The sequence below is a fragment of the Phyllostomus discolor genome, chromosome 9 (assembly GCF_004126475.2).
Source record: "Phyllostomus discolor isolate MPI-MPIP mPhyDis1 chromosome 9, mPhyDis1.pri.v3, whole genome shotgun sequence".
In the NCBI taxonomy this organism is placed as follows: domain Eukaryota; kingdom Metazoa; phylum Chordata; class Mammalia; order Chiroptera; family Phyllostomidae; genus Phyllostomus; species Phyllostomus discolor.
In genome coordinates this window covers 83,443,236-83,513,021 of record NC_040911.2, presented here as the reverse complement: position 1 = coordinate 83,513,021, position 69,786 = coordinate 83,443,236, and the positions used below count along the sequence as shown (strand labels likewise).

Below are 69,786 nucleotides of genomic sequence, written 5' to 3'. Positions count from 1 at the left end.
CGTAAAGAGGAGATTTCCGTTGGGCTGTTGACAAACATCCAGGTCAGCCCAGCTGTCTGACTATCTGTCTGTCTGTCTCTGAGAGTCTACAGCCAGGTCCCGGGGGATCGGGCTAGGCCTGGTAGTTCAGGGAAACATGGGGAAATTGGGCTGTCGAAGAGGAGTCTGTCCGAGCCCTTGAGAATGGAGCCCACCCCTCATGATACAGAGGAAGAGACTGAGGCACAGGGAGGGCGGTGACCTGCCCACAGGTACTCAGCAGGTTTGATAACGTAGCAGCTGGGCCTCCCGGTTCCCACGTCAAAGGAGTGATAAGGGCAGGTGGATAGTCTGGGCAGGCTCTGCGGAGGTGCTATCTTTTGACATGTCAAAGCCCCGCCCCTCTGGGCAGCCTGGCCAGAATTTTGTGCTAAGTGTTGCCCCTCACTGTGACCTGCCAGCCCCCAGACACACGAGAAGGTGGGTTGCATCTGACACATGAAGAAATTGTGCCGGGGGCCCCTTGTACATGGAGGAGGCTTAAGGGCTGGACTCGGACCCTTTTACACTTATCCTGCCATCGAATTCTCAAGGTGACCTTTTGAGGGTCACCTTAGAAGGTCATCTCTTGTCTTAGAGCAGAAGGGGTAGTAGCTTGTGGGCTGCGTGTGGACACCCCACAGTCAGTGGCACTCTGGCTCCCTGATTCTTTACACGTGCCTCCCTCTTCGCCATCCTGGCAGCTTTTCTTCCTGGCTGCTTTACTGAGCACCTACTGGGTCCCCAGCAGTGGGTAAGACAGACCCGGGCCCTGCCATAGTCTTGGAGTGGGGAGGGGACAGGCAGCTAAGCAGTAAGCACATAGTCGTATAATATGGAGCAGGTATGGTTAGGAACTTCTGCCTGAAGACCAGTTCTGTTCCCATGAGCTGGGCCCCGGGGTAGCTGAGAAGGGCATTGGGAGGGTCTTTTGGAAAGAGCAGAGAGGGATCCTTAAAAGTGGGGAAGGTGCCAGTCTGAGCCTTGGCTTCTCCAACAGAGGATTCCTGGCTCTGGAGGACTTGCCCTCTGCCAGGAGTTTGGAGCCTATCACCTTCCCACGTGGGGATCTGTGGAGGGAGCAGCTGGGGCTCCTCCCGCTCCCCCCTACCAGCCCGCCAGCCTCCACAGCTTCACCTGCCTCTGCCTTGGGGATCTATGGAAACAGCTTTTCTATTGTTCCCCCTGCAGTTGGAGTGTGAAGGGCAATGAGCGGCAGCCGCTGCCTTTCAGCCCCTCTGAGGGTCTGCAGCTGCTGCCCAGTCCCCGGGGGCTTCCTGGCCCCCAAAGCAGCTCCCCCAGGCCAGACTGGCCCCAGCTGCCTAGCCCCTAATTAGGCAGAGATGAGATCTGCCCCCTGATCTATTTCCCACCAGCTAATTATATACACGTGGGCTTGGGAGACCGACAACCTGGCTGTTCACTTCTGTCATGAAAGTGTGATGGGCCCCTGGGAAAGGCACCTGACCCCACTTGCCAGACTTCAGTTTTCCCTCTTGGCAGAGGATGGGGTGTAGCTAGAGGGCCCTGGTGCTGTCCCTGGTACAATAACAGGCTTTTGGTTCTGCTGCTGAGGCATTCAAAGGGACCAAGGGCAGGAGACCCCCACCCTGAATGATATGCAGAGGGAGCATGGAGGGACTGAAGAATTAGGCTATAGGTCCCCGCCTCTAGGATCCCAGGGTAAAGTGGGGGCATGGGTCAGGTCGTGGTGACAGTTGTCCTGCCAGCTTGACATGCACCTGGGAGGGCTTGGAGTAGTGTGGGTCCGTCCAGGCCCAAGGCAGAACACCCCATTCAGGTTTTTAAACATTTAATATTATTTTTCAGATAATATAGTCATATATTTCCTTTAACACTTTGTCAAGAAAAATGTCAAAGAAAATTTGGAAGAATTATACAGTGAACACATATGCCTACCTACTAAATGAACAAGTCTTAATATTTTGCTAGATTTGCCTTGTAAGGCGTCTGTTCATCGATCCATCTATCCATCAATTAAGACAGCGTATCTTTGTGAAGGAGCAAACATTCGTACACTTCCCCTTAAAGGCACTTTAACATGGGTATCGTTAGCTGTAGTTCAGTAGTATTTGTTTACAGTTCTTTTACGTTTTAGGGGGAAGGTAAAGTTTACAAACAGTAAGATGTGCAGATCTTAATGCTTCCTGAGTTCAGACAAGCGCATTCTATACCTCAAACCCCAATCACAGGACGGGACCGACACTGTCAATGTGGAAGGTTCCCTCGTGTTCCTTCTGTGCCTTCCCGTCCCCATCTCATGCGTATGCATCTATACAAATTAAATACCGACGCAAAACATTCTCTGGCCCTCTCCTGCTCACTCCCAGCCCAGCTCCCCCAAGCAATGGCATTCAACTCTTTTAACAATCTCTTCTGGTACTTTTCTCCATATTTCTAAGTAACATGTTTTTCCTGCTTTTTTAAAAAAATTAATTTTAGGCAAATATTTACCTGTTTTCTGGTCTGATGTCACTGGCCTCTGCAGCCTGACCGCCTGGGTTTGGATCCCCAGCCCTTCCCCTGACTGACCCTGTGACCTTGGGCCAGTGATTTACCCTTCTTGTGCCTCAGTTTCCTCACATGTGACATGAGAGTACTACGTACGGATACTTCTGTTGCTGGATAGTTGTGAGGATTCAACGTGTAAAGTACCTAGAACAATGCACTTTATCCAGTGAGTGATCAAAACTGTTTCTTTTTATTGTTTTTATTATCAAGGAAGATTTAACTGTGCTCACCCTCCTCTGCTTTCGATCTACGTTTATCACAATTTCCCATTACAGGAATTTTAAGTGTTATTTATATTATAACTGTATAAGAATTGTTTCCTGCCAAGCCAAATCACAAGTCGTGGTTACATTTCCTTTCTTGTGAAGCTCTTTGTTTCTTTCCTGGAGTTACTGTCTACCTGCTTTGCTTTTCATTGCCTTAGTTTTTTCTTAACCCTCCCTTCATTCTCAGACATCCTCAGTTTCCCCAGTTACACATAGAAGATAATTTATTGATTCTAATTGCTTTCCTGTAACCCTTTAGTGCTTTGTAACAACCTCCACTTTTTAATAAAAGCAGAGGAACCAGTTTTTAAAAATAGAATCTTGAGCACAAGGATAATTAGTGAGGTGAGCATTTGGGAGTACCCCCGAACGTCCCTGCCCGCGTGCGTCTTGGAGAGGGGTGGACACTGAAGCGGGGCCCTGCTGCCAGGCAGAGCCACTTACCCAGGGGAACCCCTCAGCATTGCCTGCCATCCTACACCTGTTCTTTGCCCTTTGCTTCATTTGTGCATTCAACAAGAGTCTGCTGGGTCCCTCAGTGTGCTGTGCACGGTGCTGGCCAGTGCCAGGGACAGAGAGCTGGAGCCGTGTCAGCCCGCTCACGTCCAGGTTGGCATTTACATGGACATGTGAGCAGCTGGGAGTCACTGGAACAGAGATGTGCGTGGGGTTGGGTGGTGGCTGGTGTGTGTGTGTGTGACCTGGAAGAGGCGTGGGTGTGTGTGTGGGAGCTGACCGATTTTCAATGGAAGGCCATCAGTGTACATTTCTATGCATATGTGCATGGGTGTGGTCCGCACAGTGCATACTCAAAGGTATGTGTATCAGTTAGTCTTTCCTGCTCAACAAACCACCCGAAACCCAGGGGCCCAAGACACGATTGATTATTCCAAGAATCGGCAATCTGGGCTCAGCTGGGCAGTCCTGGTCTTACCTAGGCTCACGCGTGTTGCTGCAGTCAGTGGGGGGCTGGGCAGCCTCGGAGACTCTCCCTTGCATGCCTGGCAGTTGGCAGGCTGTTTGCTGGGGTGCCTCAGTTCGCCTCTCTGTGGCCAGCTTGGGGTCATTCACATGGTAATTTCAGAGTTCCACATCCAGCAGGAAAGGATAAGCTCTGATGCCTCTGGTTATGGTTACAAATGTCCCAGACAACGTGACCTGGCCAAGTCAGCTTCAGGGGATGGAGAAACAGTTTCTGTCTCTTAGTCACGTTGCAAAGGGCAGGAGTACAGGCATGGGGGGTGGGGGATTTGTGGCAGCCAGTTTCCAGCTGACAGCAGCCCATGTGGGCCAGTAACAGTGTTGGGGAAAACTCCCAGCTTGTGCATCAGAAAAACCTGGGCTTCCTGGTGCTCCCACTCACTCATTGTCTGACTGTGGTCAAGCTGCCTCACCACTCTGAGCTTGGTAAACTGGGCAAAATGGAATGGAGTGAGATCTTTCTAAAGGGCCAGTTGTCATTAATGCAACAGAGTTATTAGGGCCTCCCGTGAGGCCCTGCACCCTGAGGGTATGGCAGTGAATGAAAAGAGCCAAAACATCTGCCCCCGGGAGGTTCTGTCTAGGTTTCAGACAGACATTAGTTGATCACCCCAATAATTTTGTGGTTGCTAAGATTAGGTCCTGGAGGAAGGAAAGGCTGCTGACCTGGCCGGGGAGGCCTGAGATATTTGAGCTGAGATGGGAAGGACAGGAAGGAGGCAGCCAGGAGAAGAGGGGACAGGAGTGGGAAAAGATACCAGGTGGAAGGGAGAGTGTGTGCGAAGTCCCTGCGGTGCGAGGAACCGATTCTAGGAGCCCAGAGGAGGTGGGTGGGGCCAGACCCGGAGCTTTAAGAGCCGGACTATGTGGGGTTATGAGGGTCTCTGAAGAATGTGAAGGTTTGTCTTTCCAGGCAGCCCGAAATAAAACCCAAAGGTCTGGCTGCTCCATGGGGCCCTCCAGACCTGGATTCCTGTTACTCCTCTCACTCTCGGTTTACCTACGCCGCCTCCTTGACATTCCAGAAATATACCGGACACATTGCTACCTCAGGCCCTTTGCTTTTGCTGTTTTCATTGCCAGTATCTGCCCTGCCCTGCTCATTCACATGGTTCATTCTCCCACTACTTCATTCAGTTCTCTGCCTGCCTGTCACCTCCTTAGAGACAGCATCTCTGACCCACTACTTACTGCCCACCCCAGCTAGCCCGACAGCATCCAGCAGTCACTGGTTCCCTACCCTGGTTTGTTTGTTTGTTTGTTCGTTCATTCTAGAAAAATACACATCACTCTCTAACTTCCACATCGTCTGTTTCCTGTCTCCGACTCTTACCAGAAATGCGGCTCCAGGAGGCAGGGACTTTCTTTGCTTTAGGCTGAGTCCCTATTCCCCCGGGGAACAGTAGGTGTTCTCTGACATTTACGGGATGAAGGAAGGAGTGAAAACAAGTGAGGGAGAGGCGTGCTGCCTACGGATGAGGAGGTCTGGGTTTCAGCCCTTCAGTCACCTAGATAAGCTGTTCGCCTTTCTGTTCCTTGGTTCCCCAGCTGCGCTGTGGGGCCTCTGTAGTCTTCGGTGGGTTCCGGGTTTGGGAAGGAAGTCTCTAGGCAGAGGGACAGGACCTGTGGGGGAGGAAGGGAGCTGGGGCCCTGTCCCCGGCCCTCCTGGGGATGAAAATAGCCCATCCCAGGCCCTGGGCTGGCCCCGTACCCTCGCTGTGGCATCCAGCTGGAGCCAGGGGGCTCTGTTTGGAGCCTGCCAGCCTGGCGCTAGGCCGGGATCAAGGCCGCCTGACAGCTGAGCCCTGCAGTCCTGGGAGGTTCTTAGGGGCAAAGTGGGCCTCTTGGAGGTCCCCAACCTCCCTCCCCACCTATCCCTCCTCCCTCCGTGTCCCCTGGTCATGCAATCCCTTAATCCCCTACAGGCCTGCAGCCTCTGCAGCTTGCAAAACACTTTCTCAGCCCGTGTCTAATTTCACCCTGCGTGGTGGCTGCCTTACCGGTGGGGACACTGAGGCTCAGAGACAGCTGCCTCATTGGAGTTCACACGGCTAGGACGTGGTGCAGCTACTATCGGCACCTAGGTCTGGCCCTGCCCGTCCTGCCACTGTGTGTGTGTGTGTGTGTGTGTGTGTGCGCGCGTGTGCGTGTGTAGGGTGGCATGACTGAAGCTGAGCCTCACTACCCATGCCCTCCCCTCACCACTGGCCCCTGGGTGTCTGGTCCCAGACAGGGTGTGACAGTGAACAGCACCTAGAGCCAGGCTGCCTGGGTACCAATCCCAACTTGGCTGCTTTGGGTGGACTGCTGGGTCTCCAATGACCTTCCACCTCCGGGTCTGCCCGCAGGATACATCCCTTAAGGGCAAAATCCCTGGACATTATCAGAACTAACCTTAGCCTGAACTGGGTTTAAAAAATTTAATTAGTTGCCCACTGTGTGCCCAGCACAGAGCGAAGTGCCCCCAGGGGAGCTCCTTCCTTGGAGGAGTGGGCACCACTGTGGACTGGGCACCACTGTGGAGTGGCAGGAAGGTGAGGCCGAGTGCCCAAGGTCACACCACCAGAGACAGCAGAGGCGGAGAGGGAGGTAAGTTTGGAAGTGGCTGAGACCCAGCACTGGCCCTCTGGGCGCCTTGAGACCCTGTGGTGTTTATTCAGGCAGATGCTTTACCCCTGCCTGGGTCTGCCTGTTCCTCTTGGCAAAACGGGGTGCGGGAGTCAGTGGCCAATGCAGGGGGCCTGCCTGCTTGAGGGGCGAGGCGGCCCTGTCCCAGCCAGCCGCCACCCTCGAGGAGTGTGGGCTCTGTGGGGCCAGCGCTCCAAGTTCTCATGAGAATCAAGATCTCAAAAACGTTTAGTAGATTATTCTCACTGTTTGAATGTAGGAAAGTAACTGTTTAAATGTAAAATGCTCCCATTCAAAGAATATAATGTTATTTATCACACCATTGTTTGTCATAGCAAATAGTTACAAACGCCCATCTATGAGAAGTGGTTACAGCAGCTCTGGCCCAGCCATGCAGTGGAACTCCGCACAGCCATCTGAAAGATGCCTGCGTGCGTTTGATGTGGAGTGGCGAGACACCTGGCTCCGTGAACAAAGCAGGGTGCGGAATGACGTGCACGGTGCGCTGTGCTTGTGGAAACTGGAACACGTGTCCACACACTCTTGCACCGGCACTAAGTCTCCTTGGAGAGTTGCACCGGGAACCTCATGCACAGGCTGCCTGTGGGGAGACCAGCTGGCTGGAGCCGGGGGGGGGGGGGGGGGGGGGGGGGGGGGCGGGGGGGGGGGCGGGGGCGGGCAGGGGTTTCACTTTTTACTTGATGTACCTTTTGAATTTTGAATTGTGTGAGTGCATCAGCTATGCAGAAAAAATGTAAAATGAAGTGAAATAAAGCAGACAACAAGAAACCTGAAGCAGACAGACAGACAGACAGACAGCAGGCCCGGTCAGCTCCCTCCCTTCCCCCACCCTGGGGCAGCCACAGACCACATTCTAGGCTCTGCCCTGCTTGGTTTTGTGGCTCCACCCTACGGTAATATTTTGGTTTCCACATGCACAGCACCCACGGGAACCCCCAGCCAATGTGCGTCAGGTTCCGGGCTGGGCCTCCTGCCAAGGTTGGTGGTGGGCAGGACACAGCGCAGGTATGGCGTCGTCCGAATGCCTGAGCGATGACACAGCCCTGGGGGCAGGGTTACACGTCCCACAGTCTCCTGGGCCCTGCTGGTCTGGTGCTTGCCTCTCAGCCTACGGGTGGGCGATTGGACACCTCAAAACAGCCATCCTGTCGACTCGCTCGGAACCTTCACGGGCTGAATCCATCCAGCCATCCACCCATATTCATTAAGCACCTGCGACACGCCAAACACTCTCCTAGGTACTGACGATACAGCAGATAGCAAACAAAACCTCCCGTTCTGGTGGGACTGACGTTCAAGGGCTGAGCTAGGCAGTGCCTGCGGAGAGCGGAAATGCCGTGCAGAGAGATGACGTGGGGAAGGGAGACGGGGCTCTGGGCTTTTCCCCTTTTTAATGAGGTGTGATTGGTGACACAACCGACCCAGCTTAGATATGTAATTCGGTGAGTTTTGACAGTTGTAGACATCTGTGTAGCCTCCACTTCAGACGAGTTATAGACTGTTTCTTTCAACCTGTGAAGCTCCTTCGACCCCCTTGCAGACAGACCCTGCCCCCCACCCACTTCCTCCTAAAAACTGCTGGTCAGTTTTCCTGCACTGTCAATTGGATTTGTCTGTTTCTGAGGTTGAAACAAATGGAATGTCGCTTCTTTCTCTCTGCATAATACATTATGATTCATCCATGCCGCTGTGTGTGTGCATGTTTATTGCTGACTAATATTCTGTGGGTGAGATGTCTCGTTCCTGTTTATGCATCAGCCTGTCGGTGGGCATCGGGCTGTGTCCACTGTGTGGTCATCACACATAAAGCTACTGTGATGTTCGTGGACAACTCCTTGTGGGCACATGTTTTTATTGCTCTTGGGTAAATGCCCAGGAGTGGAGTGGCTGGGCCCAGTGCCAAGTGTATGTTTACCTTAACCAGAAGTGGGGATCTTGCTTTTAAATAGGGGGTCAGGGCAGCTCTCACCGGCCAGGTGACATTTCAGCAGAGGCTGGAAGGAGGTGGGGGGGGGCTGCTGGGGGAGCTTCTGTCTGCAGGGTGAACTGAGGTGAGGGGCGGCGCCTGGTGTGTTTGAGAAGCAGCATGGAGATGGGTGGAGTGAGTGAGGGGGAGGGGGTTGGGGGAGGGGTGGGTGTGTAACAGGGCCGGACAGTGTAGGGCATGGTAAGGCCATTGGCTTTTACTCTGAGAACCCATGGGAGGGTCTGAGCAGATAGATGTGGGATAGGAGCAGACTTGTATTTTAATACCCACCCCAGCCTCTACCCCGGGCTGCCAGGTGGAGAGTGAGCTGTAGGGCAGCGGGGAGAAGGAGGGAGGTCGGCAAGGAGGCTACTGCACCAGTCCTGGCGGGAGAGGAAAGGCTGGACCAGGGTGGACTGGGGGGAGGGTGAGGAGTGTCAGCTTCTGGATCTACTCTGAAGGTGGAGCCGACAGGGGAAGTATTGAGGAGGGAGGTGGGGCAAATAGGGACCTGAGGTGGCTTCTAGGAGTTGAGCGTGACCTCTGGCCAGCAGCCACCAGGAACTGAACTTTGCTGACCAACTGAATGGCCCTGAGTCTCCACAGAAGAACGCAGCCCAGGCCACAGCTTGATCCCAGCCCGGTAGACCCGAGCGGAGAACCCAGCAATGCGGTGCACAGACTTCTGATCTACAGACACGGTAACACTGTTGTCTTCAGGCAACAAGTTTGTGATGAAGTTTTACTCAGCGGTAGGTAACTAATACAGGCGTCCTAGAACCCTACGATGTCAGAGCTAGGAGGGTCCTTAGCAACCATTGAGTCCAACCTCCTCACGTACAAATGGGGGACCTAGAGCTCAGAGAACAGGTGGGGCTTGAACCTGGTTGCTGCAGGGAGGGGAGGTCAGGCAGAAGCTGCCCCAGCTCTGGAGGCTCTGCCAGGCCCAGCCTCTCCTCTCCTCAGAGGCTGCAGTGCCAGCCCCTCTGCTAACCCCTCCTCTGTGGGGGCACTGGCCCCCCGGAGAGCAAGTTCCTGGCTACCCACTGAATACCCTCATCTCCTGGGGGAGCAAGCTCAGGCGGGCTCCCCGCAGGCTCCCCACCTGGCTCCCCAGGTGGCCAGCAGGTAGAGCCCTAACCCCTGCAGCACAGCATGGCCCAAGGGAGCAGGAGCCAGACCTGACTGAGTCTGGGTACTCAGGGTGGAGGGACAAAGCCCAGTGTAGGTCAGAGGGACTCTGGTGGCATCCCAGCCCTGCCCCTCCTCAGCTGTGGGACCCTGGCCCAGGCACTTCCCGTGGCTGAGCTGCAGCGCCCACCTCTGGGAAGCAGGGCGGTGCTTCCCTTCAGGCAGTGGGTGAGCTAAGGCACACAACACTCCAGACAGAAGCCCTGTTGACGTGCAAATGCATGCCCCCAACCTTCTCCTTCTTCTGGGCCTTGTTTTTCCCACCTGTTCAGGGTACCTGATTTTGTACCCTGTTTTGGGGGCCCTAACCACTGACCATTCTGGGGTTGGTCAATTTCCTAGCTCCATTTCCTGTGTGACCTGCGATAAATCATTTGAGCTTTCTGAGCCCCAGTTTTCTCACCTGCAAAACAGGGCTGCTAATGATACCTACCATTCCACGAGAGATGCAGGTCAGATACCCAGCTGAGCGCCTACGAAAATGTCAGCTAGCTTTCTCATCGTCATTATCCATTATCGTCATTCCGAGAGGGTGAGTTAGGTAATGCCTGCTGGAAAGGGCAGCAGGGCAGAGCCTCCTGTGGTGAAGGAGGTTTGGTTTCCTTGGAGACAGATGTTTGTGGGCTGGGAACATTTTTGTCCCTGCATACATTTCTGGGAAAACAAAGTTAGTTCTTTTCCCTCAGCTCTCTGTCCCAGCACCCGTCTACACCCCTGCCCCAAGGATCACGGTCCTTGTAAGCAAAAATATGTGTTAAAACAAAAACATGCATCTATTTCTACTCCCAGATCTTGGAACTGCGCCTGTTTTTCTCTACAGGGATGGCAATTGCTTGTGCAAATGGCCAGAGGTGACGTGTGTGAGACACACACTGGGCGTGCATCACTACAATGTCCCCACTGGCCGTGCTTGATTTATGCACCCCCTCCTCTGACCACAGCAGATTCCCTGGTGTTAACAGACACCTGACTGCAGGCTGGGCCAGTAAGAGTTTCTCCTGGGAATTGGAAGCTTGAACGGCGGGTACACAGGCAGGGGGTGGTTGGGGGAGCATCCTCCCTGGCCACTGATGGGCTCCTTGGTCAGTAACTTTCTGGTGTCTGCCGCCCAACTCCCTTTGGTCGATGTGATGATTGGGAGGACAGAGCGTTGTTGGGGGTTGAGGACAGACTGTAGTTCTACGTGGGACTCACTCATGAAGGCTGGAGCCCCAGCAGCCACCTTGGATCAAGAAGTGACCTTGACAATGAAGCCACATGGTAAAAATGAAGCAAGACAAAGCTAGAAGAAGCTGAAGACATGGATGACCCTGTGGCCATTGTATCATCCCTGGCCTGGACTGATCTTTCCAGACTTTTTTTTAAACAAACTTTTAGTTTTAGAACAGTTTTAGATTTACAGAATTATTGCTAAAGTAGTACAGAGAGTTCCTGTATACCCCATACCCAGTTCCTCATATTAACATCCTATGTGAGTGTGGCACCGTTGTCAAAATTAACGAACCAGGATTGCTATATTGTTATTTTTTTTAAGATTTTATTTATTTATTTTTAGAGAGGGAAGGGAGGGAGATAGAGAGAGAGAGAGAGAAACATCAATGTGCGGTTGCTGGGGGTTATGGCCTGCAACCCAGGAATGTACCCTGGCTGGGAATCGAACCTGGGACACTTTGGTTCCCAGCCCGTGCTCAATCCACTGAGCTATGCCAGCCAGGGCTGCTATGTTGTTATTAACTAAAAAGTCCACACTTCCCTCAGATTTTCATGAATGTCACTTCTCTGTTTCGGAATCCCACCCAGGACACCACATTACAGTTAGTGGTCCTGTCTCCTCAGGCTCCTCTGGGCTGTGACAGTTTCTCAGACTTTCCTTGTTTCGATGACCTTGTTGGAGATTTTGTAAAATGTCCTTCAGCTGGGCTTTGACGATTTTCTTTGGACTGTACCAGGATTCTGTGCTTTGGGGAGAAAATGACTGAGATGAAGTGAAACATATTTCCCATTCCACAGGGGGCAGATACGCTCTCGACATAACCTGCCGGTTGGACGTGAACTTTGATTACTGTCCATTTCTCCACCTCGAGTTCCTCCATTTCTCTCCCTTTCCGTGCTCTGCTCTCTGGAACAGGATGCCACACACAGCCCACACGTAAGGAGCGGGGAGTTCTGTTCCCTCCTTAAGGGTGGTGTGTCCACGTAAATTGTTTGGAGTTCCTTCGTATGGGAAAGTTATCTTTTGTATTTATTTATTCATTCACTTATTTATATCAGTATGGACTCTTAGATATTTATTTCATTCTCTGGGTTATAATCCAGCACAATTTAGTGTTTTTTTTTCTTACTCCAATTGTTTCACCTTTGGTCACTGGGAGCTCTTTCAGTTGGCTCCTCAGACTTCTTAAACAAGAGAAAAATACCCCGAAGTAGATACTTTGCAACTAAGATCTTAAATGCTGCCCATTCATGCACGCTCACCTCTTTGTAATGTGACTTTGCAGCTTCTCCCATCAAGACCCGGATCTCTTTCCCCATCCCTGGAATCTGGGCCGGGCCATCAATCTGGACCTGCTTTGATCAATGGGAAAAGGGCCAAAGCTTGGAAGGGCTTGTGCATGGGGCTTGCTGCCCTTGGGACCCTGGGACCACCATAGGAGGCAGCGCAGGCTGGCCTGCCAGTGGAGGTGAGCATGTGGCTCAGTTACCTCCACTGCCCTTGCCTGCAGCCAGACAACAGCCGCACGCGTGAGGCCCTCGACCACAGCCGACTGCAGGCGGATGAGGGGCCCACAGACGAGCCCTCCCCACTGGGCCCAGTCCAAGTCCTCACCCACAGAGTCAGAGCAAATCAAGGGTTAGGTTAAGCCGCTAAGTTGTGAGGTAGTTTGTTATGTAGCAAAAGCTAGCTGCCATGCAAGCCACTGTCTTTTTGCAAGTCTGTTATTTGATTTTTCTCTTAAATGAAGTCAGACCTAAACCTACATGGGCAAAGGTTTATTTCACAGGGAGGTTGTGAGACATGAGTGAGTGAAGAAGGGACATTACATGTAACAGTGCCACCTGGTGTGATAATAACAACAAGTGTGTGAGTGTTAGTATTTGATTTGTAATTTTGTTTCAGATTTTAGTTGTTTGGGAGTGAATAAGCTTAAGGAGCTGAGACCTCATTTTATGAGTGTATACAAATAAGTAATTTTCTGTTCATGCCTTTCAGCCTCAGACCACCAGGGGCACACCTGCAGTCAGGCAGGCTGGGTTTATCCTCTTCACAGTGGCAGAACTCGTGCCCTGGGGGCCCTGGGCGTCCTCAGTAAGAGGGCATTAGAAAGGGCTCCTCACAGGATTGGGGCTTGCGTTAGGAGATTTTGAGTTCACAGATGTGGGGTTTTCCTCTGGATTGGATGCTGTCAGGCAGTGGGAGTAATTATTTATATCACTGGGATGTGGACAAATCCGCTCTGTAGAAAAGGCAGAGCTAGGCTAAGCTATTCAGTGGTAAAGAGGCCGCAGTTGCTGGGGGAGCCAGAACAGGGGGAAGCCGGGTTATTTCTGTGGCTTGGAAATGTTCACGTTTTCCGCTCACACATCATTACGGAGTGGTCTTGTTTTTCTCTTGGTTCGTGCGTCACAGAACAGCCTGTCTGGCATTGGCATTCCGTAAAATTGTTTGTGGTCGACAGGACATCAGCTACTACCTGCACCAGACAACTCGTAGCAGCACCCAGGCCGGACTGGTTGCCCCCCGGGCCAGCTCCCACGTGGCTGGGCTGCTGTTCTTTCTCCGTCCAAGTCAGCACCAGCGGGTCCGGGTCCAGGAGGACTCCTCCCCTGTTTAAAGATCCCTGGTAGTGCTCAAGTTGGGTCGATAAGCTCAGTCTGGCTCCAGTTGGACAGGTATCTTTAGGTATCTTTTTCTCCCAGAAGTTTTCATTTGTTATTTATATATTATATTTAAAATATCTTAACCATATATAGTTTTAATTATGTATAAATAGATTCTATCACTAATAAGATATATTAATCATAACATTTATGATTAAATCAAGCACTTGCTATGTACCACGTGGTATTCTAAGCATTTTATATACTTTTTAAAAAGATTTTATTTATTTATTTTTAGAGAGGGGAAGGGAGGGAGAAAGACAGGGAGAGAAACACCAATGTGTGGTTGCCTCTCTTGTGCCCCCTACTGGGGACCTGGCCCCCAGTCCAGGCATGTGCCCTGACTGGGAATCCAACCAGCAACCCTTTGGTTTGCAGGCTGGCACTCAATCTACTGAGCCACACCAGCCAGGGCAGTATTTTAAGCATTTTATATGTATTAATTCAAGGATTCTTAACCTGGGATCTCATTCGTCCATGGATGAACTCTGTCCTCACTCAGCATTAATTAAATCCAGCGCCTCCTTTAATTACGAATGTGGGACACAAACCACGTGGTACCAGTCGTGGCTGGGACTTTATCACCACCAGAAAACATGGCCACTCTCATAGTCTATCAGTGGCTACGGGCACCTCAGAATGGTAGCACCCATCGTGACTTTGAAATAATAGTCCTTATGAGATCTGCCACCTGATCTTGTTTAAGTGTTATTAAAGAAGCATGTATGGCACTATATTACAGTTGCATTCTTTAAAAATATTGTGATGACCATGTCTGTAACATAATTTGTTTCCTTGATAATACAATACATGTTACTTCAACACCTGAAAACATCAGTCTGCGAAGGGCTCCGTGGCTTCACCAGGGGCCAAAGGGACCCACATCCAACGCAGGTTCAGTCCTCCAGCAGTCTGTGGGCAGCTCATAATCCCGGCTCTCACGGAAGGGGGCACGCGGCACAGAGAGGGTGTGTGGTTGGCTTTGGGCCACACAGACACTGAGTGGTTGTGCATTGTTAGCTCTGCCAGCTGCCTGTACAGCCTCCTGGCTGCAGGGGCTCCTCGCTGTGTTCGGTACTCACACGTGAACATCCCGAGGTGGGCTGCAGGCACGTGGGTGTGCGGATCTGTTCCTGGACGGGGTTTGTGCAGTGCATGCTGTAGAAGGGGGAACCTCGAACCTTGTCCTCTCCGGGCCCCCATCCCCCTTCTGGGATCACTTCAATTAGCTGCATCCTCACATCCCTTGGACCCTGGGCTTGAAGGGCTAGGCTGGGGAGGCTTGAGGGGCCAGGCAGGGCTGAGGGGGCAGCAGGCTAAGGAGGGGTGGTGGGAGGGTAGGCCCAGCCCCAGGGCTGGGCTGCTGGCCTGAGTCTAGAGGGGTCTCCGGGGACAGCTTGAGGGAGAAAAGGAATCTGGAGGACAGAGGATCCAGTTCCCCGGGTGAGTCCTCCCTGGGACTTGTGACTGAAGAATCTGGGAGAGCAGAGTCCCTGAGTGTGTATGGGGGGGGCGGTGCTGCGGGCTATGAAGGAAAGCCACACCCCTGGGGCCCCTCTGTTCTCCATACACCTCCACAGTGCTGCACCCGTTACTTCGATGCCAGGCGTGTGGGCTGCCACACACCCAGCCATTCTGTGACATCGGCTGGGTGTCCTGTAATTGCACTCAATACTGACGCTATTTGACTGGAGTAGCATCAGATCCCATAAGACTGCCCTCCCCCCACCTCAGACACCAGTCCCATGTCCAGGTTGTCACCTGTGCTTCTGACAACTGGTTATAAATGGGAGGTTCCCACACCCCCCTCCTTGGGTTCAGTGTAGTTGCTGGAGTTGCTCACGGACTCAGGGCAGTGCACTTACTAGATCGTGGGCTTATGGGAAAAGGATATAGCACGGAACAGCCAGATGGAAGAGGTGTGTCGGGCAAGGTGTGTGGAAGTTCCCAGGCTCTCACTGGGTGCACAGCTGTCCCCAAACCTCCACATGCTCACCAACCCAGGGGCTCTCAGAACCTCGTCGTCTTGGGTTCTTACGGAGGCTTCATTCCATAGTCATGGATGATTAACGCATTAGCCACTGGTGATCAGTTCAACCTTCAGTCTATCTCCTCTGGGGGCTGGAGGTTCCAAAGATTACCAGTGCTATTTACCATTCTTTGGGGCTTCCCAAAAGTCACCTCACTGATACAAACTCAGGTGACAGAACAAGACATTCCTCTTGTCTTTATGGCTCTGGAGCGATTTCAGGAACCAATGACGAAAGACCAAATATAACAAAAGATGCTCTCATTGCTTAGAAAATCCCAAGGGCTTTTGGGAGCTCTGAGGCAGAAATGGGGATGAAGACTGTCAAGGTAAGGAATATTCACAAAATTCTGTAGAGAATTTTTATGAGTTTGTTTGAGCCAAACTGATGACAGCTGCCGGGGAACAAAATCTCAGCAGCCTGAGAATGCTCCAGAGAATGGCCGTTTAGCCCCCTAGTTTATGCATCACAGCCGAAGGAGGAGACATAGGGGGTTACGTGAAATTCGCCGGTGATAGACGAGGGAGGTGGGAGAAAGTCGAGTGGGGAGATCCCTGGGATTGGGTAGAAAGTAAAATGTAACACTCATACTTCTTTTACATCGGTGGGTGCACCACCGTTAACAATGAACACCCACGCACAGAGAGGGTATGCAGGAGAACAAGATCACAATGAGGGGCTCCGGGGCCTCGGCTCTGGTGGGAGATTGAGCCCAGAGGGCCCCGGAGAGAGGAAAAAATCTTGACATTCCAGAGGTTCTTTATCTTAGATGCAAAAAGACAACAGACAGGCCCGGTTGAGGTACAGACTGACCTTTGCTAGGGAAAGATGCCGGCCTGGACGTGACTACTGACGCGAACTGCTTCTGACTGGATGGCTAGAAATTTTCGTTTCAGACCATCCTTTGTGGTCACTTCAGGTCTCTGACTTTTGCAGGGCTGCCACACAGGCCTCCCCTGAGCTTGTTGGGTTTTTCACGTGGCCCCTTTCCTTCCATGAGACCAAATCTACACATTTCTTACTACAAATCACAACTATCGCAGGAGCTTAGAAATGCCAGCCCCTGCCCACACGGGGCCTGGGGCCCTAGCCTGAGGGGAGTGAGTCCTCAGAGGGGTCTTTGGGTGTGGGCCACCCACAGAGTTAAAGGCTCTTCCCACCATGCGGCCGCTGGGGCAGGAGCCCCCCAGAAGGACCCTGGGATAGCAACTCCCCTCTCTCTGAATAGCCACGCCTCCCTTCCCCCAGGCGTGCCTCTTAATGCAGCCTTCAAAATGCCAACAAGCGTGGTCAATTGTTGTTGTCTTCTGCAAAGCTAAGTGACGTCACTGAAGAACACAAACCCATCACACGAGTTATTCGTGGTCATTGTTTGCTGGCGCTGACACCTGCGCCGCCCTGGGCCGTCATCACAGCTGTGGGATGTGCTCTCTGAGGAGTGGGGGCAGGATGGATACTCACGGCTGGTCGCCTTGTCTCAGTGGCTCGTTTAGAGAACAGGGGCCATTGCTTGCTGAGTTGTGAGGATTAAATAAAATATTGTATGTCCTCAGTTCCCAATGGTAGGTGTGTCCAGAAAGTATCCAGCCATGTCCTGTGAAAAACAGAGACATTTACTGAAGAAGATATTGTTACAGAACAGCAAGGGGGTCAAGAGAGGCCAAAGGGCAATATACTATTACTGGAAAAAAAAAACCCAGGTCTGTTATGTCCGCCGCCTATAAGAAAGACGTCTCTCAATGCCAGAGATTCGTGAAAAGGAAAGGAAGTGTTTATTTAATGCTATACAAACTTAAAGTAGTGACCTAATGTCTTCAGCAAAATCCCAAAGTCCCTTAAAACACCCACAAATACACACAGTCCTTCCTTCCCCCCTTTGCCCAGTCTGAGTACTGTATCTCAGGAAAGAAAATAGAAGTCCGTGGCTCAGGCAGCCCCCGATTCTTCCCAGTAATCCGTGTCAGCTGGGGGGCCTCCCTCAGTTCCCGGCACCCTCAGCTGTGTCGCTGTCCAGGCAGGATCTCCAATCAATCCAAAGCCGTGTGGCACCTTCTCATGGCCAGCTGGTAAGAGTTCTTTCACCCTACTTCCAGGCAAAGTCTCTCCTGCTTCCCAGGCCGCATGGCCAAAAGGATCACCCCAAAGCCACGTGGTCCTCTCCCACCAGAGCTGCAGGGGTCTGCACTCCGGGGAAACCGCGTGAATCTCTCCACAAAGCTGCGGGGAGGGGGGCTTGCCACTCTGCCAAAGCCGCGTGGTTCTCCCTCCTCAATGGCTGTGAGGAGGGCGTCTCTGCTAAATCCGCATGGTGATTCCCTCTCACAGGGCTGAGGGAGTCTCCACTCTGCCAAAGCCACATGGTTCTCCCTCTAATGGCTGCCTCGTCTGGGTTTTTAAATCCCCGTGCCAGTTTTCCTCTGCAACCCCATTTCCGACTCCTCCCACACTCGGCTACACTTGCCATTAGTCTCACATCCTCCCAGCTTTACTGGGCTGCCATCATGAGTCTGGGCAGGCATGGCCCCATGTCATGGAGCCAATCATCTCCAAGCTCCCACTCAGGCACTGTAACTCGGGGGACCTGCCCCCACCCAGTTATGTCTTAGGGGGGAGTCCCTTTCCATCCCCCTGGCCCAGAGCATGGCCACAGCTATTTAACATATCTAAGCAACCAGTCAAAGGTTATAGATATGTTAAATGACCAGGCCAGAGGTTAGCTGCAAGGCTGTTGCAGTACAAAACAGCCCTGCATGTTCTTGCTCCATGTGTCCCTTCCCCCAACTCACACCTGTGTGTGTGGGGTGGGGGCGGGGGTGTGAGGACATCCTAAAATCTCCTGGACACCTTGAGTTCTGGACCCCATTCCAAATGCCTATTTGGGGTCCCCCCTCTTGGCTGCACCCTGTAACAATATGAGATACAAGAAACATTGTACACAGGACAATGATGCCTCAGTCCCCTTCAAGCGGGCACCCATGATTCATCTCCGGTTATGAACTTCTTGAGGAAATCTGGTTCATTAGTGGCAGTGTTCAAGTCACTAGCAACTGTAGTGCGATGTTCCTTCTGCTCTGGTAGCAGAAGCTGCGGAGCAGATTTTGCCAGGACACGTTTCATGCCAAGATCCTGCGTCAGAATCTCGGACACGGTAGTTTTGGCATCCCCGGATCAGCTTCTGGTTCTCGCACTGTCAGTTGCCGATCTTCCCCGATTGCAGCCTGTGCACGTTCAGCATTCTCAGGGGTTCTGCTCGGTGCAGGCCTTCCAGGACGTGGATCATGTTCAATAGATTCTTGGCCATCTTTGAGGCATTTGTACTACACGTTTCTTTGCGCCATACTCATTGTATCGTCCCTGAAAACCTTCTGAATAATCCCAGTAGTTTCTGCGGAGGAATGTTCAGGCTCAGTCCTTTTGAACACAGTGCACGTGCTCACTCAGCGGCGCCCCCCTCCCGCACTCGCAGCACAGTGAAGTGGTCGCTGTGCACACACGCGCAGCACATTCCGGTCCACTCTCCTGGCTGCCAGGTTACATCGACATTGAGCAAGCCGTTCTCGTTATATTAAGAGTGGCTGGATTTTCTCCAGACAGACCTAGTATGCCCAGTCGATGCTATGTCTGAGGAAATTCGGGCACAAGGAGAACATAACGACTTGTCTTTTATCTAATGTCTAATTTAGTCACTTTAAGAAAACAGCTCTATTAAAGTAAAACTGACACGTGACAAATCGCACATATTTAAAGTGAACCACTTGATAAACTTAAACATGTGTATACCCCCCTGAAGTATCACCACAGTCAGGACGGTGGACATGTTCATTACCCATGAATGTTTCTACCTGTGTCGTTTAGAGGACGTCATTGTCTCTGAACTGGGGCTCTGGGAACTCCCGCTTGTCTGTGATTTTCAGAAAAGACGGGAATAGCCCTGGCCTGTGTGGCTCAGTTTGTGGAACATCGTCCCCACAGAGCGAAGAGTCCCCAGTTCAATTCCCGGTCAGGGCACACGCCTGGGTTGCGGGCTGGGTCCCCAGTTGGGGTGCATGTGAAAGGCAACCGATTGATGTATCTCTCTCACATTAATGTTTCTCTCTCTCCCTTTTTCCCTTCCTTCCCTCTCTCTAAAAATAAAGAAATAAAATATTTTTTAAAAAGATGAGGTGAGTTGACTGGTACATATCACCACATCAAGGCCACTTGCTAAGCCGAAGAAGGACCACACCAGACACCTGTGCGTCCTCTACTGACTTCCGAAACCCCTCACAGCCACAACCTGGTGTCATTTGGGCTTCTTTAAGCTGCAGGTGACTAAATCCCAACTCCAAGTTGCTTGAGCAAAACAGAATTTTTATTATTGGTTCAAGGAGCTGAGAAGTCCTCAGTAAATCTGGTCAAGGGCAGCTGGACTTGGGACTCCAGACCTCACTGCTAGGCCCTGCTTTTCTTTTGTCCTCCCTCTCAGCAGGAAAGCAGAGGGCGGCAGCCTGTGAGGTGCGCTGGAAAGGGAGGGAGGGGCCAGGCCCTGGGGCTTAGTTCTTTACTTTGGAGTCACCGTGGCCATGGGAAGACTTGCAAGGCATTTTTAGCACGAGGCTGATTAGATTTGAATTCTGAGAAGATCACACCAGCTGTGGTGCACAGCCAGAACAGTAGAGTAATTAAAAAAAACAAATCTTGCTTGAAAAATCCTTTCTTTTAAAAGAATCACAATAGAGTTAGCACCAGGCAGCATTTTGGGTTCCTTCTGTGGGATCTCACGTCTTCCCACAAAATGTGTATCAGTTAAGGTTTTAAGTTCCAACCAACAGTGGCTTAAATAAGATGAAAGTTTGTTTCTTTCTCATGTAAGGTGGTCCAGGGCTGGTGTAGCAGCTGCAAGATTAAGAGAAATCCAAGCTTCTTCCCTTGCCCTTCGCTGCTCCCCCCAGCTCGGCCTGCAGCTTCAGTCCTCTGGTCCCAGCTGGGTGCTCCAACCATCATGCCTGCACCTCGGATGAGAGGAGAGGGGGAGGGGAGGGGGCCACCTCCGCACTGGGCCGGCTTTCCCATTTTCCTGATGTGACATTTCTTACATATCATCGCCCAGAACCTGGTCACACGCCATACCTTAATATCAAGGGAGTCTGGGAAATAGGATCTTTAATTGTGCACATTACCACCCAAAATGGTATGTGTGTATGTGGTCTTATTGTCTTCTTTTTTTTTAAGGTCGTATATTCTTTGATACTCTGTCCTGCCGAGAGGTGGGGTCTATGACCACACACCCCCTGAACCTGGGCCGTGGGCTCTGTGCCACTGGGACCAGTGGAAAAGGGTGGAAATGACACTTCCGTACCGTGAGTTTCTGCGCCGGGTCATAAAAGGCCACGCAGCTTGTTTGGCTTGGAACCAGGACCTACTTCCTGGGTGTGCGGCCTAGTTAGTTGGACTTGGCCCTGTGCCAGAAGGCTTATTCACTCTTTCTAAGGCTCAGCTATCGTCTTGACATTTTTAATGATTTTTATCTTTGAACTTGTGTTTTGTAAGAGGAGTGTGGGGACGATGAAGCATGTGCCCACAGAGGAGTGTGTAAGAGGATACGTGTACACTAGCTCCTCGCCACCCTTCAGTGCTACTGAGCAGCCCTGGGCCCGTCCACGTGGCGCCTTGGTGTACGACCCAACAGTTAATGCTGGAAGGAGCAGGGCTTTCTTTACAATACTTCAACCTTGGGGGAGCTCAGAGCACCTCAGCTCGGGGCCCAGTTTTCCCACGAGACCCAGCACTTCCCGTGCTCCCTACCAGGCAACTAGCCAAAAAATCCCCCAAAGTTTCCCTTGTTCTTATCTGGTCTTAATCTGGCAGTGCAAACAGTTCTCCAGTCCCTCCGGAAGGCACTGAAGTTGCCATCCTCACACAGCAGCTTTCTCCTTCAGGATCTGGGGTACGTGGCCATCAGCCTCCATATAAATAGTCCAGAAAAGGCACAAATCCTGAGAGTCCAGGTCAAATCCAGGTGTAGCAAGGCAGCTTCTTACAGGGAAGTCCTTTGCAGCTCTGGAGTCGGCTCGAGCAGACACGGCCACAGCAGCAGTATCTCCTTTCTCATTTGTCCGGCCACACGGCCTCCTTCCTCACTGTAAACTGCTCGCTTACTTCTCCCGTCCAAGTCGCACGGCAAAGGTCCGTTACTACAGATGGTTTGCCTTCTCCCTCACTACCACTCTCCATGTGGTCAACAGAGGAGAGTGGACGTCTGCCGAGCCCAGTTTAAATCCTGCTGGATCTCCTGGCGAGATGTGACCGCATTTCCGACTCCTCCCACGATGAGTTACACCTGCCTGTTCTCTGTACCTTCTGCGTTTCTCTGGCTGCCCCTGTTAGTCCCGGCAGGTGTGGCCCCGTGACGGTGACGCAGAGCCGCCTTCCTGCTCTTGCGCAGGTGTGGCAAGCCCCCGGCCACATCTCCGGCCACATCAGTAACGCCCATCTCCCTGGCAGCACAGATTTTTAGCATAATTATGAAGCTAGCCAAGTTGCCATAGTTATGCAGAATCTCCCAATTGCTGTGCTCCGCTTTCCCATCCCCCAAACCAAGGCTGTGGAGGCTTTTTTCTGAACCCCGCTCTACACCCCGTATCATTAGTATGTGCATTTTTGATGCCTGCTTCATGGCTTCCATTAACACACTTACCTTATATGTACGGCCCCATGCACAGAAGCACTCCTCTCTTGTCTTAATGCTCTGCTGTCACCATCTTGAAATTCTTAATTTTATCCTTGAACTTGTGTATAGGAAGTGAAGTCTGATGGGGCAATGGATTGTGCATATGGGTGGAAGAGATACGCACGTTGTGGGTGTCCCTTCTTCACACATGGTGCTCACAGTGCCCGTGAGCATAGAACTGGGGAGCCCACAGTGCACGGACATCCAGAGAGACCCTCGGTGAGCACCAGGGAAGCCTGTGATGCCTGTGGTTCAGCTGGGGCACAGTGGAAGGAAGCCATGCTTTTTGTTCAAACCAGAAGTTCCTTTGGTCACAGAAAAAGGCAGTGGCATTCTAAGAGATGCAGACGACCAAGGGAATTTATCATATATCCTTTGTTATTTGTGTTGCTTTCCTGTGTTAGCCAACCACTGCAAATGATGACACAGAGAAAGGGAAACGTGGGGCGTCCCATTGTTGCCTTTCCCTCCAGTCCCCCTTACTCATCGGTAGGTAGGAAGTGGGGAGTGTTAGTAGATGCATGCGTATCGGGAAGGGAAATAGACACAATTCAGTGAGTCTGGTGCAGCATTTCCACTGTCTGGTAGGAATGAAACGCACACACAAGCATGAGTCATGAAATACCAGTTTGGAAATTTCAGTGATTCTATGTATCAATTAAATGCTGTTCCATTTGCATTAAAACCATCATTGCATAATGTAAAAATGAATGGTAAAACTCACGCATCTAATTTGGATTAATTTTTTTACATTTAGAACGACATTTAGTAGGAAATAAATAACACCATGATAGGCTGAAAGAGAGAGACAAGAAGGGGAAAAGCTCTGCATTTCATAACCCCACTGGCATTTTTCCCCTACTTTTCGAACAAGGGGCTCACATCTTCATTTTGCAGTGAGCCCTGCACGCGATGTTGCTGGCCGCTGGGAATGCTCGCAGTCAGCAGTCAGAATGCTTCCTTGCAGCCCCCAGTCGTCACGTTGTGAGCAAGCCCCCGTCAGCAATGCTACCCAAGCCCAGCCCGGCCCAGTCACCCCGGCCCAGGTGACAGAAATAAAGTCTCCAGATGATGCCACTCGCACCTCTCCCAGCCCTTCCCAACACCGCCCCAACTCCCAGACACCCCCACCCCTCTGGGTCTTCCAGCCGAGGTCCAGCCCTTACGGAGTAGAGACCCGCCACCCCTCACGCCACCCCTCAGTGCCCTGTCTGAGTTCCCGACCTACAGAATCCACGAGCGAAATAAACACGTTGTTTTTCACCACTCAGATGGGGAAGTTCGAAATGCAGAAATAAAGGTACCTGGTTTATTCATTTGGGTTGGTCCCCATCGTTTGTTAACACAAATGAAGTTGCAACAAATAACTCTGTGCATACGTTGTACATACTCAAGGCGGATTCCTAGAAAGGAGGATTACTGTGCCAAAGGGTAAATGCATATGTAATTGCTTTAGCTGTTAACAAGTTCCTCTAAACTTTATTTTTCTCCAAATTGTGTTTGCAGTCTGTGTACACTTGTATAGCCCCCTCTCCCCAATGTGCCCACAAACAGAGAAACACACGTAGAGAAAAGTGCACAGTTAAAAAGGTACAGCTTGATGAAGTCTTGTAAACTGAACACGTGTGCACACCCTCAGTGTGTCAAGAAACAAACATTCCTAGCACCCCAAAAGCTGCCCTGGTCCCCCTCCCCAGGGAATATGCACTCCCGTGGTATGAACGTATCATTGTTTATCCATTTTCCTCCTAACGCCCCCAGTGAGGGGCTGGTGTGCGCCGTACTCCTTGGCTGCGGTACCGCCCTCAGAGCCCCTTGCACGGATGTCAGCCTTGTTAGCTCCTCCCTCACCTTTCATTCTCAAACTGGGTTCCCGTAGAAGCCTGGAGTCCTTTCCCAAACAACAGAAATGAACACATGCATGGCTTGGCCTCTCTCAGTTTAAAATTTTCCCTAAAAACTTTGGGGTCCACTCCCAGCTGTCTGCTACCCAGTTTCAGCAACAACAAATGTTCAAGCAACAGGCAATGATGGGCAAACCGAGAAACACTGCAGCCTGCACTGAAAATAACAGTGGTCATCATTTATAAAGATGTCTTCCGTGGATAGATTTTCTCTAAACCCTTGGCAAAACAGGCATCGTGTTTCCCATGTCACTGGGGGAGAAAACCCAGGTTCCAAGAGCGGGGTAACTTGCTTGGTTCACACACTCATATTGGAGGACCAGGAAGCCTGCAGGCTCTGAGCTACCCCAGACGCTGGCTTCCTGATGTTTGGGCCGCAGCTTCCCGTGTCCTCTTCTCCATGAGACGCCCAAGGCCACGCCCACCCCGGGCCCTGCCCACCCCACCCCTGTCCAAACCTCTGGCCTCTTTTGCCTGAAGCTTTCCTCTAGGCCAGCACTGGAATCATCTTTTTCCTGTTCACCTAATTCCTTCTCATCCCACAAGAATGCCTTTCCCCATGAAGTTCACGCCCTTGCTCCAAGAGCGCTGTATATTTATTTCCTCGTCACATTCATTGTACTTTTTGTTGTTTGGTTACTTTCTATTGAATTTCTGTTTCCTTCCACCTGCTCCTGGCTACATTCCCAGGGCCTAGCCTGGTGGCTGGCACATGGGAGGTACCCTATACATATTTGTCAAGGGGAGGGACCATCTTATTTGAATCTCACACCAACCCTGTGAAGCAAGCAGGCCTGGGCTGCTCGATCCCATTTTATGGAGGAGGCGAGTGAGGCCCTGAGAGGGAAGGGGCTGGTCTAGCCTTCTGATTCGTGGACATGGCCAGACCCGGGTGACTATGGTCCGGACACCTCTCCCAGATGCCAAAGGACAACTGAAGGCTACGGGAAGGGGCCTCTGCCAGCCAGGGGCTTCCAGCCCTCCCAGGTGAGAATCAGTAAGTGTGACCTGTCCCTTCTGTGCCCAGGGCACAGGGGCAAGGCCAAGGAGGTGGACAAGGAAGAAAACTAAGTCCCACTCAGAAACGAGCCAGCGGCGCTGGGCCTGTGGCCGTGTGCTCTGAAGCCAGGGCAGCAGGAAAGGTCCTGTCCCCGCCCCAGGAGGGTCCAGTGGGGACAGTGGGTCTTCGTCTTCTCCTGTGAGTTTCAAGCATTGGCTGGCCAGCTTGAACTTGGCAATTGCTTATGTATTTATTTATTCCTTTAACCTTGGTCACAGGGAACGTAAGATTGAGGTGACGCATGCTCTGGAGTAGGTGACTTGGGTCCAAAGCCACCTCTGTAACCTCTCCTTTTTGTGACTTTGGACAAATGACTTCACTTCTCTGGGCCTCAGTTTCCCCATCTATAAAAGGGGGAGATGATAATAGCTATCCCATTGGGTTGTTTTGGGGCTTCGATGGCTATTCTAAGGGAAGTCCTTCATGAGATGCTGGGCATAGAGAAATATCCGGAGATAACATCCCTGAGAGCTTGCTACACATAGGCCCTGTGCTGGGGGCCTTACAGGTTACTAAGGCCTGATGGGATTTGGGAGGCTCTAGTGTTAATCTTGTAAGGGGCGCTAGTGGGACTTGGACCCAGATTTCTGTAGAACCAGGGGCGGAACCAATAAAAGTGTTACTTATAGAGAACAGCTCCTTCGTGCTGGGCCTTGCGTTCTGTGTCATCGGAACATAAAGGTCAAGTGCAAATGGGCGGTTCTTCCAGGACAACTGGCAGCTATTTGGGACCCCTTCTTCAGAAGGAGCGCTTGAGGCCTGAGCCTCTGAAGTCCATTTCGAGGCCCCCTGCAACAGAGGTGGAGCTGGGGAAGGACCAAGCTAGGTGGTGGAGAGCCCTGATTGTGAGCTGCATGTTAGAGTTATTCTTGGGGTACTGGGGAGCCACTGAAGGCTCCAGGCAGGGGGAAGGGATCTGACTCTAGGCCAGGAGAGAGGAAACCTGTAGGCGGGCCTCTTGTGAGGTTGCTGGGACCTTCCAGGCAAAAGGAGAGGCCAGGGTGGGAGGTGGGTTCTGGAAGGAGAGCAGTGCTGGGTGCCCGTGTCTTTTCATGTCGGATGGGAAATGGTGCCTCTGGGGGCAGCTGCTCTGGCCTCAGAGGGGGAGCTACAGTGGAGGATGGCAGAGCCACCCACCAGCCATGGACAACTCAGCTCTAGTGACAATTGTCAGTTCTTCTGGGACAAGTGATGGACATCTGGGACACTTTCTTCAGAAGGCATGCTTCAGGCCCAGAGCCTCTGAACTCCCGTTTAAGAACTTACATGGCAGAGAAATAGTTAGCCCACTGCATTTTGGGGTCTTTTAGCTACAGCAGCTTAGCTGTATCTGAAGTCACTGTGTGACGTTAGGCAAGGCACTTGACTCCTCGGAGCCTCAGTTTCCACATCTGTAAAACGGGATAATGATAGAACCTACCAGGATTCAGAGATTCTACCTGTAGAACTAGCTTGGAGAAGGCTTATAATCAATGCCCAGTATCTCCGCCCACATGCCCCTGGTGGACCCTGTGCAGGACACACTCTGAACTCCCCATTCGCTTCCTCCTTCTGATTCCCCCGGTGGCACTCAGCTTGGGCCTGTGGGCACAAGGCCTTGGCCCCAGGTGTACACAAAAACAGGGGCTGGATGACTTTCCGGAAGCCCTCTCCTACATTGTACGGGGCGAACACTGAGGCCTACACGGGGGCGGGGGTTTGCTCCAGCTCCACCGTGATGTGGGCAGAGTGGTGGCTGGATCCGGTCCTTGGCAGGTTTTGGGGTGTGTGTGTGTGGGGGGGGATCCCTGATGTAGGTGTTCGGGGGGCACATTCTTCCTCCACTTTCCCCCTTGCTCACTCTGCTCCAGCCACACTGGCCTCCCAGTAGCTCCTCGTGACCACCCCAGGGCCTTTGCACTTGCTGTTCCTCCAGTGGGCCTACTCTTCCCACCGATGTTCTCCTGGCTGCCTCTTCCTCACCTTATTTGTCCTCAGTTTAAGAATCACCTCTTCAGAGAGGCTGTTTCTGATTACCCTAAGTTGGGCCCTTGGTAATCTTTTATTACTACCTCCTATTTATTTTCCTCAATTGCAATATATTCATTTTTTAATATTTTGAAATACTTGGTTTTGGCCAGCATCTCCCTCTACACTGTCAAGCTCTGGGAGTACAGAGCTGTGGGCGTGTTCCTTGTTACCTGCTCCCTTCCCATCACCTCTCCCGGCCTTGACCCAGGCGGGTCCTCCAGACACGGTCACCGTGTGAATAGATGAATGTGTGCGTGAATGAGTGTGCCAGGCCTGCATGTCCACCTTCACATTAAACCTGCACAACCTCCCCGTGCAAGATCCCAGGCTCCTCAGTGTGCAGAGGCAGAAAGGGAGGCTCAGAGCGGCCTCACCGGGTAGGGCAGGGATGGGTTGGAGGCCAAAGGCCTTTGCACTTCTGCCTTCAGGCCACATGAGGTCAGCAGCTGTGCATTCCCACGTTAGTCCAACACGAGAAAGTAGCACATTTATGCTGGATGTGGCCTGGACCAGTCGGTCTCCGTTCTCTGAAGTGCTGCTCCATCAAACGATGCTTCTGCTGGCATTGCTAAGGCAATGCTGATTGCTTCCTGAAGCATTTTTAAATGGCCAAGGTGAAGGCTCACACAGACATTGAGGAGTGCAAAATCTGGACAAAGGGGTCAAGTGCCCCAGCCACCGAGACAATCCATCCTGATGCTGGCTCCTCCCCTACTCCCTGGAAGGGCCACCTTCTACCTGGCCCGTGGCTGTCGTCTCTGGGGTTGCACAGTGAACTCTCTCCCCCAGCATGGAAACCGCCTTGGCTGGGAGCATGCGGAGATCTCCCTTCTGTCCACCTGGCTCTACCGGGACCTACCAGGTTCCAGTGGGAAGGACAGACAAGGCTTGCAGAGCTTTCCAGAAAGTTTCTTCAGCCTTTAGTATTGGTGGAGGGAACTCCACTCCAGCATTTTTGTGGTCGGTGTCAAGATGCCTCCAGAGAACTCTGGACAAGGAGGCAGCTTATGGATGCACGTGCACTGGGGGTGGTGGTTGGCTGTGCCGCCTTAGATGAAGCCCTTTCTTTCTCTGAGCTCGAATTTCTTCATCACTAAAATGGGGAGAACACTGGTCTGCTGTGGGGACAGGCGACAGAGTTTGCATAGGAACCTGCAGATGCAGGTGGTGTGTCTCCCCCCCCCCCCCCCCCCGCCAGGAGACACACCAGCTATGCACCCTCACCCGCCCCCAGGGCACTGTGCTGCCCGGGGTCCTTCAGCTGGTCTCCTCCCAGGGATTTCAGAGGTCTGCAGGGGTCCCATCTGTACTGCACGGGTGGAAAACAGAGGCTCACCCAGGGCTGAGGGGCTCTGTTCCAGGGACAGAGCCAGTACTATGATCCAGGATCTGACATTTCCTGGGCAGGACCCAGCTGTGACCTTGACAGTCTGGGGCCACCTGGGGATGAGCTGGAGCCGGGGGCCAGGCTTTGGGGCTCAGGGAGGCTGGGAGAGGAGACGGAGATGGAGAGAAAAGAGATGGGAGTCACAGAGACGGAGGGAGGAAAAGCGATCACCAGTTCTGGCCTTCCCACATGGCTGCTTCCTGAGACAGGGCCTGTTTCCCCACTGCTCATCCATGTGACTTGGGTGGGACTGAGCCTGTTCCCCCGGTCCTGGACTTAATCATGTGGCCCAGGTCTGGCCAATGAGATCACGGTGACAAGTGCAGGGGCGGGCACAGGACCAGGCCTGGCTGGAGGGAATCACACCTTTGCTGGGATGGGTGAGCGTTCTGTCTCAGGGATGCTGAGCTGTGGGGTCACGGGCCCAGGACTGGTGGGGCCGTCTTGTCAGGAGAGAACATGACTGGGAATGAAGTCAACATGGCAGATGGCAGAACCAAGAATGAAGAGGGAATCGTTTGAGTCCCCTGCATCTAACCACACCTGAATCCATTTCTAAACTTCGTGTTCTGTGAGCCAATCCATTCCTTAGGACAGGGTTTCGATGCCCTGAGCTGAAGAGTCCTGGCTGGGAGGAGGAAGGAAGGTGAGAGGGAAGGGTGACTATCTAAGAGCAGGTGTCTGAGAGCGACCCAAATGAGCCTCTTGGCCTTTTTAGGGAACTGCAGTTCAGACAGGGATCCAGGCCTTCACCCCATCCGGAGGAGGCTGCCCCCGGGGCTCACAGCTTCGCCCTCCTCTTCTCTCCAGCACACGGCAGGGTGAAAATAAATGCCATGGACACAGCAATAAATGCTCGCCTTGGCTGGGTCCAGGAGAGGGGATGCCATGCACTAGGGGCCAATTTCTCCCCCCGCATCGCCTCTTTGGGAACCAGTATTTGTCAGGCACCCGCTTCATGTCAGGCTCTGTTCTGAAGCTGACACACACGGTCTCATCTCCTCCTTGCCCTGGCCCAGGGAGGAGTGGGTGTCATCCTCTCCATTTCACGGACGTAGCAATGGAGCCTCGAGAGGCTGAGCCACGGGCCTCAAGTCCAAGAACTGGAGCAGGTCGGACTGACTCCAAGCCCTGCCCACGGTACCACCCAGGGTGTCCAGCTTTTTGGTGTCTCTGGGCCACACTGGAAGAAGAGCTGTCTTGGGCCACGTATTAAATACATTGTGACAAGTATTCACAAAAAAAATCTCATAGTGTTTTAAGTAAATTTAGGGTTTTGTGTTGGGCCACATTCTCAGCCATCCTGGGCTGCATGTGGCCTGTGGGCTGCAGGCTGAACACCTAATAACATGGTAGATGGGTGTTGATCTCGCTGGGATTGAAGACGGTGACACAGTGATGGGGGTGAGTGGCAGAGTGGCTGTGGCCCCCCTCTGACTTTGGCCTCTGAAAGAAGCTCATGAGGCACCCCTGGCGCCCCAGGCCCCAGCTGTAGCACCATGTTGGCTGGGGCAGGAGGAGAGGGCTAGGGGTTCCCAGGTTAGACCTGTGAGGATGGGACCCGGAGACTGGTGTACTGCCCAAGGTGGCGAGGACAGTTCCGGCTGTGCCTGTACTTGAGCTGGGCTGAGCTGGGCTTCCAGGGAGTGCCGAGGGCAGCCCTAGGCCGCGAGCTGGCGTCCGGGGCCAGAAGGAGCCTTGGAGAGCACTGGCCCAGGGCATAGGCAGGAAACTTAGTTCTAGACCCTTCCTCAGGGATGCTGTGTGCCTGCCTTAATCCAAGTTCCCTTCCAGTTGTTTTTAGAGACTGTTTGAGACCGTCACTGTGGCTCTTATGGCCAGAAAGGGTGAGTAGCTGGGGATGGGGGATGGCGCCCTGGAGCTCCTCCTCATGACACTTGGGGACTGACCTTTTCCAAGGGCATCCACAGCATAAACAGGGCATACACAGGGAATAAACAGGGCCCATTTTCAAATAAGTAAATTTGGACAGAGCTGCCCGCTCTAGCCCCAGTCACATACAGGCTCTGACAAGTCCTGCAGCTAAGAATGCCTGTTCACGTCGATTTCACCTGGTGCTTCGCTCGCACTTGACCATGGGTACTCTGAGAGGGGAGTCAGAGTTGTTCTCTGTGGGGCGCATTCTGGGACCTGCTGGGGGTAAAGGAATCTCTCTTAGCTCTCCTGGAACCCCTGAGAGGCCAGGGCTGAGCTCTGGGTGTTAGGGCCCAGGAGCAGTTGACAGTGTGGGGTAAAAGTAATGACCCCTATTATGGGGTATATGCAGCCTTGGACAGAAAGTTCAAGGACATCTCAAGGCTGAGAAAGCTTGGGACAGGAGATGGCCTTCCCACCAACCCAGGAAACCCAAACAGTTTCCTGCCCGCAAAGACCTTCCCACCTGCCTGAAATTCTACCATCAGCCAAGCATTCTTTTGAGGAGCCAAGCCGTCTGTTCCCAGCTCATCCAGGGCAACGTGACCCTCATACTGACAGCTCCCCGCTCCCACCCTCCAACCCCTGCAGACGACTGGAGGGAAGAGAAGGAGTGATCCTGCAGAGACAGGAACCCCTAAACGCCCACAGTTTCACAACCTGAGGGGGACAGGGGGACATCCTGGGGACTCCTGGGGCAAGGAGCGCTGGCTCAGGAGATCCCGGTGTCCAGGCCCAGGCCCTGGCACTGTGTCCTGTTTTGGGTCCTGCTCGTCCAGGGAATGCCAAGTCCTGTCTCCTCCTGTGGGTCCAGCCTCCACGCGCGGCTGCCGTCAGATGCCAGCGGGGCGCACCATCATGCGCGTGGCGCGCAGCGAGTAGCTGGCGCCCTGGAAGTAGTGCCAGCGGATGCCGTTGAGCTTGCGCATGTGGTTGTGAGCTGGGTAGTAGATGCCGTTGAGGTTTGAGAGGCCGCAGGCATCAAACCACCACCCTGGAGGGAGAGAGGAAGAGGCTTTGGGGAGCTGGGGGCCCACCCATGGGGTGAAGGCAGCCCCCTACCCCAAAGACTAATTGGGCTGTTGCCCCCTCCAGGAAGCCAGCTCACGGGAGACGGGGCTGGGTGGGAGTGGGCATGGGCGGCGGGAGGGAGACTCCCAGACACCCAGCCTAAGGCCTCTGGAGGGTGGCCCTGGGCTCCGGCTGCCCCTCTTGGCCCCTGCACCCCCAACCCTTACCCCTTCAAGTCCCTGTCTCTCTCCCTCCCTGACCTCCTTCCTGCTCCCTCCAAGTCTCCATTTCCCTGTCTCCATGGGGTTCTAACGCTCTCTGTCATTCCAAGTCTCTCACCTGGGTCTGTCTCTTTCTCTCTCTGATGGTGACCCTCTCTGTCTTTCCCTGGTCTGCATTTCCTGCTCCATCTCCTCTCCCTTTGTAATCCTGTCTCCACGCAGCTCCCAGAGTCCACTCTCTGTCTCTACGCCAGTTCTGGTGTTTCCATCTGTCCCCATCTTTTCCTGTCTCTGTGTCTCAGGCAGTCTCTCCTAACTCCCGCCTGTGGGCGGATGGGGCTTCCCCCCCCCCCACCCCCCACCCCGGCACCCACCTCCGGACAACATCTGGGCGCACTTGCAGAGGCAGTTGTCGTTGTCCGCGTCCTGGGTGCTGAAGTTGGTGCCCTGCAGCACCAGGCTGCTCTGGCGCCCCGCCGAGCCACTGTACCCGCTCAGAGAAAGCCTGGAGGCCACCGGAGGTGGTGGTGGGAGAGGGGCCCAGAGTCAGGCTGGGGCTGGTTGAGGAAGGGGCTCCGATCTGGTTGTTCTGGGTGGGGGAGCTGCAGACTGGGGTGCTTGGCCCATCTCCCCTCCTAGATTGCCTTCCCTGTCGCCTCTCAGGGGCTGAGCACCCACGGGGTGCCAGGCCTCCCTCGTCTCACTGAACCATCTCGCTGAGTCTTACACAGGAGCGAGCATGATTATGATACTAATACAGTGAGGGCAATGGCTAACATTTAAAAAACATCTACCCTGTGCCAGGCATTGTTCAGAGCATTTTACATGGTTTAATTTGTCTTGTTAAATCCTCACAACACTCAGGTATTCCCATTTTACAGACGAGGAAACAAAGACCCCAAGAACCCAAGGAGCCTGCCTGAGGTCTCACAACGACGAGGGTGAGAGCCAGATCCCAGGCCACTGGAGCCTGACTTGCGAGCTACGTGCATTTTCTTCCCCAGCTGACCATCTGCAAACCGCAGCTCCGTCACACCCCCTTACATCCACCCGCCTCCTCCAGGAAGCCTTCTCTGACCACCCCAGCCCAGCTGGATCTCTGCCCGGGTGAACGAACCCTTCCCTATCCCTGTGACTTCTACATCTGCAGCAAGCCGGAGAGGGTTTATAATTCTCTGCCAGGCTGTGAGTCTCAGCTCTGCCCCTCGCCAGCTGCCTGACGGTGGGCAGACCACTTCATGTCTCAGCTTCAGTTTCTTCATCTGTTAAGGTGGTAACGGTAGTCTATTTACAGGGAGGGGCCCTGGCTGGTGTGACTCAGTGGATTGAGCTCAGGGCTGTGAACCAAAGGGTCACCGGTTCAGGTGGTGGGCCAGGTCAGGCCCCCAGTAGGGGCCGTGTGAGAGGCAACCACATACTGATGTTTTCCTCGCTTTCTCTTTCCCTTCCTCTCTAAAAATGAATACATATTTAAAAAAAAAAAAAAAAACAGAGAAAAACCCCACAGTGAGGGCTTCGGTCAGCTGATGTGAGTCGATGAGCTCAGCATGTGATGGGTGCAGAGCAGCACTGACACGTGATCAATGCTCGGCACGGGTAAGGCTGCATGTCCCTCGTTCCTGTGTTCCCCGGCACACAGCCGCCACAGGCTTCCACCTGCCGGGCTGGATAGTGGCGGGTGCCTGTAGCAGAGAAGGGGCTGCACTAGCCGCTGAGGCAAGGAGCCAGTTTGGGAGCAACGAAGAAGGTCCTATGGGTAAAGGTAAGTGGATGCCAGATGTGGCCAGGGTGGCTTGGGGGAGCTCTGGTTCTACCAGGACAGGGCCTGGGAGATTCTCCCAGTGGGGTTCAGAAGGAATGTAGGGCCTGGACATATGGCCTGGCGAGGTCCCTGCACCTCCTACCCACATGGGCTCTGTCTGTGGTGAGACGGGGACATGTCCCTCAGACTCCTGATGGCTGTGAGCAGCCATGAGCTCTAACTGTGCCCTTAAACATGCCACCGGGGGCTCAATTGACTGGTGTGGCAAACTGCCCATCCAAGAGGCCCGTCTGGCCAGGGGCTCCCAGGGTGGGGCAGGCAGGCTGGCCCACCCACTACTATGGTCCTGACTTTTCCTTACAGCCATGGAGGTCTCCTCTCAAGGGCTCAGTGATGTCAGTTCAGAGCCAGGCTTGGGCACAGGGTGAAGTTTGGGGTCAGATTTAGTCTGGGGCTGTGTAAAATCGGGGCTGAACAAAGCCGACTGTTCTCATGGGCCACTCCAGCAGCACTGGCCTCTGCACTGTGCCCAAGTCCTCAGCTCAGGCCCTGCCTCTCTTCCTCTCCCCTTTAGGAGCCAGCATGGGGGTCTGTGGCCTCTGGGGGACACCCAAGTCATGGACCAAAAAACCCCACTTGACCCATTGTTCAAATGTGCTTTGAGTATGTTCATAGCTCAGTCCGGGGAAACCACGCAAACCCACAGGTATCTGGGGATCACCCAGTTAGACACAATAGGTGTGTCTTCCATGCACCTGTGGGTCTGAGCCTGAGTCTATGCGTCTGTGGTGTGGGCATTTGGATGCCACCTTCCCGCCCATGTGTGTTTCGTTTGAGTTTGTGCTAGAGTGTCTGTGGTGGGTGCGAGGGTGTGCTCTGGAATCTGCCTTTGTGCCTGGGGGCCTGGGGTTGTGCGTGATTTACCTGTGAGGGCTTCTCTGGGGGACATTTGTACACATCTGGGTGCGTGCCTGTGCGTGTTTGTGTAGCTGTGCACTTGTGTGATATTGTGCTCTGCGTGTGCCCCAGGGGTGTGGCGAGCCCCTGCACATGTGCACGTGTACACGTGTGCATGCTTGGATGTGTAGTCAGGCCCTGGTGGGTGAGTGCTTCCGAGAGGCATGTGCCCAATGTCTGTGTGTGCCCGACATCTTATCCGTGCCTCCCCTCTCCCCTCCCCGTGGGTCACTTTCTCTTTGGGCTCACGCATGCACCCCAGCTGGGCTCTAGAAGCCCACATTATTGTGACTGACACATAAGGGTGCCCCTCCTGCCCCTGATGCCCATGCCCCAGTTGCTGACTGCGCCAACACACTGCTGCCTCTGGCTTCCCTACGGGGATCCTCCCCACCTCATCAGCTGGCTGATTCTGTATGGTGGTGGCACGGGACCAGCGGCTGCTCTGTCACTTTTCCCCCAGCCCTGCTTTGGCATTTTCCAGACCCCACTGTGCTTTCTGGGATGTCTACTCCCAGTGCCTTAAACTTTTCCTGTGAGCAGGGACTCTTCCTTATGATCTCAGCAGCCTTAGAAAGAGGCTTGTTCAGGTTTTAGGTCTCTGTGGCCAGCTGAATGTCAACTCTTTCTTTGCCTTTTTTCAGAATATTATTACTGTCTGAGATGTGCTTCCTACTCTCTTTGTCTGGAGAATGCCCACCCATTATAGGCATCACCTCAGTGCCTCAGCCTCCACATCACTAAAGTGGGAACAGCAATGCTCACCTCGGCGTGCTGTGGGAGGTTAAGTAATGTGCCTGGAACATGGCAGGTGCTCAATAAACGCTCATTCCTTTTTCTAAACGGAGCCAAGGGCCAGGCTGAGGGAAGGAGGAAAACCTTGATGATATTATGATATGCTCATATTTAAGCTCGTCTTGTCATTAAGAAGCAGAGGAGCAGAGAAGCCAGAGCCTTGACTCCTCCAAGTTCACAAAGTGAGCTGGAGCAGAGCTGGCATGAGCCCAGGTCCCCCGATTCCCAGCCCAGGGATCTTCCCATCTCTCCCCACGGCACAAGACAGGCTGGGGAAGTTGTCTTTCCCCTTCTGGGCCTCTGTAAAACAACTGTCTTAAGGTGACTGACCTTGGAAGGCCCTTCCTGCTCTGAGAGATGGCAGCATCAGCAACATTCTCTCCACCCCACCCCGCCCAGTGGCTGGGATGTGCTGAGTGCTAACCAGCTGCCTCCAGATCCTGTGACGTGTGCCCAAATGGGGGACAGATGGTAGAAACAAGAAACGCCCAGGGACTGACCCTTGCTGCAGACCCGGTAGTCACTAGCCAAGGGTCCTCAGCCCACCCACCAGCCTGGGCCCCGAGCCCACCTGTACAGCTGCTCCTCGCTGCCCAGCTGGAAATGCTCATACTGGGCGTAGGCCTTGTTGCCTTCCCAGTCTTGCAGCTCCAGGCGCAGAGAGTAGGGTGCCCTGCTGGTGAGCTGGTGCACCAACTCATTGCCCAGCCAGTGCTCCCCAGCCGGGTCACCGAAGCCCTAGGAGGAGAGGGGGGTGAGGGTGGGCTGTATGCTAAAGAGCTGGGCCGGGCCAGGGTCTGGGGTCACTTATCCAAAACCACTTTGCCTGACGATGAAGTTCATAAAGTACAGTGTGGGCAGACTCGGGGAGGAGGGACCTCCCCAACTTCTGGAGCAAAAAGCCTAAGACTTTTGCAAATGTAAAAAACTGTTGAAAGTAATTGAATCGCATTCCTATTAAGTTTGAGAATAGGCAAAACTCATCTCTGTCGATAGAAGTCAGAATGATGACCTCCTTGGGGGGGGCACAGACTGGAGGGCACAGAGGCTCCCAGGGGTGCTGGGAGCACCCTGTGTCCACTTCTCAGGGGTGACCACATGACTGAACACATGTGGAAACATTCACCGAGTCTGATACTTAAGATTCACGCACTTAGTGCATGTATGTTAAATCTCAATTTAATAATTAAAGATTTTATTCAGCTGCATGAATGGTAGAGCACATGTTGTTCAGGGACATGGAAGCCACTAAAATTTCTGCAACATAGAGCCAAAGGGGAAAAGGACTCAGGGACATGGACACCAGGGTGGTGATTGAGGGGGAGAGGGGGGATAAGAGGGGTACATGGTAATGGAAAAATACAATAAAAATAAATAAAAAAGAAAAAATACCTTAAACACTGAAGGAAAGAAGACTCAGCAACATAGAAATATAAAGAAGCCGGAGTCACTGGTGTCCTAGGTCACAAACCAACGCCCTTGGCCAGAACAAGAATTCAGCACCAGGGACAGGGCATGCCTCAGCCCCACTCCCCATTTTCGTCTTGCTGCGCCACTGATTACATAATATTCAGCACTCTTTTGTGTGTTTCTGCATCCGAGCACCCTATATCTCTTTGCTATTCTAGCGACTGTTTAAGGCCCAATAGGGACAAGAACACTCATAGCTTATATGAAGTGGACAGCAAGCAGGCACAAAAAACAATATTGTTGCATTTCCTTGTGGGTGTCTTTGTTCATTTGTTTTGCTTTAGAAAACTTCGAGTTTTTCAGTCAGCTTGCCAAAAGTCCTTTATTCAAAATTAAATTAAAAAACTGGAAAACAATTGAGCACTATTTCTCATCTTGTAAAATGCACGTGGTCTTTGGGCCAGCAATTCCACATTACAGGGTCTCTCCAGCACATGTGGTCACGTATGTGTGGGAAGACAAGGAAAGTCATTCAAGCCATTCACCCAGGGGTGGGAGAAGAAGATTACTATTTTTCTGTTTCTTTTTTTTTTTGTATTCTTTAAATTTTTTAGAAGCAATGAATATATGTTATATTTTCTAAAAACTAAAACATAAACTTTCATTATTAGGATGTATGTTAGAACTTGCAAGAAGAAGGTTGAATTTCAGAGCATGGAGTCCTAGAAAGCTTAAGGACAAACCATTCCCCCGCCCACGACCCACCTCCCACACCAGGTTCCAGGGCTGAAAAGCACCCCCCGCCTTAAGGCAGTGATGTTACCTGTTTATAATCTTTCCATTTCCGCTGAAAATTCACGCTGCCATTCTCACGGCGCTGGATGAGGGTCCATCCACCTCCATTGGTATCCATGTCACAGAAAACCTGAAGGAATTGGTGGGGGAGGGGTTGAGGGCCCTTGGGGGCAGCCAGAAGCCAGGTACGGGCCAGCTCAAGTGTGATCTGGCCAACAAGACCACACGGGAGCCTGCTGGTCAAGGGCATCAGAACGATCCAGGCTCAAATCCCCCATCCACTGCCATCATTTTTCTAGAGGGCAAGTGATGCCCTCTTATAACCTTCCTTCCCTCATTTGTAAAATGGGATATTAACACCTTAACCTCCTTGTGCCTCAGTTTCTCATCTGCAAACTGGGGTGGTTGTGAGAATTAAATGAGAGGAATCATCTAAAGAACATTCTGAATAAATGCAGGCTTTTCACTCCTTATCACTGCAGGGCTGCGTAAGGATCAAGTGCTGATAGGTGTGAAGGGCTTGGCACCCAGTGTAGACTCAGGAAATGCCTTTCTGCTCAGTGGGCAGATGTTTTCCGAGCACTTCCTCTGCACCGGGCTCCATTCAAGGCACTGGGTGCCAATACGGATAACAAACACAGAGTTCGTTCTCTCAAAACGCTTACCATCTATGGCAATCGCATCTTTCAGTCTACCTTTGCTCACATGTTATTTTTTTCCAGCCAGTTCATTACAAGTCCAATGTTCAGGGAGGACAAACTTGGCGCCTAGCCCTGGATGAGAAGAGTCAGAGACAATCAGACATAAATGAACCCTCAGCGTTGACTTGGATTGGAGGAGGCTGTGACGGTGCGGGCAGACTGTTGATGACAAACACTGGGGCAGCTACAAGGAGAGCCCTCAAGAAGGAGCCACTGGAAAACCCTGGAAGGCTTCCCAGAGGAGGTGGCATTAGAAGAGGGCCTTGGTTGATAATGTGTCTGCCAGGCAGAGATGAGTGGGAATGGCATTTCCAGTGGAAGAAGCAGCAGGAATAGAGGCTCTGAGATGGTAGAGGCCTGCTGAGTGAGAGAAGGCAGTGGCATCTGCTGTGAGGGTAGCAGAGGGTGCAGTGAGGGAAACTGAGGCCTAGAGAGGGGAAGGGACTTGCTCAAGGCAAGTGAATCTAAAGTAAAATTTAGGTTTGATTCCAGATCTTTTGCCTCCTAGGCCAGCTCTTCCCTCTCTATCAGTGACCCCAAATTTCACCCATTCGCACCTTCCCAAATTCCACCAAAGCTAAATGCTTAATTTCATGTAGAATATTTACTTAAAATGATATTCATATAGAATATTTACTTGAAGATTTTTTCACTAAAGTAATACTTAGACTAAACGTATTTTAAAAAGACATCAGTACCATAAATTAAAAACTAGTAACACCTTTGTTCAGATAATTATAAAATAAATGGAAACAAAACAGTGATATGAAAGTCTAGCTAAAAATTGTGAGTCTGGTCTCCTGGGTTAAAAGGGTAGTGTGGCCGGTGTGTTACGGATGATCTGGAAACAAACTGAGCCACTCTCTTTGATACATTCAGGAGAGTAGAAAGGAAATCGGAAAGGGAAGTACCAAGTGTGACACTGGCAAATTGTTCCCCATACCCTTCCCCTGCTGCGCCTGGCCCCCATACCTGCCCTTCTGACCTCCACTCTTTCCCTCGACGCCCCTTCCCACCTGATCGCTGGGACCTCAAAGCTCAGGGCGGCCTTGGGAGCCACTCCAGAACAGGGCCCCTTACTTCCCACGTGGAGCAGAGAGCCCCGACTCCTGCCTTCAACCGACTCTGTGTAAACTAGAAAGGGACTTCTTTGTGTTAAGGCCCTGGAATTCCGGGGTTTGCTACATCAGCTAACATGACCTTCGACCCAGAAATCTTTCCTGTGATTGCAACGGAACAGCATCTCTGGAGAAGATGCAGGCGAAGGATATACTCACATTTGGCAACTTCGGCTCTAAGCCCATGCATGAGCTGACCCGGGGCTGGATGGGGGCTCGAAGGGAGGGCCGCCCCACCTTCTTTGAAGTCTAAAATGTTGGGCAGGCCTGAAGTCGATGGGGCGGGGTTTGTCTGTGGCCCTTGGCTCAGCACCTCTGACAGCCCCAGCCCCCCTGAGAGCCCCCTCACCTTCCTGGGCTCTGTCATATTGGCCACACGGATGGTGTAGACGCCACTGGCATTGGCCCCGAAGCGCTGGATGTCTGCGCAGTCCTGGAACACCTGCTCGGCTGCCACGACGGAGGCTGCGGTGGGACAAAGCGAAAAACACCGGAGTGAGCTAAGGAGAGGGGGAGGGGCCAGACCAGCACTCCTGCCTGCTCTGTGTGGGTTCCGAGCTGGGAGTCGCTGGGGACGGGGAGAGGAACCAGACCTGGGACGTTTTCCTAGAGAAAGTGAGAGTGAGCTGGGACCTGGCTAAAGAGCCAGAGCTCCCCGAGTGGTGCCGGAGAGGGTGTTCCAGGCAAAGGGAACAGCATATGCGAAGGCTCCGAGGTGGGAAGAGTCCTGGTGTGTGCAGGCAACAGGGTGTGGTGAGGGGAACGGAGTGAGGCCAGGCGGGGAAACGACTCACACCACGAGAGCAGGGTGGAAGCCAGAGAGAGCTCGGGTTGTCTGATCCACCTGCGGGGAGCAGGGCAAGGCTGGCTGAGAGAGGGCCACCAAGGAAGGATTTCAGCAGTGGCGGGGGCAGTCTCGCGTGCCAGGCCGAGGAGCTCAGACTGTGCCAAGGAGCGTGGAACGGAGACTGGAGGGGATAAGACTCCAATCAAGGGGGCCAGAGACGAGGCTGCTGCAGCGGAAAGGGTACTTCCCGCTTCCGCAGACCGGAAGACCGAGGCCAGGAGTGAAGTGACGGGCTCAAGGGCACACAGCTGGCAGGCGCAGAGCCTTCCCTCGCCCCAGGGATTTGTCCCTGGGGCTCCCTTGGGTGGGAGGCCCGGGGTCTCCTCCATAGGCCACCCCTCAGCTGGACATCCCTGCAGCTCTGGGAGCTGACCACTGGTCTCAAGAGCCCATGTTTCTTCTCTCAGAGACTGTTAATGACTGAATCCCAGTGGGCCCCGGGGGCTGCAGGCCAGGCCTGAAAAAAGTGACTGTGGACAAATAAACAGAGAAGGCTTCAGATTCCCTTCTCTGCCCCTTTTAGTGGGATCCAGTTAGAGTTTGAGCTGCCAGTCCGCCAGAATCCAGTCTCTGGGTAGGTGGTTATCCAAGAACGGGGCTAAAATTCCAGATGGATAGGTATCCTCACCACTGAGGAACCAGGAGGCCACCAGGGGGCAGGACTTCCTGTCTTGGCCTCTTACTTGAACCTGGATCCTCAGTCCTGGAGCTGGGGCACCGGTTAGAAGGAGGCAGTTTTTCCTGGATCACAGATAAAGTGACTAAGGCCCCAAACCACGTGCGCAGACATTCCCTGGGCAGGGCCTCTGCGGCCCCAGCTCTCGGGCCCCTGGTCCGCGGGAAACTGCAGTCCAGCCAAGCCCAGGAGAGGTGCGGGCGTAGAGGTGAGCGGGGACAACAATAATATCAATAAAAGTGAAATATCTATTACGTGTTGGAGTGTTTCTTAGCCAGGTGCTGCCAGGGGCAGTGTGAGGCCCGGAGAAATGTTTTCGGGGTATAACAGTAAGCACGGGCTGGTGCTGATGGCAACATAGTTTGGCCCCAGCCTGGGTCCCTTTGAATCTCTGGGCTGGTAATTTGTACAGCACGGTCCCATTCTGGTCCTAGGCACCGTGCTCAGCCCCTTCATGTATATAAACTTATCTGGTCTCTGTGCAAGAACTCTGTGAAGTAGGTGTTGTTATCATTCCCATTACAGAGGTGAGGAAAATCGAGGCTCTAAGGTGTTAAATGACTCGGGCAAAGTCGCAGTGCTAGTGAGTGAAGCAGCCAGGGCTTGAACTCTGGTCCGTCTGACTGCAAAGCCTGTGCTCATCCCACTACCCACTTCCCCTTGGGTCTCCCCCACTGAGCCTACAGGAGGCTGAGCACACGGGCTGAGCTAATGAATGCTGCTTCTGACGTCATGCATGCATTGTGGTTTTTCTGCCCGTGTCCCTGTCCTTCTAACCTTCTGAACACCCTAAGTTCTCCACCCATTGCCATCCTCCACCTCCCTAGGACAAAGCAACACAGGCTTCCTACTCAGCTTCAAGGATGCCTGGTTCCGGCGCCTGTCTCCATCCGATCTTCTGTTTTACACCGGGTGGCTAATCCTCCTTTAGTTTCTCCATTCATACAGGAAGAGAAACGACACCCTACTGTCCTTCCCTGGGGACAGTGTGGCAGGAGAACAGGGCCTTCCGGCCAAGGGTGCCCGGAAGTGAGGTGTCCAGCACAGCTGTCCCCCAGCCTGGTGAGCAGGCGTTGGGCCACAGCTGGAGACTGGGTTAGTGGTGAGTCTGTGGGGAGAGGCGTCATGCTGGGACCCTGTGCACCGGGCTGAGCTGCAAGCAACCCACATGTGGGATTCATTTCAGCAGCCTCTCTGCCAGGACAATGCGCCAGCTGGTAACGGCTTTGGGTCACTCTGTAGCTCATGGTTTGGAGGTATCTGCTTCTCCTTCCCATAGCTTCCTCGGGTCTCACACCCCTATGCAGCAGTGTCTGCCGGCCTTAGATGGAGCCATGGTGCCATCCTCTGCTCCCAGACTGCTGCCAGCCACAGTGCCTGGCATCCAACACTATTGCCAGATTCCGGGTGCTCTTAAGGTTTTCTTGACTCCCCATCGTGACCCAGCAGCAGTAGAAACCCTTTTCTGTGTCTTTTTCTCTCCTCCACTCCTTGGCTCTGGACCAAGCTCCCTAAAACAGTCCCGCCCTGTTCACACTTCCCCAGGTTACAGTTCTCTTTCCTTAGCACAGCATTTTTTAGGCCTTTCATGGTCTGGAAAGTTCAGGAACACTGCTAGCAGAACATCGGGCACATAGTAGGCAGTCAACAACTACGCCTTTCCTTCTCCTTCCCTTCAAGACCCACAGACAGGAGGGGTCGCATTTTTGCAAGACACAGGCCATGACTGTGTTGTTCGCTGCTGTCAGCCCAGCACCCAGCACCCAGCACCCAGCACTGGGCCTGGCCCACGGTGGGTGCTCAGGAAGTGTTTGCTGACCCAGTGACTGCAGCTGGAACCAGGAGGGCCTTGGCCACCCCCAGGGAGCCCCTGAGAAGGAGCCAGTGAGGGACAGGGAGCTGGCCCACGGGTTGTTGTCTCCTCTCAGAAGTCAGGGCTGGGGGTGCCTGGTCACTTCTGTTTCGCCCTCTTGGGCTCATGGGCAAGGATATTAGGGTGAGCGAAGTCCCCAGGGGACCACTGAATCCAACCTCCTCATTCAGTACGTAAGGAAACTGAGGCCCAGGGAGGGGTGGGGCAAGCCCAAGCAAGTGGCAATGGAGTATGGATCCTGGAATCCAAAATCGTTAGTCTAAGCTGGTGGAGTCCTTGCTATTATCATCATTTCTACTAAACAAATGGGGAAACTGAGGCCAAGAGAGGCACAGGGGCATGCCCAGAGTTATAGAGTCCGGGAGGAGAGGCTGGTTTGGTTCCTGTCAGGACTGTTGACACAGCATTGTTACTGCTTGTTATTTCCATTTCACAAGTGGTGGGAGAAGGGTGAGGGCTTTCTGGTGGGGGCTTCCAGGCCATTGGGTAAGCAGTGTCTGCGGCCAGCCCCTTCCCACCCTCCTGCCCCACACGTACCCCGCTCACCGGTGCCCTGAGCCACCAGGCGCAGCAGGTGCTGCACCGACTCCAGCAGCTGGTGCTGCTGGAGCTGCAGGAGGTTGGAGTTGCTGCTGGCGGCACGCAGGCTGCGCTGGAGGTCGGTGAGGGCGCCATTCTGGCGGCTCAGCAGGCGCCGCAGCTGCTCCTTCTGCCCGCGGAGGCTGGCCAGCTCCGCCTGCTGCTGTGTCTCCAGCGCTTCCACCCGCATCTCCAGCGCGCTGCGGGGAGGGGTGAGCCAGGGCGCACAGAGGTGAGCCCGCCATTCCCAGCAGGTGACGCTTGCAAGCTTTCCCCTTGGGTCCCAGGGTGAGTCTGCATTACAGACCTGAGCTGAGGCTCAAAGAGGTAGAGCATGCAGCTCAGGATTGCAAAGCCCAGAGGTCGGTGGCACAGAATGAGGATTAGAGAAAAGAGTAAGATGGATTTGGGTCCAGTACAGAAAAGAAGTAGGGGTAGAAGGAACATGCCAGCAACCAGGTGGCCAGGATCAAATCCCAAATCTGCTCGCCCCTTGATTCAGCAGTCCACTCTCAGGCAGTAACGTTCCCCTAGGGAGCAAGGGTAAGAATGCCCGTCGGGAGGCGGGTTGTAATAGGGTAAAACAAAACAGTCTAAATGCCCAGTAGCCAAGGCTGGCCGAATCTGCTCTGCCTGGTGTCCCTGGAAATATTCTGGAGCCACAAAGAGGAAGAAAGAGCCATTTGCACGGAATTGGAAAGATGCTCAGGACTTGGCGTGGGACGACCCTGGCACATCAGTGCCCCTAGTCTAACCCCACGTGTGGGAGGATAAAAAAGAGTGAAGGGGAAAAAGTATTAATATAAACACAGAGGGTTGCAGGCGGACCTACAGGAAGAGGTGCGGAAACACAGTTGGTGCCTGTGCAGGCGGAAAAGGGGCCGCAGGCCCCCTGAGCGCTGCCACTTCTGCAGAGCAGCGTGGAGTGGACGGAGTTGGAGAGCAGGAGGGGGCTGCGTGGAGGGGCCAACTTTCCCTTTCATCTTACACGGGTCTCTGTTGTCCGATGATATGAACAGGAGGCGTTTTTGTAATGGGTTTTTAAAAAGAAGAGTTGTTTTTTTTAAAGAAATGCGTTTGACACGGCTCTGTCACGGCTGGCGTTTTTACCGCACAGCTTTGCCCCCGTGTGTGTGGTGAGACATGGAATGTGGTTCACTGCATCACCGGCCGTAACTGTACAAAATCAGAAACAACCTCAGTGCCCACTAACTGGGGGCGTGGGGATGAGTGCAGGGAGGGCCACACAATACACACGCAGCTGGAGAAGAGAGCGCGCAAGGGTGTCATGCACTTATACAGCCATTTCCTGGACAACTGAGAAAAGAAAAGAAAAAAACCCCAGCCAACACCAAAGTGCAGAAGAGTGGAATGCCACATTTGGGTTTAAATAGCACAAAAAGGGATTTTTCATGCCTGTTTATAAGAAACCAGGAATATTAGCATAGAGAATGCCAGCTTTACCAGGACAGGGATTTTTGTGTATTTGTTCACTTCTGCAGCCCCTGGGTCTGAGATAGTGCCTGACGCGCAGTGAGAGCTCGAAGAATAATTCCTTCCCCGTCCCCCAAATGTTGTTGGTTGAATGGACAGACAGACACACAAGAAACTAGGAACAGCAGCTACCTCTGCCACAGGTGAGTGGGTGGCTGAGGGAAAGGGAGAGATTTTCGTATATGTCAGGTCATGCTGACCCATTCTCCAGACTAAAAGACTAAGTCCAGCCAGGGCAGAAGGAAGCTCCCCTGGATCCTGAATCACGTCACAGAAAGAGAGACAATTTGGGCACACTCAGATTCTAGAATCTCAGCCAACTCCATGGACCAAGGGCTTATTGATGACACCCATCTTCACTGATTTCTAGGCCCCTGGTGCCAATTCTGAGTGACGGAAAGTGTCCTAGTCCTTGCCCTATGCCCCACCTTGGGGCGGGAGAATAAGAACGAGAAGGTGACGAACCACCACTAACTGCACCCAGGTCGGAGGGAGCTGGGCGACACTTGGGGACTCATCTTGGCCTCTCACGTCGGCAACAATATCATCTCGCCCTGTGCACAGGCCTGAGGCCACCTCTGTGGGTGTGTTTGCTCCTCCGGCACCCTGACCTCGGCGGTATTTTCTCTACTCAGCTCGAAACTGAGAGGAAATCAGCCTCGGGTGTCTGCTTCCCTGCCTTAGCTATACCCCGTGACTCCTTTCCCGTGTGTTTTCAAGGGTGTTCCTCTTGTGCGTATTTTTTTTTATAAATGCAGAGATTCCCCACCAGTGCAGATAATAAACTGGTCATCGTGGTTGCTGCTGGGAAGGAAAACCGGTGAATGAGATCAGATTTATTTATTTGCAAGTAAAGGAATCATGTTAAAATGTATGGCATGTCAATTGCAGCTCAATACAGCTGTTTAAAATTTATGAAATAAATAAATGGAGAAAAGAAAAAAGAAAAAGGAAGGAAGAAAGGAAGGAAGGAAGGAAGGAAGGGAGGGAGGGAGGGAAGGAGGGAGGGAGGGAAGGAGGGAAAGAATCAGGGTCTTCTGAGTTCCAGGCAAGGGTGTCCCTGCCTCCACCCGGTGCTTGTACTGCCTGGCCCGCAGCCCAGCCCCAGCCTCGGCCCAGCCCTGGTGTCCACCTCCACTCCTAGCTGCAGTCTGGTCTCCAACCCTGATTTTAGTCCTTGCCCCTGCCCGGGCCTCGTCCCAGCTGCAGCTTTAGCTGTAGCCCCCAGGTGGTCCCTCACTGCAGTCCTAATCCAGGTCTCCAGCTCTGTCCCCAGACCCCGTCGCAGGCACTAGCCCAAGTCTAGCTTCCAACCCTGGCCCTAGCTCTCGTGCTCACTCAGGTCCCTGCCCAGCCCTGGCTCTCAGCTTGGGCCCTAGCTGCTCTCTTGGCCCGGTGCCAGTGCCCACCTGTTGTAGCCCTGCAGCTGGTAGAGCTCATGGCCCTGTAGCAACAGCTGCTTCTCCAGCTTGTTGGTGGACAGTGAGGTCTCCAGCAGCTGGATCTTCATCCTTGATGTCTGGTTCAGTACCTGCCTCGGCAAGCAGGAAGGGGTAGGGGATGCTATGTAAGCCCCGCAGGAGGCTGCCCAGCAGCTGCCTACCTGCCCACAGGCTCTGCCATTCCAGAACCTTGCTGACCTGTCTCCACCCTCCCAGTAGTTAATTTCTGGTTGTCCATTGATTCATTCATTCATTTACTCACAGGCCCTAACTGAGCTTATGATCTGCTTCCTAAATTTGCTCTTCCTGTCACTGCTGCTCAGGCCCCAAGCGGACTCACCCTTGACCTCTACACCTAATCCATCAGCAAGGCCCATCAGCTCTATCTTCCAAATGGCTACCTGACCCCTTCTCTCCCACTGCGTGGCCCCACTCTGGCCCTGGCCTCCAGCATTGCTCGTTCTGTGTCCTGTGTCAGCTGTTCACAGGGTCCCCTGTTCCCGCCCTTGTCCCCTGCAGTCCTTCTCTGCTTAGCAGTCCCAGGTAGCTTTTTAAAATGTGGCCCCTGTGCTCAAAATCTCCCTGTGGCTCCCACTCATGAAGTGGAGAAGCCCAGTCCCCACCATGGCCTTCAAGGCCCTGTGATGCCATCTGCCCCTGTCACCGCTTTGACCCCTCGCCCACCACTCGCCCCCTCGCCACTCCAGCCACTCCAGCCACACTAGTGTTCTTGATGTTCCTGGAGCTTGGCAGCCTGGTCCTGCCTCTGGGCCTGCACACGTGCTGTGTTCCTTGTCTGGCTGCTCTCCCAGCAAGCACTCCAGTCCTGCCTTCCCGGTGGTACCTGCCTGGCCTTCCCAGCCTCTCACCCCTGAGGCCACTCCCACCACACGCAGGGGTAGGGATGGATACCTGTTTTATTTAGTGTGTAAACCCCAGCCAGGTACCTTCAGCAGTGCCTGGCACATAGTAGGGCTCACCAAACACAGGCCCATTTGTCAGTCACCTTTTCATCCGTTCACTCACCCTCCCATGTGCCCAGCTGTCTCCTCTCTCAGCCATTGGCCCCTTGAGGTCAAATGAACTGTTTACTTATTATCCACGCCCCCCTGGAGCACTGTGGGCCCCCTGAGGGCAGGAGGAGCATGCTGTCCCCCACATCCCAGTGCCCAGCATAGACCTGCACATTGGAGTCACAGAGGCCAAGGAGCCAAACCCAGTGTCACCCCCAGGACTCCTGGCCTGGTGGGAGACGATTCTGTGACAGGGTCATTGGGAGGGGCCCTGGGGGATTACAGGCTCAGAGGAGTCCCTGGCATTACCCAGGAACAGAGGTCAAGGCAAGATGACCCAGGCTGGCTGTGAGCCAGTCTGACTGGTCACGGGCCCCCCGGTGCCGCCCGCACACCCTCTGGTACCTGAGCCTCCACGTCAGTCAGCTTGCGGGCCCGGGCCGTGGTCTGGTTCAGGAGGCTGGTGCCCAGCTCCAGCATGGTGGCTGTCTGGTTCTGGACCATATGCTGTTGTACCTGTGACAGCTCCGGCCTGAAGTTCCTCTGGATGTACCTTTCTAGCTGTAGGGAGACCATGGGCTAAGGTCATGGGCAGGGGCTGAAGGAAAGCTCCTGTCCCTCCCACGTGTCCATGAAGGACACAGAACAACCAGGAGGGGCCTCCCTGCCATGGCAGGCCACCATTGCCTGTCACCTGGACTATTTCAGCATCTTTCTCCATGGCCTTTCTGCCTCTACTCTTGTCTCTTTAGACAAAGAGTAGTTCATCCTCCACTCAGCAGCCAGAAGTGTCCTGTTAAAGCTAAGTTAAATCACATTCTTCTTCTGCTCAAAACCCTCCCAGGATTTCTCTCGTACTCAGAGGAAAAGCCAGAGTCTGCTATGACTACAGCTTCTTGTATGCCCTGGCCTCCCGCTACCACTCCGATTTCCTCTGTTACTCCTCTCTTCCTCGCTCGCTCCAGAAGCGCTGGCCCCTGTGACATCCCTCCAACACGGCAAGCACGTGACGACCTCAGGGCCTCGGCACATGCTGTTCCCTCCGCTTGGAAACCCCTCTCCCACCATTCCCTCGGGCATGGCTCAGTCCTTCATGTCACTTCAGGCTTTTCTGACCACTTAGCAGTCCCTGACTTTATGTTGCCTATTTATCTGTCCATCGCCTGTTCTCTTCTTGGAATGTCAATTCCGTGAAGCCAGGAACTTGGTCCCGCTCACCACTTTATCTCCGTGTCTTCCAGCACAACGCTTAACGTATGCTGGGTGCCCAGTAAATGCGCATTCAGTGAATTAATAGAAAAGGGTGGCAGCAGGAGTCAGCAACAGTCACGTTCATTTTCCAGCTCCCTAGGGGAGAGCCAGCAGCAGAGAGTGGGACACATCTTTCCCAGAGTAAGAGTTTGCAGATGCATCTGCCAAACCCGACATTTTGGTTTCCTGGCCCTCTCCATCTGCCAAACAGGTCTGGTCCAGCCAGTCTCCAAGGGTTCTCCGGGCTTGAAAGTCCTGGGACTGGGCAAGATAATGTTCATTTCTCTGTTTGTTTGTTTGTTTTCCCCCAAGCGCAGGAGGAGCTGGTCTGGCTGTGACACCGGGTCAAGTTGCACAGGTGAACAGTGTGTTCTCAGGGCTCCTCGCCCCTCCTCCACTCCCTCTCCAGGCTGCACACCTGCGGGTCTCTCGCCACTCCCCCTCCCCGCTTCCCTCTTCCACATTCTTCCCTCACTCTCTCCCTCAGTCTTCCATGAGGTCCCGCAGGGCAGCTTCCAGAGCCCCTGGGAAGACTGGTCATCCCCAGGGAGAGAGGTGGTAACCTTGTCTGGGGGCCAGGCTCTGGCTGCTTCCTCCTCCATCTCTCCTCCCCTCTTCTACCTCAGTCATCTGCTCCCATCCCTTCCTCACTACAGTGCTTTTGAATGAGGCCCACTGTAGTGTGAGATCAAATCCTGAAGGGGGCGCATGTGGACGCGCTGGTACTGATTAGAACGCTGGTTCTCCAGTGTGGTCCTTGAAGCACCATCTCTAAGGAGCTTGTTAGAAATGCACATTTCTAGATCTCACCCAAGACCTGCTAAATCAGAATCTCTGGGGCGGCACCCAGCCGTCCAGTGAATCTGACGAGCACTCAAGTGGGCGTACAAGTCACAAAGGGGACTGGAGACCAGGGGCACAAGCACTTCCGAGCTTCTCAAGCCTCTGTCCCTCTGCCCCCTTCCTCTGCTGTCTCCGCAGCCCCCGGCTCACTGTCCCCTGCAGCACACAAACATGCTTCAATAGTTCCCTTCTGAAAAGTAAAGAAAACCGATCCCGGACCCCAGAGACCCCTTCAACTGCGCTTCGGATTTCTCTGTGCCCTCAACAGGACAGCTTCTTGAACAAATTGCCTCCATTTCCTCAACTCCATCCTTGCCTTCATCTCAAAAAAATTTAAGAACAGTATTATGGTGTACTTCACACATACAGGAAGAAAAGCATAAAGATAATACAATAAAAGCTGTGTATTTACCACACTTAAAAAAATATAACCCATCCTGTCGAATCCTGTGCACCCCACCCCAGCTGCTGTGTGTCTCCCCCGCCCCCTGGGAACCCCTTCACTCTTTGACTCGCCTCGGTCCGGCCTCCTCGACAAGGCAGGGTCAAGGGGCACTCTGTGTTCGCAGCAGCAGTTAACCCGGATGACCACTCCCTTTTACTGGCAGCACGTTCCCCTAGTTTTCCTTCCCTTGCCCATCCCCTCCTTCCCCTCTCCTCTTCAACCAGGCTCCTACACGTTGAGGGTGGCGGCTCATAGCCTAGTGCTGGGCCCTCGTCTCCCTGCACACTCTCTCCCGAGGTCAAGGGTTGTTAATGTGAAGACAATTCTGGAGGATCATCAATGTGAATGAGGAAAATAATTAAATCTTTTGTTCAGAAACCTGTAATTAAATTTGTCATGTTCTTTAATGATGAGCACAGGCCACATACCATCGCACTAGTAAACAATCCCAGGACTTTAGTACAGAGATCACGCATACTTTCATCACAACATACGTATTACAGTATCTTACTGCACTGTTTTTGCTCATTACGACTGTGGAATTATGGACATTCTTGGACCCCACAGTAAATAATGCTATAGTTAGAGCACAGATTTAGGGTTTTTTAAAATTTATTTATTTTTAGAGAGAGGAGAAGGGAAGGAGAAAGAGAGGAAGGAAACGTCAATGTGTAGTTGCCTCTCACGTGCCCCCTACTGCGGGTCTGGCCTGAAACTCAGGCATGTGCCCTGACTGGGAATCAAACTGGTGACCCTTTGGTTTGTAGGCCTGCACTCAATCCACTGAGCCACACCATCCAGGGCTAGTTTTAATTTTAATATTTTGATTACAATTGCAACATCACTGGGTGTTCTTATGCTTTTATTTTTTGCATTTGAAAGTGTTGTTCTGAAAAGGCTTCCATATGCTTCCCCCAGGATCAGATGCCAAGGGGTCCGAGCCCACAAATGCACCCGGGCCCTGAGCAGGTGCTCCCTCGGCCCCAGGACTTTCACGCCTCCTCCAGACTCCTCCCCTGAGTGTCCCGCCCACTTGTCTCCACAGGGGTTTCCAACAAGCATCTCCAGCAAAAGCACCCAACATGGAACCCTTGATTCCTCAGAGCCCACCACCCTGTCTGTGCATCCCCACCCTGTTCTCCTTTCATCTTTCTCCTCTCAGTAAAGGGCCCCCCATAGTCCTTAAGCCCCAAACCCAGACCTCATCCTGGACCCTTCTTTTTCTCACCTGCCACACTCAGCCCACTAGGAAGTTCTGGCCACTATGATCCCAATGTGAGTTCTGAATTGGTTCACTTCCCTCTGTCCCGACCAGCTACCATCATTTCCAGGGCCATCATTTTCAGACCCTCATGCTGTCCCCACCACACTTCAGCCAGCTCCCCCGGGGTCCAGCGTGTGGCTGGTCAGGGTGCATCAGTGTGGATGAGGGGAAGCAGAGCCACACTGAGACTGCTCTTGGACTTGCCCATGAGTCACGAACCTCCTGGGACATGCTTCAAAATACAGGCTCCCAGGCCCTGAGTTCCTGCTCCCTGCTGTGAAATAGCAAGTTCTTTCCTACCACAAGACCTTCTTGGGCATCTCCCTCGAGCCTCTCATGTGCAGATGGACAAACTGGGGCCCAGAAGACTTGCCTAAGGTCACTACATGGTGGGCTAGATTCCAAGACTCTTGCTTGGAGGCTTCCTCAGGTCTGCAAAGCTGGGTGGGACCTCAGCATAGCTTGGGGTCATCTTGAGTGACAGAAGCTCCCTCAGCACCCTCACTGGTCTCCCATTTGTCCTTTGGCTGCAAGTGGCTGTGTGGGCAAAGGCCCCCGGCAGCTGGGACCTGTCGCCCAACTTGCCACACCCAACTTGCCACACCCAACTTGCCACACACAACTATGGAATGAGGGATCTTGGACAGATGGACCAGTATGGCCGAGGTGGGGCTCTGGTGACTAAAGTCAGCCTGTGTGGTGGGGGTTGGGTTTGACCATGGCTCAGGAGCCAGCTGAAAGCGTGGGGGAAGGATCCCAATGGATGCACGGCAGAGGATGGGGCCTGCCACAGCCTCCCCCACACCGTGCAGCCTGTCCCTTCTCTGTCACCCTCATGCTGGAAAGTTCTCAGGGCTCAAATGGGAAACGGGGGCCTGGATTCCCAGCACCCCTCCAGCCTGCAAAAAGGCTGATCTTTGACCCTTGGCCTCCCACCTTTCTTCTTGGTCCTGGGCTTGAGTTCTGGCTCTGTTCCACTCCTGCTGTAGGTCTCACATAGTTGAGGGTTACATTTCTCTGAGCTCACTTTACCAGTCCATGATGTGGAGACGGTAAACCCTGCTCCTTATCATGCAGAAGGCATTTGAAAAGGAACCTAAAGGGAGGGAAAGGAGCTTTCGCAGGTGCGGCTGGGAGAAGAAGGTATTTCAGAAAGACAACAGATGAGCATCTACCGATGTGCGATCTCAGTAGCCACGCCTTCTTTTCTCCTGCATTATTTAATAAAGGCTACTTCAGCTGACCAATAGATAAACAACTTCAGTCCATCCATCCAATGGAGTCCACTCAGCAGTATAAAGGAACTCTCACGGGACCTGAATGGCTCTCAGATGCATTACGCTGAGTGAGAAAAGCTGGACTCAAAAGGCTACAAGCTGTTTGATTCACTTATATGACTTTCTGGAAAAGTCAGAATCCCTGGTTGGCAGGGGCTGGGATGGGGGGCAAGGACCAACTACAGAGGGGCACAGAGACTTTCAGGATTTGGCGATGTCTGTGTCATGGATATGGTGGCGACGGCATGACTGCACACATTTGTCACCAGGCACAGAACTGTGCGTGAAAGGGTGAATTCCACTGCATATGAAATAAAAAACAATGGAAAACAAACCCACCAACACAAGGTTCTTTCAAACATCCTGTATATATATATCATCATAATAAACACGTTTCCTGACAGTAATCCCTCACCCTGCACGTCACTCTCGTATTCCCTCAGGAATTATTTCTTCTGCACCTGCTCCACGCCAGGCACTTCCCTAGGTATTGGGTTGGCCAAAAAGTTTGTTTAGTTTTTTCTGTAGGACAGCTCTAGTAGCACTTAGCTGTCTTGACCTTCATTCAGAACCATTTTGTTCGATTGTAGTGTGACAGCTGTCATATCAGTGTACATTTAAAAATTTTTTCCAGAAGTGGTGAATTTTGTGCAACCATTTTAATATTGGAGATGGAGGAAAATACGCTTTATTATTTCACGAAAGGCAAAAACACAACCGAAACACACACAAAAAAGATCTGTGCAGTGTGTGGAGAAGGTGCTGTGACTGATCAAAAGTGTCAAAACTGGTTTGTGATGTTTCTTGGTACTATCCACATTTTGGCCAAACAATTCTTTGCTGTGGGGCTGTCTTACGCATTGGGAGATGTTTAGCAGCACCCCTGGCCTCTGCCCACTAGAAGCCAATAGCAGGAGGTAGCCAACACACTCAAAATATCCAAATCAATAAAGTTATTGGTGAAAATAAAAAATGTGTCTTTTATTTTACAGGAAAAAGCTAAATGGACTTTTTGGCCAAGCCGATACCAGCGAATCAGGAAGCAACAAAATCGGCCTGTTATCTGATTCCAGTGCACTGCCGCCAAGTCCGTCCGTAAACCCCACTAGCTGTGAGTGCTGTGAAGAGCAGGAGATGGGGTAACGATCAAGGTCAGGGGCAAGTGTAGCCAGGGCGGCAGGAAAACCCTCAGCTGAGGGGCCGCTGAGCTCAGAGGCGAGAAGGGGCCCGCTGCGGGAAAGCCTGGAGGAAGGGAACTCCAGCCAGAAGGAGAGGCGGGTGCAAAGGCCTGAGGTAGCAGGGTGTCTGGTGTATGTGAGTGTGACTCTGACCTCACCCTTCTTTGCCGTGTGGCCTTAGGTAACACACCTCCCCTCTTGGTGCCTCAGTTTCCCCATCCATTAATGGGCAAGCAATCTTGCTTCATAGGCTTATTGTGAGAATTAAATGCAGCAATTGTCTCAAGGCAGGTAGCACGGTGCCCAGCACACTTGATGGGCTTAGCCAATGCTGGTTGTCTTCAACCTACGCTCTCTCTGGGAGGCAGGGAATATTCTGAGCTCCACTTTCTTGGGGAACCAAATGATGCAGGTGGCTGCCCCAGGACCCCACAGCTGGTCAGTTGTACCACTGGAACGTGACCCATGGACCTCAGCTCAGCCCGCTTCAGATCCCACAGAGGGTTCCCGAGGTCCATTCTAGACATCTCAGAGCCGGCCCTGCGGCTCAGCAAATGCTCAGAGGCCAGGGGTGCAGGCTCAGGGGACAGCCCTAGGGCCTGTTCTCTCACATTTCCTGCCCAAGGAGAGAGAGGGACAGGGTCTGTGTACGTCCAGCCTGCTGAGCTCTGGGGCCTCAAAGGAAAGTCGGGCCACGCCGCTTGAACAAATAAACTCGATCCTTTGGGGGAAGCCGTGCTCGGGGCCTCTGCGGCCGCTGCTCCCAGGCCATCCCTGGGCTGGGGCATCTGTGCCAGCCTTTCTAGGCTCCCTTCTTAGAAAAATAACCTTCCCCGTCCAAGAAACAGATGCTGTTTTCTCCTCTCCATCCCCCCGTCCCAAACAGAAAGCAGCCAGTGGTAAGGTTAAGAAATCAAACCCCCAGAGATTTGGTTTGGCAACCCAGATTCATTTCTTGTTTGGATAACCCAAGACTGAAAATGCCAAGAATTTACGGGCAGCCTGGGGAGGTCGGGGAAGCTGGGAGTCCCGGGCCAGTGAGGGAGGGTCTTGGGCTGGGCCAGGACCCCACACAGCACCCCCACTGGATGTGCTTTTGACCCATGTCCAGCCCGGCGAGGCCTGGCAACCACCAGGCTGGGGGGCTGAGTTATTCTGGGATTTGATGTCAGGGACCTGAAGCAAACAGCAGAGCCTAGGGGCAGTGCCAGGTCGGAGGCTCCTGCCCAGCCCCGGAGCCCTCCCCCTTGGCTCCGGATGCAAAAGGAAGAGAAAGTGGTCCCAGCTGAGCAGCCTGGCTGAGGGGTGGGTGCTGGCCGTCGGGCCAGTGTGTCCTCCAGTGTGGACAGAGAATGTGGACACCTGGGGAGGGAGAGGGGGTGGTGGGGAGCAGGTTGCCCAATGGTTACAGGAGAACCTGAGAGAATGACAAGGAGAGAACTACAGAGACCAGAGGCCACTGTGAGAGTTGAGGGAGACACCTGCAAGAGGCAGAGGGACACAGGGTGAAAAGAGAGAGACAGAGACAGGTAGTAACATAGACCAGTCGTCACTGGTACAGGCGAGAAACTAGAGAACCCCACAGTCTCGGGGTTTGGGGTTTGCTTTGCCCCTGGGATCCCGGAGACTCAGTCTGGTGCTGGGAATGGGCTGGGAGCCTGGGGGCTGTGTCTGGCCCTAGTGTTCCGCACTCTCTTCCCGGGCCCCTTGTGGGGGGCATGGGAAAGGGCAAGGCATGGCACTTCCGGCTGGGAGAGCTGGGGTAGCCGGCGGGATGGCAGGAGAGAGAGTGTGCTTTACTGGGAGCAGACTGCGGGCAGATGCTGCCCAGCTCTGCTGCTCTTGACCCCACATCACATGCCTCACAGATGGGGCACCAAGTGAAGGGTCACAGAGCTAGTCCGTGGTGGCCATGTGACTAACCACTGCACTACACAGCTCAGCCACGGAAGCCTGCTTGTCCAGCTAGCTCTGTCCCCTCACCCCTCAACATTCCTGGCGCCTGTCAGGAGCTGATGTGCAGCTCACCAATACCCCGGACGTGAGTCACTTTGGTGAGGCTTTCCAGAAGGAAGGAGGAGGAGGAGGAGAAAGAGAGGTGGAAGGAAGGTGAGAACAGTAGAAGGAAGGAAAGGGAGAGGGGTTCAAGGGAGGGGAGTGAGAGACGGGGAGAGGGAGCAAAGGCAGGGCACTCCCTGACCCCCACCCCATGCACATCTGAGCACAGGGCAGAAGGACAGCGGCCAGCTGCATGCTGGGAGGAGAGTGGGTAGCCGGGGATTCGGGAATGCCCATGCAGAGGGGAACATCCACCGTCTCTCAGATGCCCCTCCCCCACCTCCCTGACACCCTCTAGGGAGGAGGAACCTGGAGTGTGGAGTGAGAATCACGATTGGCTTTTGCTGTTGCATGACTCTGGCAAGCCCCTTCCCTTCCCAGGCCTCAGCTTCCTTACCCGTACAGGGGAGGAACTGGGGGCTGGGCAGGGCAGGCGGGGGCCACTGGGAGCTGGCAACAGCACCCCGGCGCCTACCCAGATGAACGGAGTATTGCTGGGTGTAGGGGGGCAGATTATCTCCCATCAGCCCTGATTGTCCCTGAAGGCCACGGCGATGATGATGATGCTACTAGACAAGGCTACTTGAAACTCACTTTTCTACTTTTCTGGGATATTACAGCAGAAAACAAAAGGAGGGGGTGGAGTTTCAAAGACTCTGGACTGAGAGAATGCACAAGAGAAGAGCCAGAGGAAGGTCACAACCACGGCCACAGAAGGTGGCGAGCATTCCTGACCGGACTGGGGAGAGTAGCCGGGAGAGAGGTGACTGCTTAGTCACCTCTCCTGTTCCTGTGCCAGGGGCGTGTGTCTCACAGGGGGAGGAAGGGCCCAGGAATGACCAGGCTCGTGCTTCCACTTCCAGGGAGGGCTGCTAATGGAATCAGCCAACATTTAGTGGGGGTTCACTGCATGCCTAGCACCGGGCCAGGGCTTCATGTGCACCATCTTGTGGTGTCACTCCACCTTACAGGTGAGGAGACGAGGCTCAGAGCAGCGAAGCAACGTGCCCCAGGTCGCACAGCAAGGCAGAGGCAGAACGGGTCTCGAACCCCAACTGTTGGGCTCCAGAGTTGGGACTCTCACCTTCCAGGTTCTGCTGTTGCCCCAGACAGTGACAGGACCCGGGGAAAGGGACTGCCAGGCGTGTTTAGGCCTGTGGGTCCAAACTTGCTCCACAGGCACAGAGTGACTTGGCAGTGACCAGGAAACCAAGGGGCACGAGGGGAGCACTCAACCCAAGGGCCCCTTACTGAGGAGATGACACGGCAAACAAGCATGAACCCCAGCAAAGACCAAGCATGCTTGGGGACCCCTCAGGAACACAGGTATGGACAAGTGACATTCCCAGCCCTGAGGGTATCTGCCGCCCATGGACTGACTCGCCTGAGGTTCCCCCGCCCAGTGGTGTGAAGCTCAAAACAGAGATAATGTTGAATGAAATGAAAGCCCACCCAGCTGCTGCGTTCTTGCCCAGGTGGGCTGTGCTGAGTCCTCAGGCAGCCCAGCTGCAGGCCGACAGCAGCATGTGACCATCCCACCGGCCTTCCTGGCCACCCGAGACATGCTGTCGTTTGCTCCAGTTTGTGGATGGGGAAACTGAGGCTTGCTCCTCCACAGCCATGCGGCAAGTAACTGCCGGGGTCAGGATGTGAACTCAGGTCCCCTTGACTCCTACATCAGCAACCTTTGCCCCTCTGTGTCCCCAGCCCCGATGGTCAGGCTAGGTGAATGGGCACCTGGACGGAACATTCCACTGCGAGCTGAAGGGATGAGCTGGGTGAACTTCTGACTCGAAAGCCTTTGGTTTAAATCCATCCTTTGGCTCGGCCAGTGCTGCCCAAGCACCAGGCACCCAGGGGAGCCAAAGATGGGTGAGAGGGTGAGACTTGGGGTGGAGAAGCCGGGTGGGAGTTGATGAGGCCTGATCCAGGGCAGTGGCCAGGGAGATGGATGCTGATGAGCGGCAGGATGGATGGGCCCTGCTGCCTGGGGTGCGGGGGTGAGGCGGGGGTGAGGAACAGCCCTAGGGTGGTGATACCTTAAACAGAGAGAGACCTGGGCAGGGGAGGGAAGGGCTGAGAGTCAGACTACTCTGAAGTTAGGACACTTTGAACTCTCAGAGGGGAGATGGCTGGAGAGGGCAGGTCAGGGTCCTGGATTCTGGGCACAGGAGCCCGTCAGATGCCCATCTGGTGTCACTGTGGAGCAGGTTGGAGACAGTGCCACAGGAGTGTGGGGGCAGCCCCAGGGCAGTGTTGCGGAGTGTGAGAGGAAACCAAGAGTTAATCAAGAGCCGAGACTACTTCCTGGGAAACACCCACATTCCAAGTGGAGCTATAAAGTGAGGAGCAGGAGCAACCTGAGAAATCAGAGGAAGAGAGCAACGCTCTGCTAACAGGAGGTCTGAGCAGGTCCCGTTCTCCGCTGGTTGAGCCAGGTCCGCTGGTTGAGCCAGGTCCCGTTGCCTTGGGAACCCAGCAGGGAACTAAACAGGCGCCTTCCCTGCCTTCCTGCAGCTCACAGACCAAAGGAAATGCTTTTAAGAACAGGTGGGTATGACTATCAGTATCAGCTATTGCTGTGTAATGTAGACTTGTTATAGATAATTCAGCTAGGACTGATATTTATGAATGAGCAAGGAGAATACCCTCCAGGAACTTCAGCTTGGCAGTTTAATTTTAAATTTAATTTGACATAGGTGGGAAATAAATATAATTCAAACTTTTTTTAGTTTAATTTGGAATTGATTTCCTCAAGTATAGTGAATGAAATTCTAACTGAAAATATAGCATAGTTATCCTGGAAATAATTAAAACCTAGTTTCAAAAGTTAGGTTTCTTCTTTTTATTATAAGAGAAAAAATTGAATAAAGAACACGCTTAAATTAAAAAAAAAGAACAGGTGGGTAATGAGTGCTAAGAGAAAAACCAAAGGTAGGGGAAGGGATGGCAGGAGGGTGGCTATTTCAAGCAGGGTGGACAGGGAGGGTCTTTCAGAGGAGGTGACATTTAAGCAGAGATGTGAAGGAGGTCAAGGGTGAGACATGTGGCTGTCTAGGGGAGAGATGTCCAGGAAGTAAGGGTTTTTGCTCTTATTCTGAAGAGATGGCAGCCCTGGGAAGGCTCTGGACAGAGGAGGGACAGGATCTAACTGGGGACTGAATAGGACCCCTCTCCCTGCCGAGTGCAGAAAAGACCAAGGGGGTGGGCCAGGGTGGAGACTGGGAGTCCAGGACTCTGGCCGTTGACAACTATGTAGGTGGGAGAAGTAGAAGGCCATTCCAAGGGTGGGGCCAAGGAGGTTGGGAAAGAACTAGCACCATACATAAATGAGTGTTTGTTAATACTCATACATAAATGACTGTTTGTTAATGAGACAATTTCCATCAATTTCTCCACTTGACAAAGCAATTTATCAAGAGGTCAAGTATGATGAAGACTGAGTGGCCTTGGCCCCTGCAGGAACCCCCCCCCACTCTCTGAGCCAGAGAAAGGCCTTGGGGACTGGAGGTGAACCTGCAGGGGTGGGGCAGGCTGCCGAGGGTCACCTCTCTCCTGGGCCCCCCGTTCTTGTTGCAGTGGGAGGTCCACGGTCTGGCGAGAGGACGGGTGCGGTTCCAGATGGGGGCCCTAGGAGGGTGAGGTTTGGAATAATCCTTATGGGACTGGAGACAGGTGCCTGAAGGGGCACCCACAGACTTCAGGTGGCCTGGAGCCCCCAAAGGGTCAGCTCCAGAGTATAAGGCCAAGGGCTCCCTGGAGGGGGGCCTGCGGGTGGGCTGGTGGAGGCTGGAAGTGCTGCAGGGCAGGCGGTGGGAGGGCTGGCGGGCAGAGAACTGTGGGAAGAGGGTGAGCGTGGGCTGAGGAGACAGAGGGTCCAGGCAGGAATGCAACAGGGGTTAATATTGTGTGTGCACAGACGTGTGTGCACAAACATGTGTGCAAATGTGTGCATGAAGCAGGTTGGTTAGATAGGCATAGTGCAGCCTCTCCACCTTGAGGGTGGATCAAGTCACAGTGTGCACAAGGCAATCCTTTGGAAATCAGGAGGAAGCTGCCAGAACTTCAATGTGCATGATTTTATATGTCCTCTTGCTTTTCCTCTTTTGATTCCAGACAGAGGGGACGGAAAGGAGAAGAAGGCGGAGAAAAACATGGATGTGAGAGAGAAACATCAATCCGTTGCCTCTTGCACACTCCTGGACTGGGGACCGAACCTGCAACCCACACAGTGCACTGAGTGGGATCCGAACCCACAACTTTCTGGTTTCTGTGATGACGCCCAACCAACTGAGCCATGCTGGCCAGGGCCCTATGCCATCCCTTTAATGTTCATTTTCATTTGTGTCATCTTATACATATTATCTTAATATGTATGTACATACATAAATATTAAATAAATACACACATATTAGGGAGTGGACGTTGCTGATTGGGCACATGATTTGAACGATTTGGAAACCATGGGGTAAGAAGGGACCATTCCTTGGACAGGCACCTCGGGGAACCTTCTTGCCTCCTCTGCTCTCACCTCAGTCTGTGAGCTGCTGTCTGAGGTTTGACACACTCGAAAGCTCCAGGGATCTGTTTACTCCCTCCACCCTGTGCCGTCAGTCAGACTGTCGCCTGGGCCTGGGGCCTGTCTCTCCCTTGGTAGCACTTACTTAGGGGGTGGCCAGGCCCATCTTGGACCCTGCAGGGTGCGCTTCCTGCCCCCATGCCCAGCCCGGGGCCAAGCCCGCCTCATTCACTCTGTACCTCGGTGACTCGCCAAGGTCTGGCACAGACCCTGCAGCATGCTCGGTGCGCAGCATGCTTGATGAATGACAGGAGATGCCAGAGTGGCCCTGGCCTTGGGCCACAAATTTGTGGGTGGTGTCCTCAAATCCTTGATCTCTGCCACCCTACACCCAGTCCGTCAGCAGAGTCCGTTCGCTCCCCTTTCAGAATGTACCAGAATCTGACCAAGGACACCTGCCCCGCAGCCCTGTCCTGCTTCGGGCCTCCATCACCTCCTGCCTGGCGGCTGCAGCAGCCTCCTCACTGGGCTTCAGACCTCCACCCTTCCCCCAGAGTCTGTTCCGTTCGAACTTGTTCAGGTGTGTGTCTCCCTGCTCTGAACCTGCAATGGCTCTCGTGAGTCTCGAAGGAAGAGCCAAAGTCCTTCCAGCATGGACTGCCTTCCCCTTACCTCTCCGGCCCCTGTGTCCCCCTCCTTCTCTGCTCCAGCTGCACTGGCCAACCTGCCGTTCCCCAGGCACCGCCACTGCGTTCCCACCTCACAGCCTTCACCCCTGCCGGTCCCTTTGCCATAAAGATCCGCCCCCCCCCCCCCCGCCCATCCCCCCTCCCCCGCCCCCACTGCAGACCTGCATGGGCTGCTCTTTCACTTGACTTGTCCTCAGGGTTCAAATGTTGTCTCTCGACTCATCTGACCTCGAATACCCATCCCTGATCACTTCTTGCCTTTTCCCTCCTTCATTTGGCTCACCATCGGACATAGGAGATTTGTATCATTCATCTTTTTATGCCTCTTATGCCCACTGGTCCCAAAGGGGATGCGCTCTTTGTTTGCTGTTGTAGCCCAGCACCTGGGAGGGCCTGGCCCATGGCAGTTGTCAGCCAGTTTTCATCGGGTGAATGAATGAATGACAGGGAGTTGGGTTTCCAGTTCTGACCCTGCCCGTCTTGCTATGTGGCCTTAGGCCCATTGCTGGCCCTCTCTGGGCCTCATTACCTCACTCTGTACAATTCAGAGACAAGGGTCCCATCACTGGGCCCTCTGTGCCCAGGGAAGACTTCTGAGGTGGACACTCCCGCTGCCAGCCCCTGCCCCCCCCACCCCAGCAGGCCCAGCGGTACCTTCCGCAGCCACTGCGTGTTGTTCTCCAGCACCTTCTCCAGGCGTTGCACCCGCTTGGTGGGCCAGTCCCCGAGGTTCAGTGCTGAGGCTGGCGAGTCCCTCTGGAGGCTGTTGGAGGCCCTGAAGGCCTCAGGCTCTGGAGGGCAGGGCTCAGGCTCTGGCAGCACGAAGGTGTAGCTGCACTGGCCGTACTGAACGCGGTGCTCCCGGCGGCGCCCTCTCGCCTCCTGCCCCCTCCGCTGGGCCGCGGTCATCGCGGCCACAGTGAGGAGGAGGCCACCTAGCAGCATGGCTGGCTGCTATGTGGGGATGGTGATGGGTGTCCGGTCAGAGCCCAGAGGGCCCTGCTCCGAGCCCAGGAGGCACCCACTGCAGCCACCAGTGGGCAGGTCTGCCCTCAGAGCTGCTGCAGCTGCAAACCCCTGTTTGGCCAAGCTCCACCCAGACAGCTATTTATACTTGCTCCAAATGCCACAGCTGCTCAGCTCCTCCCACCGCCTCGTGCTCCCCCTCCGGACTCTCCCTCACCTCTGTTCTTCCCTCTTTCCCTTCCTTCCTCCTCACTCGCCCGCTTACTACCCTGTCTGTGCTCCGGCCCTTCTCTGCCTCAGGGCCGCTGAGCCCTTTTACTGGCCAGAGGGGGCCCGGCCTCCCAGCCAGAGTACACGCACGAAAACAGCACAGAGACACGTGTGCACACGCAGGCTCCAGCACACACAAACTCGGGGACACCAGCGCTGCCTGCTTCAGAAAACCAACCGCAACTGGACTCTTCCTGTCTCTGTCTCTCCCTCCAGCCTCTCCAGCTAAGGCTGGAATCTCAAATTTCAGCACCCCATGCCTTCCCTTTCTCCACCCCCCCCCACACCAGCACATTCCCGCTCTGCTTCCCTGTTAGCACTTGGAACACCAGTGAAGTGGCCCCCCAGAGAGAGTAAAGGGCGGGGGCAGGGGAGTGAGGCCAGGGAGGAGGCAGCCGGTCCAAGCTGTTTCAGGAGACAGAAAATCCTTACAAGGCCAGGGCAGTGGCTTCACCAGGGAGCTGGCTCTGTCCTCCCTTCTCCCTCGGGCCTTTAGGGATGTCGCACCCTGAGGTAGCGCTGGCTCAGTTCCTGCGACAGTGCTGAGACGTCGTCCGGGCCTGGGACAGAGTGCCTGGAGGCTGCCTTTGTCTGGAGGCGGGAGGTCGATGGTCGGGAGAAGAGCGTGGATGCAGCCCTGAGTAAGAGGCAGCCGGCTCCAGCTCCCCTTCCCCAGCTGTGGGCCCTGAGACCTCAGGCGGGCGGCTTCGCCTCTCCGGGTCTCCACATCCTGGTCATCCAGCTGGGTTCACCCTGTCTCTCGAACAAGAACCATATGTGAATCCTCAGCATGGACAGTAAGGGATCTTTGATTTACTCGTTTACTGCTTACCGCTCCAAATTCTGGCTCCCCGGCCAACCAGGCGTGCGACTCTGGGCGAGTCGCCTCACCTCTCAGTGTCTCTTACTCCTCTCGGTAAACTGAGGAAAATGCAGGGGTGTGCACAAGTAGGTTTACAGCTGTGAGTACACGAAACACTGAGTGAATAAAGCTGCTGTAGTAATTACAACCTGCGTGTATTTTCCCATACAAGCCACTGTGAAGCTCCTTTTGCCCTTCCCTGTAATGCCATCCACGGCATGCGGTGGAAATGAAGCGAGTTAGAGCGGTGCTGGTGCCAGGTGACTGCCAAGTAATTCCTTTCAATTGCTGTCAGTGTCGCAGTTGTCTGCCTCCCCTCCCCCACCCTGCTTCAACAGCTGGGCGGGACCCGATCGTCGGGGTGGGAAGTGCCCTGGAGCCGGTCGGGGCTCTAGTGCGTGCGTTGCCTTCTGGCGTTCTCTGTTCTTTTTCCCGGAGTGGGGGCAGGTCCGGCGGTCTGGTATTGTTTTTTCCCTTTGTGTTCCCAAATCCTGTCCGAGGTTTGCACAGGGCAGGCTGCTTGGGACAGTGGCAAACAGGGGCTCATCCGGGGGACTGAGAAGGTTCAACCAGGTGTGCGGGGCTCAGGCAGGAAGAGGAAAGGCAGCTGGTTATCACTGAGCTTCCAGGTGCCAAGGGTCCCGTTCTCCCCTCTGCCTCGACTGTCACCTCCGTCCTTGCGAGGAGGAAGCGTGTTCACAGGGGCTGAGAGTTTATCACGGAGGGGGCACAGGTGAGCCCGGAGCAAAAGCCTGTTGTTAGGATTGAGCAGGTTGAGCTTTGTGATAATCCCAATGAATCCAGTGTTGGTATCCTCCCATTTTACAGGGGAGAAAACTGAACCCCATGGTAGGAGAGGGATCTGCCTAAGGTGCCCGGCCTGGAGGTGCTTGGCCTGAACTGAGGACTGAGAACAGGCTTCGCCTCCAGGCTCACCCCAGAGCCCAGCCTACTTCTCCCACTTACCCTCCCAGGGCAGGGTGCAAGGACAGCAGCCCCCTCAGCCTGTCTCCTCATCTGTGTACCAGGGAGAGTACTAAACCTCCTCTCGGGCCACCAAAATGATGGTGGGAAGCTCCTGGCACAGGCCATGCCATTAGTCTTATTGATGGAAAGAATGAATGAATGAATGTAATTTCCTTCCCTGCACAGTCTTGAATAGACACGGGTCCTGAAATTACACTAGGCTCTCTCTGTATGAAAGAAGAAATACAGCCCTGGCTGGCATAGCTCAGTGGATTGAGCGCCGGCTGTGAACCAAAGTGTCACAGGTTTGATTCCCAGTCAGGGCACATGCCTGGGTTGCAGGCCACGGCCCCCAGCAACCACACATTGATGTTTCTCTCTCTCTCTCTTTCTCCCTCCCTTCCCTCTCTAAAAAATAAATAAAATGTTAAAAAAATAAAATAAAATAAAAGCACACACAACAAACTTCAATTAAAAAAAGATTAAAAAAAAAAGAAAGAGGAAATGCAGATGGGATCAAAAGAAGAGTTCTAGAAAGCCTGGAAGACAGCCCTGCCAACCTCTGCACCTTCGTTTCAGCGCCGCTTCTCACCTCAGGACCTTTGCACGTGCTGCGTTTTCTCCTGATGCACTGCCACCCACCCACTCTCGCCTGGACCTCTCATTGGTTTTCTGGTTTCTGTGGCTGCCAACAGCTGCCCCAATGCTCGGTGGCTTGGAACTGAAATAGCCGTTTATGACCTGTCAGGGTTTCTGTGTGTCAGGAGTTGGGGAGCAGCTCTGCTGGGCGGTCTGCGGGGGTTTCTCCTGGGGTCGCAGCCAGATACCAGCTGAGCTGGGGACATCTTGAAGCCTTTTTTAACTCACCTGTCAGCACCGTGGCACCCCCCACCCCCAGTCATGGTGTCTTCTGGGGGTGTCTCGAGCATGGTGGCTTCAGGCAGCCGGGCTTCTCACACGGCCACTCAAGCCTACAGAGGTGCATGTGCCCAGAGAGCCAGGTGGGAGTTACGTCACCTTTTGTGAGCTAGCTTCAGAAGTCGTTCAGTGGAATTTCTACATTCCATCGGTCAAGGTCTTCCCAGGTTCGAGGCAGGGGACATAGACCACCCCCCCCTGCACTGTCTATGGAGGGGTGTCATTGTCGCAGGAAGAGCTTTCAGGGGGTGGGGTGGGCGGCCATTTCTGGGAAGTGCTACAGGCAGGAGAACTCCCCTTTATTTTTCTTTCTTTCTTTCTTTTTTTAAGCTTAAATATTGCTGACTCATGCTCACATGGGCCCCTTGGTCCTGTTCAAGATTGAAATCAGAGCTCCCGAATAGCCCCAGCCCTTCCTCTGAACCCCCCCCCCCGACCCCGAAGTGCTCAGATGTCAACTATGTGTGTAATTACTCATCCCTTTGCTTGCCCCAGCATTTGCTATCCAGTGCGTTCTCAGTAAATACCTGCCAAATGGGTGAACGAATGAGTGGATGAATGAGTAAATGCAACGCTTGTGCCTGGCTCTCCCTGCCAGGACACCACGGAGCCACCATGGGCTTTGCCAGTGGGGCAAGCCTGGCTAACACGGGCCTGGGCGGCCTTGGGCAGACAGCCGGCTGCTCTGGGCCAGCTTCCTCCTCCTCAGTTGGAGACAGGCTTGGGTCGCGTCTCCCGGAGGCCTTGCTCTCTAGGAGGCAAGCTCTAGAGAAAGTTCATAAACTGTCAAGCTGCTGAGGACGTTTAAACACAGGGCCCCCAGGCAGCGTCCGAGGTGGTTTGGGCATTAGCCCAGCCCGGAGACAGAAGTCACGCAGAGTGGCCTCTCAGCTCTCAGGGAAATGGGGACAGCTATTGCCGTGTGTCGGGCGGAGCTGGTGGCAGGGCTGGTGGCGGGGCCCAGAGAAAGAACCTGGAAGGCGCCACCTGGGCTTAGCTGGCAAGCTCCAGGAGCCCATTGGCCCGTGCCTGAGGCAGCGTTCGCCTTTGGGCCTGGAAGGGCCTTTGGTGACCCTTGTGTTCTGTGCATGAATTTATGGCCCCGACCTCATTTCCGAGCCGCAGACACAGAGCCATCTGCCATCTGGACATGACCCTCAAGGTCTCAAACACAACTCCCCATTTTTTACTCCCCTACTTTGCCCCAGACAAGCTGCTCCTGGATTCTGGATTCTCCCACCACTGGTGGTTGCCCAGCCTTCACCAAGCACCTGAGGCAGAAACCTGGTGACAGGAGTAGGGTCAGCCTCATGGGACCCAAAGGGATTGAGGGAAGGACAGGTTTCTCAAGGAAACCCGGGGTGGAGTGACCAGGAGGGAGGTGGGTATGCATGGGCATAAAACACCTGCCGGCTTGCCTCCCCATCTTGGCCACTCACCAGGGAACCAGCTTCCACTCTGATCCAGTGGGGCATCAGCACATCCAGCGTGCAATGGACTTGTATCTTGCATTTAGCTCGTGAGAAAGCGTATCCAGAGATGGGGGCAACTTGTGCAGAGTCACACGCTGGAATCTGTTTTCCTGGAAGAACCGATCTTCCTGAACCTGGGAACCAAGGCAGGGTACACGGACCATTCCTGGAGACCCACTTGCCGATCTGGGGCTCCTCAGGTATCTGGGTCCGGAGAAGAGGGTGAAGTCACTAGGCACCTCCCTAGCCCCCTCCCTGTTCAGCTCCCCGCATTTCAACACCCAGGGTGATAAATAAGGGGGCAAACCTGGCAGCTTAAAGCACACCCAAAGCTTCTTGTACTGTGCTGTTCACAGCCCTGAGGACATGACCTGGGTGTCTCTTGGGGCCATTGATAACAGTGTCGTGAGGTCCTAGCAGAAAGCTCTGGGGTTGCTGACAGTCCTGGGGATAATCTGCCAGTGTCCCCAGGAGGTCCAGGGGTGAATCTGTGGAGCAATAATGGTTGTGTCCCCATGAGCACTTCCACCCAGAGAACAGTCTGTCAGCTGCTCCCCACCTCCATTTTCCACTGCCTACACCCAGAGCCACAGCACAGCTGATAGACTAGAAGGGACCCAAGGCTGAGTTTTGAGGTCACCCCTGTGACCCAGGCCTAATGATTAAGAGCTCCACACTTCTGGCACTGAATCTTGATTCCACTTTAGTAGGTGAGACTCAGTTTCCTTATGTATAAAATGGGGAGAACAGTCCCTCATTAGCAAGGTGTGGTGGAGGGTCTTCCAGTTACTAGACCTGTGTGACAAAGTTCCCCAACACTTAGTGGTTTAAACAAGGGCAACAGCTATTTCACTCATAAATGCATTTCTGGCCAGGTTCAGTGGGGACTCTGCTCCATTTGGCACCAGCTGGAGCAGTGTGGAGTCCAGAGCCCAGAACCATTCGAAAGCTCATCCATTCACACATCTGAGACCTGGGCTGGGGCTGGCAGCCAGAAGGACTGCATGCAGCCTCTTCATGGGGCCGGGGCTTCCTCACAGCATGGTGGCCACAGTCCAAGGGCAAGCATCTCCAGAGAAGTAGAAGGCATATGACCTTTTATGACCTCACAAATCACACAGGGCCAACTCTTCTAAATTTTACTCACAGAGGCAGTCACGGAGGAGCCCCATCCAAGTTCAGGGGGAGCAGGGGCAGACTCTCTGTGGGTGGAGACTGGTGAGGTTTCAGAACACCACGTGGGATGGGAGCTGCTGGAAAACACAATCACCACAGGAGGGAGGATGAGAAAATGACACTTCGGTATTTAGCATGTAAGTAACTGCTTGATATGTTGGTAGCTATTATTACATTACCCATATCATTGAAAAGAGCTAGCCTCTCTGTGTAAAAAAATGTCCTTCGGGCCTCTGGTAGCTGAAGGTGAAGCAGAAAGTGGGGCTGTTTCCATTGACGCTGCCAGAGAAATTGGCCCGGAAACGCTCTGGGACTCGTCCAAAGTCCCCCAGCATTGGAGCACCCAGCCCATCTTCAGCCAGACAGGCCCCCAACACAGCCACCTTTGCGCTTGCTAACACTTGTTGCTCTTTCCCAGGGGTAACCACCCTAGCCTCGGTTTCCCCTCTGAATGATGGAGAGCCCCAGCTTTACTGCCCCAGAGGCTGAGGGGCCGGGCTGGAGGGCACGCGCCCTGAGCTGGGCTGCTGAGCCTGGGCCAACGGCTGCGCCAGCCCTAGCCCACGTCTGGCGCTCGCTGCAGGATGTGGAGCATGAGCCTGCCAGGCCAGAGCGAAGATCTATTTTGGAACCTGGGACCCCGTGGAGGCTCAGAGGAGCCTGTGACCCAGAGAACGAGCAGGGCCCTCTGTATTTTGTTTGTTTTTATTACACAAGCACAGCATGTCCCTCATAGAAAAGTCAGAAATAAATATATTAGCAAGAGGGGAAAAAATAAATGTTGCCTGTGTTCTCACCAGCCTAAGGCAAAACCCACGGCCAACATTTTGGAGCACTTTCCTCCCAATCGCTTCTCTCCACACAGAGATGCCTATGTTTTTGGATGGGTTTCTAGAAAATAAAATAAAATAAAATAAAATAAGATAGCGTTTTCTAAACTTTTTAAAACTTTTCTTGCTTTGGATTATGTTTTAGAAAAGGAATCAGAAAAGCGCACAGGATAATATAACCCGTGTACCCCTCCCTTCAAATGAGCACATGGCAACATTTTGCGGATTTGTCCCACGTTTTTAAAGAAATGAAATTTAATACAGGTAAAGTCGGCAACCCTCACTTCCTCCTTCCCATCTCTCTCTCATTTCCTCTCCCTCCTGGCCTATGGGCCCAGATACATGTATCCATAAATAATGTACAGTAAGTATTTTCAGAATTTAAGTACATGCAGTTGTAACAGGGAATGAAAATTTCATACTGCTCTGGCTTAGCGAGAAATGCAACTAGAGTAAATATGTCCTCACAGACTGATGAAAGGAGCTCACACACTGACGGGTTCTTTGTAAGCACATTGCAGACAGTTCCAGGTCCTGCTTGTACAAAAACCAGCCATGACCACAACTTCAGGTGACATAGGTCGCTCCCCTGCAGGAATGTGGCTTTCAGCAGCAGCTCCAGGATACTGACACAAAAGATCCCTATCCGGACTGTCCTGTTGTGGCGACATCTGCCCTGCAGGTCTGTGACCTTGTTAATCATGACCGCCATTTCACTCTCCTGAGCCCAGGTCTCCAGGGCTGGAACTTACTGGAAAGCAATAACAGAACCTGACTAATTGCTCCCCACAGCCACAGGCAAAAGATAACCTTGGAGCAAACTGCAGCTTATACAAAACCTCATGTTACAGCACCCCCAACGGTCCAGGGGCCTCACAACAGCACTCCCCCACCCCCGCTCCCCCCACCCCGCCCCCGTGCTTCTATAATCCATAATTCAGTAAAAGCTCAAAGCCCTCACCCCCAATGTGGGTATATCTCTCCACAACATGCCCCTCTCCTCTCTCGGAGAGTGAATAAAAGCTTTACTCTCTGCACTCTCTTCTCTCTGTGAATCCTTTCACAGCCCGCACCACCGACCACCCTAACACTACCTGCACATCCACAGCCTCTCCCTTCATCCCTTTGTTCTCCCACTCCCTCCTCTCCCTCCTTACAAAAATCTCTGCCTGCACTGAGACGTTAAGATGGGCTTGAGACCAGAGTCCCTCTCCCAGGTTGCCGGCACCTTAATAAAACCACGTTCCTTTACATCAGCCCCTTCCTGTTGAGTACTGGCTTTTGAAGCAGTGGGCAGCCAGACCTGCACTGGGTTACACTGTTCAGCTATAAGCAACGTCCTGCTTGCACAGTATGTTTTCCAGCTCCATCCAAATTCCACATACAGATCTTGCGACCAGGGCCGTGCTTTTTCCACTGCTGCGCACCATCGTCTCAATCAATACTACTCTTTATCCAGCCGACGAAGGATGGACATTTGGGTTGATTCAATTCTGTTATTTCTAATGAGGCGGCTGTGGCTGTCTGCTACATGCACCCTTGTGCCTGTGATCAGCGGTTTCTCCAGGGTGCTTATGGAGGAGCGCTCCTT

General features: G+C 53.5%; 1 protein-coding gene across 2 annotated transcripts; it reads right to left on the bottom strand.

The window, feature by feature from the left end:
* Positions 1-29,823: 29,823 nt before the first annotated feature.
* Positions 29,824-62,179, bottom strand: ANGPT4 (angiopoietin 4). Of its 2 annotated transcripts, none has more exons than XM_036009662.1 (9): positions 61,390-62,179; positions 47,617-47,772; positions 46,166-46,287; positions 43,221-43,462; positions 39,637-39,752; positions 37,497-37,598; positions 35,835-36,001; positions 32,124-32,254; positions 29,824-31,511 (listed from the first exon to the last, which is right to left on the bottom strand). In XM_036009662.1, the coding sequence occupies exons 1-9, from the start codon at positions 61,678-61,680 to the stop codon at positions 31,351-31,353; spliced, it is 1,488 nt and encodes a 495-aa protein (XP_035865555.1). In that variant the 5' UTR covers positions 61,681-62,179; the 3' UTR covers positions 29,824-31,350. The 2 variants fall into 2 exon arrangements, with proteins under 2 accessions (XP_035865555.1, XP_028379399.2); XM_028523598.2 differs by having other exon boundaries at positions 29,825-31,511; positions 43,230-43,462; positions 61,390-62,177.
* Between the last annotated feature and the right edge of the window lie 7,607 nt (positions 62,180-69,786).

Excerpts from the sequence above, each read along its gene's own strand:
- ANGPT4 (XM_036009662.1), bottom strand. The coding sequence starts at position 61,680 with ATGCTGCTAGGTGGCCTCCTCCTCACTGTGGCCGCGATGACCGCGGCC. Across the intron at positions 43,463-46,165 it reads CAGCTGCAGGGCTACAACAG|CGCGCTGGAGATGCGGGTGG; the intron begins GTGGGCACTGGC and ends CCCTCCCCGCAG. Across the intron at positions 31,512-32,123 it reads CGCCCAGATGTTGTCCGGAG|GGTGGTGGTTTGATGCCTGC; the intron begins GTGGGTGCCGGG and ends CTCTCCCTCCAG.